Below are 72,089 nucleotides of genomic sequence, written 5' to 3'. Positions count from 1 at the left end.
GCATATAAACTCAGATTACTAAGTGACCATGTAATATAACCTCAGAGGGTTATGCTACAACATATTATGGTTACAAAGGAAAGCTAATGTAGGATCGTTTGGAGACCCGAATGAGTCGATCAGAAGAGTTTTTGCTTGAAATGAAAGGCGGAAACAAACGAACCAAGGTAATTCAGCTAGAATATCACTTTAAATGCCTTTTCTATTGATCTGACAAAGTTTTACAGTAAGACGACACTTCGGCTCCGGAATACCCTCCGTAATTTCGTACCAAATGACACATCAAGACACTTATTTATAGTTTCCTAATTTCGCATGAACCTGCTTAAACGAAATCACATCTCACACGAAATTAGATTTCGTGCGAAATTACATGCTGATTTCGTGTGGAATTACATATGGTAATTTCATGCGAAATTACATGTTTTCTTGATTAACGTGCCCTGATATATCTAAATACATACAAGACTCGATACAAGACGAAGTCGACAGACGTATGCACTAACAGACTCCCCCTCGAATGTTGACGAGTCTTCAGTGTCGAGTCTTCAATCTTCAGTCTTTATCAGTCATCTCGAACTTACCAAAATGTCTAACAATGTAAAGCATCCTCAAACTCTTCATCTCCTTCCATCTGTACTAACAGACTTATCTCTCCATCGGATGTTGATCTTCACAGATTCAGAATCAACTCATGGCTCTCTCCTCAGGTATCATAACCTCGCTGTCCTGCACATATCTCTACCTCACAATAAATTTCACAAATTTAAAATTTGACAAATTTATATACCACTTGCAGGTAGATATCAACAATAAATGATTTTACAATTTTTATCTATGATGAACCAATTGTAGAAATAAAATGATTTTAACATTTAACAGCTGATGACTACTTGTAGGCAAACACAAACAAACTCCCCCTCACAAAAATGTTCATTATGTTTAGCACTTGGAATTTTGAATATCAGCTTTCCAACATCAGTTGTCGAAAATCTTTTAGTAATTTTCAAAATTTATGCTAAAACACACTTAAAATCTTTTAGGATTTTTGAAATGAAATGCAGCAAAGAAATATATACAGACAATATTTTTGAGAATTTGTGTAAGAGGATCATATCAGTTTATGAGATAAATCACTAACACCATTAAGCTTTATTTCATTTTAAGTTCTAAACAATTCACTTAGATTGTCAGTATACTGGTCCATTTAACTTTTCATACAAAGTTCAACTATTTCGAGATACGAGATTAGTGTTTTAAGCACTTGAACTTATTCGCGTGTCCCACCACTTGAATATACTCCCGTATCCAGATCTTAATATTCAGTCTTACAGGTGAGTATACTTAGATGATATCTGTAAAGGGTTAAAATGCGAAACCGTGAGAGCTCAGGTCAGAACTTCCGTTCAGCAAAAGATGACGGCTCGTCTTTTTGGTGTGTTCCCTTTAGAGAATCTTTTCTTCAACAGCACATGATTAGCATTTTGCAATGTTTCATCATTTTTTGTACTGAGGGCGAACTTTATTTCAAAGCATATGCAAAGTATTATACGCGGACTAGGCCATTGCTTCCGCAAAATCAGAAGTCCCTGGATAATACCCCAAATATTACTGAGTATAAAGACCTAGTATCTCAGAAAGAGGGACCTTTCAAACAAGATTTCGGGGGTTACCCATATATCCGAGAGATGTTCCCCACGATATAAGTAAGCTTGATATTTAGGTTTATATCTCGAAAACAATCTACTAAATGTATAAAAACCTACTGGCACATCCGTAGTGAGATTGTTTATCACATTTGACTTTTCAATTCTTTAGCGTGTTGTGATAGTCTCCTGATGTACTATCATTTCCTCTTTTATACAACAAAACTCATTTTTGAATTTTATCATGTTTTTGGCTTTTTCAAATTTTCTAATATTTTTGGATTTTCTGAAGTTTTTACTCCCTCTAAAATGCAAACATATTTAAAGAAATTTGAAAACAAATTGTACAAGTAAAATGACAACCGTTGTAAATCACTTCAATTCGCCATTCACTCGGCATAAACAATCAGAACTCCCCCTTACAACAAACTATTTTCCCATAAGGATTTCAAGACACTTAAGTTTGTTTTTAATCAAAATGGTTTTTCCGGAAAATAAGTTCTGTTGATTTTACCACTTGTAAAGTTGGGGTTTCATTCATCACTTCGTTTCATTCAAACACTTGACAATTTTAACAGATTTAGATGAAACATAACCACTTGTAGAAAATCAAGTACAACTTAATGTCCCTGATTTACCACTTTTAAGATCGAAATATCACAATTACCAACCTGTGAATTTCTCAAGAAAGATGCCGATTCCTACTCCCCAATTACCAACCTGGGAGTTCTGGCAAGTCAGGATTTTACTTGTGAAAAACTGCCATCCAAGCCTGACCAAACTTGGATGTTTCCTCCTCAACTTCACTTGGGTAATAAGTTGCTTTCTTTGTTTCATAAAAGTCTTTTACCCCTTTCACCTTACCCTCAACCATTTTTCCAAAAATCTTTTTCACATTTCCATTAAACGCTTTCTCGACATCAAATTCTTTCTTCTCAGAATAGAATTGATTCGAAATCTCAATCTTCCCAACTTTTGATTTAAAATTCTCAGCCCTTAATGGTGGAAAATTAACATCATCCATTGGAGGCACTGAGTTTTCTTCTTTAACCTCAACCTGTGGCTCCTCTGACTTTGTGGAATCAGATTCATCGCTAGATTTCACATCAAACTTCTTAACAACCCACATTTGGTTGTCATGCTTAGCTCTCTTTTTATAAAAACTTGTCTTTGAACACTCACCAACTTCATATGTTGAATTTTCAAAAAATTTAAATTTGTCAGTTGGTGGTTCATTTTTCTCAACAAATTTTTCTTTGAGTTTTTTAGAGACTTCCTGTTTTGTTTTTGTTGCTTGAGAACAGTTCCATGCAATGTGACCAACTTCATTGCATTTGTAACATGTTCTTGTCTCCTTTCTTTGATAAGCTCCATTCTTTACTTTCTCTTGCTTCTTGGCAAGGAATTCTCTGTTTGATTGCTTCCTGAATGAGCTTTTTGATTCCTCTTCACAGCTTGTCCCTGGAACAAATTTTGTATTTGTTTTAGAAGTTTTTTCATGTTTATAATTTTCTGGTGGAATAAAACCAAGACCTTTCTTTTTGAAATTACCGTTATGATTTGGTTTCTTTTGAAAACCAGAACCAGAACTGTAACCTTTTTTCTTGTTTAACCGTTGTTGAACTCTGGAAGTGTATTTTTTAGGTTTTTCAGCAAGATTTACATCTTTTATTTCACAAATATTGATTTCTGTTAGTTTGAAAACCTTTTTGATCTTTTCAACTTGAACACTTATTATTGGAAATTCTTTATCAGAATATAATTTGTCAGAATCATTCAAAGTATATGCAACTTCGAATGCTTCGTCATTCAAATTTGATTTTGACAATAAAAATTCTTTGCTGAAAACCCGTTTAACCGACGATTTTGGACTGTTGACTGACGAACTCGAACTTCCAGACTCAGACTTTGACTCCGACTCCTCATCTTTATCCAACACCTGATCTACCATTTTCTTTATTAATACAGAATCATGATCAGTGTCAGATGATGTAAATGTGACATCAATATTGTCTGGTAAATCATCAGTTGTTTCGGATTTTAACTTTATATCGACAGCGTTTTTGACTTGCTCCTCATTCGGTTTGCTAGGTGAATAACCTTTCCAAATCGGAGGTGGACACTTGTTGTAACTGAGACTTTGTTTCTTACCAGTATCCTTTTTCTTCGGCTTGTCATCTTGAAACACTTTCAAACCTGCAACAGTTGGATAAATTCGATCAATCAAATAATCAGAACTAGAATAACTTTGAAGTAACCTTCTAATTCTTTCATTTTCAATCCTCTCAGTTTCCAACTCTTGCTTCAATTTAGCACACTCTTCAATATAGTGATTGATTGCCTTCTGCTTAGACATCATCACAGCATTCATCATAGTCAATGCATCTTATCTTTCAGAATTTGTCTTTTGTAAACATGTCACTGTTCTGTTCAACACATCATACGACTCTTTTACGTAATTGAGATCGAACAGTAACTTTTCTTTCATTTTTCAAACTCAACCAACCTCTCATCTTTTTCTTCACACTGCTTGCAAGATTCAGAGCACTTCAAGCATGGTTTGATAACCTTAACAATCTTCTCTACTTCGATTATCTTTTCCACTTCAACAACTTTCTCAACTTCAACCGTATTCTCAGTGACTTTAACTTCTTTTTGATTCTTTTCAGCTCGCTTCTCCCTTAATTTCTCAATTCTATCTGCAAAATAAAATTGAAAACTTTCAGGAGATAAATGAGTTTTTGCAATATTAATATGCATTTCTTCCTCATCATCACTGTCATCAGATGATAATTGCTCAGTTGAAGTTTGATCAAACACTTGTGTTTGTTCTGAATTATCATCTGAAGAATAAGATTCAACATCTTGATTCTTCTCATTATCACCAAACACTTTCATCCATTCTGTAAACAAATCTGGTTCTTTAACAATTTGTGCAATAAGTGCTACTGTTTTTGAATCAGGTGGAATATATTTATCCCAACTGAAACCTGCTGCCACCTTTTCATCATCTTGATCAATGATACCATAATAACCTTTCTTATTTGCATCTTCAATCATTTTGGCATGAGCAGTTTGTGGTTCCTTTTGTTGATGCGGATGATGAGTAATTTGTTGATATATGGCCTTCCGATAATAATCATTTTCACCAAATGGATTCTTTGTTCCACTAGCTTCTCGATTAGTGCATTCCCTCTTGAAATGACCTTTCTCCCTGCATCGAAAACAAGTAACTTTAGATTTATCAAAACCCAAAGTAGAAACATGTGCATCCAGAAAATTATTTCTTCCCGTAATCATTTTGAATTTTTCAGCTCTTCTCAAAACACTTGCTAAACACCATTTGATATCCATTAGCTCTAATTCTTCTATATCAATCTGATCGTAATCCTCTTTAGTCAACATAGGATTTCCGATCCTTCCTGCAACCAATCCCTCATAGGATTCTAGTACTGTAGCAAGTAATGCCATGTGATCTTTAGCAACTTCTTCAGAAAAACTTTAACCATTTGGAAGATTCAATGCAATGTTACATTGTATCACACAACCATTTCCACTTTTTGAACTTTGAGACTGAAACTTGAATTTGAACTCTTTGGATTAACACTTGGATATAAAGAAACTCCACTGCTGCTATTTGGACTTTGATTAACTAAACCAGATGAATTTTCTACACTGAAAGCAGTTTGAATTTTTGGACTTGCTTCAACATCTTGAACACTTCCTTTGTAGTAAATCTTGATGTCCTGTTGACCATTGGGATTGTTCATCCTAGCAATCTTCTGTTGTTCAATATCTTGTCCTTCAATTTTCTCAATGAATTGAGAAATTGTCAATCCATCATATTCTCCGGTATTCTTCAATATCATTAAAAATGTACCCCACTCTTTCTTTGGTAGAGCATCAACCAATATGTCAACCCATTCTTCTCGTTCTTTGTTTATATCTAACAAAGTCATCGAACGAACTAAATGACAATATCTTTCAATCAGTTTCTTTGTACCCTCACCCTATAAGCTTGTAAAAAGATCAAACTCTTTCTTTAATAAAGCTTTCTTATTTCTGATCATCTTCTCACTTCCCTCAAACTTAACACGAAGTGTATCCCAAGTTGAACGTGAAGTGTTATCATATTGAAGTAATATGAAGATGTCTTCCTTCACAGCTTGTTGTAACAGACTAATCATCATCTTTTCTGCTTTATACATATCTCGTTCTTTGTCTGACAACTCAGAAATTGCTTTTGTAACTCCCAAATCAGTACGAGGTCTAACATACTTCTTCTCAATGCATTCCCAAGATCTCAAATGATTTGCTTGGACCCAGTTTTCGAATCTATCTTTCCAACCATAATACTACTCAATACCCATTAGCTTCAGAGGTTTTTGCAAAGTTCCAGTTTCATTCTCCATGTTCATGTTTTGAGCAATGGTAGCTAGAGTAGTCGGAGATGTAGCAAATGCGTTATAAAATTCTTCTTCCATGATTCGGTAATAAGATTTTCAAAACAGACACTTTCAAACGAAATTCCTGTTCAAGCGAAATTATCTACAACAAACCTTCAAACGAGATCAGAACTTTCAAACGAAATTAGTGATTTCGTGTGAACCGGCAAAACGAAACTTAATTTCGTACGAAATTATACACCAGTTCAAACGAAATTAACCTTTTGAAGCGAAATTATAATTTCGTATGGAATCACTCATACGAAATTACAATTCCACGCGAAATTAGGTGTAATTTCAAACGAAATTAACCCCAAAATGTAATTCCGTGCGAAATTAGAATGTAATTCCACGCGAAATTAAGGTGATGTCATCATTTCGATCTGATTTTCAAGCGAAATTATAAATTTTATCAGTTTTAGATCGAATTAAGGTCCAATTCTTTCAAGGATTCGTTAAAACACTGTTTCGCATGTAATGTGTGAGATTCAAACCATTTTAACCGTTAAAACTTGTTCAATTTAGAAAAGAAGGTGTAGAAATAAGAGAATCTAATGAAATCAAGCTGAAATCGGTAGAACTCCTCCTCCTGAGCTCTGATACCACATGTAGGATCGTTTGGAGACCCAAACGAGTCGATCAGAAGAGTTTTTGCTTGAAACGAAAGGCGGAAACAGACGAATCAATGTAATTCAGCTAGAATATCACTTTAAATGCCTTTTCTATTGATCTGACAAAGTTTTACAGCAAGACGACACTTCGGCTCCGGAATACCCTTCGTAATTTCGTACCAAATGACACATCAAGACACCTATTTATAGTTTCCAAATTTCGCATGAACCTGCTTAAACGAAATCACATCTCACACGAAATTAGATTTCGTGCGAAATTACATGTTGATTTCGTGTGGAATTACACATGGTAATTTCATGCGAAATTATGTGTTTCATGCGAAATTATATGTTTTCTTGATTAACGTGCCCTGATATATCTAAATACATACAAGACGAAGTCGACAGACGTATGCACTAACAGTTAATGCATAAAGGAATTAAGCTAATTCGGGTCAGAACTGAAAGTCAAAGCAAAAGTCAAGCTTTTGCGACTTTCGGTTGCGAACCAAGCTTAAACTTAAAATTGTCGGGTCGAACATGTTTATACATGTTCAATTAATGTTTACCAAGTTATTAGAGTGATAAAATATGTTTTATAACCTCTACATTATCAGATTTGATTTTATTTAAAATCTGACTAGTTTGACTTTTTATTTTAATTATTTTGACCTGACAATTAACTAAGTAAACGTGGTAATTAGGAGGTGCCCTTTTGAGGGATTAACACCTACTTAATTACGATCACATAGCCATATTCTCCTCGAACAATAGCTGGACCGTTTAGGTCTAAACCGAAAGTCGAAGCCGATTAGCGGCAACTTTGACTTTCGGCTTTTAATTGCATAAAAACCGAACTAGAGTGGCTAAGGACACTTACAACAGGTCCTAGCTCGAAGATTAGACTAAGGAGAGCTTCCTTTTTTATCAGGAACCTCAGAGAAAGCTGAGCAAGAGAGAAAGAATGATTTTTGTAAAGTGCAAGTTCAAATGGAGAGGTATGGCACCTATTTATTCTAAAAGAAGAAGTTCCAAGATCAAAACAGGTGTATTGAGGCTTCCTCTGATCATCACAGGTGTCCTGGAGGTTTTTAAAAACCATCTACAGGCTCCTTGTATCGAATTCAGGTTGCATGGTGGTTTGATTGGGGAACAAGGTTGAATTACATGCAGGTGTCTTTTTTCGCATCTGGGCACTGGCTCGCAGCCAGCGAGAGAGTCAGGGGAGGGCTTTCACGGCCAGCGACTCTCATGTCGACCTGATTAACCAGCTTCCCAAACTTGGCAATTTTTGTCCCTAGTCCTTCATAACTTCTCATATCTTTCATATTTGGAATTATTGGTCCCCAAAGTTAGGTTTTAATGATCTTGGGAATTATAACAAACCTTGTTAGGATCCCGTTCGATTAAAAGATCATCCGAACGCACTAGGTTCTTTCGTTGACGCTTTTAACCCTTCTTCTTGAAATCTTGCACAATTTATCATATAACGGTACCGAACCCTTTCGTAACTAATATCAAGTATTCTCGGAAGTATAATTGAACATTACGAAGCCCCGGGTTCGTTTAAAGGTCATTCAGAGGTAAGAATTACATGTTGACACTTTAACCCCTTTTATTACTCTAACTTTCATTTGTTTTCACAAACGGCTTCTTACGTCCAACATTTGACTTGTTTGTGAATACGAATATTGTATAAGGTCATTCAGAGGCATAAGTTTAGCATGTTGACACTTTTAGTCCCTCCGCATACATCTTTTCACTGTTTGTCAACTTTAGTCCTTCAAAGTCAACTTTTTACACGTTTAGGGTTCAGGACACATGTCTTCACATCATTGGTCATGATTTTACGAGGTATTACAGAACAACTCCAAAACAAAGGAGAATACTTGTATTTCTCAAATTGAAACGTTACAACTTTTGGCTAATTATAGGAAGATAAAAGTATTAAACTATTCTAGCAAGTTGCAAGGGATAAGGATTCTTATCTCTTGGAAACAAACAAGTGGATACAAGTGTCTACATTAGTTATTTATTTATATGCATTAATATATATGTTATATATATTATATTTAACACTCCCCCTCAAGCTGGAACATATATGTTGATCATGCCCAACTTGTTACAAATAGAGTAAATTCTGATTCCGGGCAAGGCGTTGGTGAAAACATCTGCTAATTGATCTCCAGTTTTGACATGAGGCGTTGTAATAGTTCCATCCTCAAGCTTTTCCTAGGTGAAGTGACAATCAACTTCTTTATGTTTGGTTCTTTCGTGAAATACGGGGTTATTTGAAATATGGATAGCTGCCATGTTATCATACCACAAATTCATGGGTTTCGTTTGCCAAAACCCAACCTCATTAAGAAGATTTCTAACCCAAACTAGCTCACAAGTGGTTTGTAGGGCCGTTAAAATTGCTCAGCGCTCGACACTCATTCGATGCTCGCTTGAAAAATGCTCGGAATTATGTTCGTTCGATTCAGCTGGATTGAAAAAAACGCTCGGTTCAGATCGGTTCGGTTTGTAAAGGAACCAATCACGAATAAAGGTCCGCTCAGTTCGGCTCGGCTCGGTTGGCTCGATTTATTTTTTAATATGTGTGTGTGTGTGTGTGTCCTTTTTAATGAAATGATTAGAGACCCACATTAACAATGTTTGGTCCAAGATCCAAATAAAGTTCATTTAACTAATTAGAATTGAAGTCCAATACAAAAAGTCAATTGTCCAATACTTAAATGTCCAATACTCAAGTCTCAATCTGCCATTCGATTCAGAAGTACAAGACCCTAATCAAAACCCCCCATTGGCCATCGTTATTCGATTTCTCCATCGCCACTCAGCAAGACGCCAATTCACCAGAGTTTTGCTTCTACCGGTTCATTCAATTTCAAACTTCCGATAGAACAAGTGTATGTTTCAATCGGTCGACGATTTATCTTCCCGCTTAGTTAATCTTGATAAAACTAGTTGAGTGTTTTTGTATTCCTTGTTATTTGTTAAATTTTTACTTGTGTTCTATTGGATGAAACATCGAAAATTGCATTTTATTCTAAAAAATAACACCCCCATCGTCATTTTCCATGTTTGTTCTGCGACACTCGATACTCGCTCGACGTTCATTCGAAAAATTCTCAGATCGAAAAATGCTCGCTCGACTTTGGCTCGGTTGGAAAAACGCTCAGTTCGGTTAAGATCGATTTGTAAACGAATCGAGCACGAGCAAAGGACTGATCGGTTCGATTCGGCTCATGAACAGCCCTAGTGGTTTGTGTCGTAGCTCTGTATTCTAATTCTGCACTTGAGCGGGATACAACACTTTGTTTCTTGCTTTTCCATGACACAAGATTCCCACCAACAAAAACACAATACCCAGTAGTCGAACGTCTGTTTGTCGGGTCTCCATTATAATCGGCATCTGTAAAGCCTTCTACTATATAATGACCATGATTCTGATACCAGATACCTCGCGCAGGAGCACCTTTTAGGTACTTAAAGATGTGACAAACAGCTTCCCAATGTGAAGATCTAGGGGATGCTATCAACTGACTGACCACACCAACTAGAAATGCAATATCTGGTCTAGTAATGGTTAGATAGTTTAACTTACCAATGATTCTTCTGTATTTTTTGGATCTTCAAGAAGGTCGCCATCATCTACTTTCAATTTCACATTTGGTATCATTGGCGCATCACAGTTCTTAGCTTCAATCATCCTAGAATCTTTTAGAACACCCAAACAATATTTCCGTTGATTTAGACAAATCCCTTTTCTACGCCGAGATACCTCGATCCACATAAAATTCTTTAATGTTCCTAAATCTTTAGTCTGAAAACAAGCTCCAAGAAAACCTTTTAATTTCTTGATGCCAACTTCATCGCTCCTTGTAATTACAATATCATCCACGTATACAACTAGAAGAATGCATCCCAATTATGAGGAAGTGAAGAACACCGAATGATCATACGTACTTCTTTTCAAACCAAATTCAGTAACCACAGTACTGAAATTCCCAAACCTGCATACTTTACCCTACTCCCCCTGAGTAACAAACCAGGGTGGTTGCTCAATATAAACCTCTTCTTTCAAATCTACATTTAAGAATGCATTTTTAATATCAAGTTGATACAAACCCCAGTTATACGTGGCAGCCAACGAGATAAATATACAAATTGATGCTAACTTAGCAATTGGAGAAGATGTCTCAGAATAATCCATCCCGTAGGTCTGAGCGTACCCTTTTGCAACTAGACGAGCCTTTAACCAAGCAAGAGAGCCGTCTGGATTAACCTTAACAGTGAATACCCATTTAAGTCCAATTGCCTTTTTTCTGACAGGTAAATCTACTAAAGTCCATGTATTATTCTGCTCAAGGGCTTTCATTTCCTCAACCATAGCATCACGCCATCTAGGGTGGACTAAATCTTCACCTATTGTCTTAGGAATAGAAATTGAATCGACCGTGGCGACAAGTGAATGAGACGCTGTAGATAATTTGTTGTATGAAAAAAAGGAAGCAATAGGATAGGTACATGAATGTTTACCTTTTCGAAGAGCAATGGGCAAGGCATTGTCAGAAGAGTCACTGGATGAATATGTCTCTGATGTGGACGGTTCAGGAATAGTATCTGAGCGATGTCGCCGTTGATATACTTGAAGAACATGAGGGTTATTGAGAACCGGAGGTTGTTGAGGATCAGTTGGAGTTTCTTAAGAGGCAATGGTTGTTCAGATACAGGGGCTTGATCAGGTGCTAGTGATTCAGAACTTTTAGATGGCTATGTTTGTTGGGTTATTGTATGAGGATAGATAAGAAACTCGTCATCTTCCCTAATAGGATGTGGATATGATAGATGGAAGAAAGGGACTTCTTCATGGAAGGTAACATCCCGAGAAACAAAATATCACTGAAGAGTCAGAGAAAAACATGTAATCCTTTTGGACACGACAATAGCCAACAAATACTGACGTGTGCGTGTGTGGTTATAATTTTTAGATATATTTTAAGCACTTTTTACTCGCGAATCAAGTTTTAAATTTATAAAACACGATATAATACTATCACTCTACACACATTAGGGCAAGTGCACCCATCGCGGACGTAGTATAGTGATGGCAAGATAACGAGGTCATCCAAGGACACAAGAGCTTTTAGTACCGGCTTATCGTTAACGTCTAATCTAACCAAATCTTGATAAAAAGTTTTGAAAGTTTTAAAAAGATAAACTAGAAAATAAAAATAAAATATAAGGAAAAACAAATAGACAAGAAGGAATCACTTGGTTCCAACTCCTCTTTTATGTATCCTTTAATGATTTCCGCACTTTGGGCATTTTAAGAGATTATGTTTAAGTTATAGTAGTAGGCCCTCTTCCAAGCAGCGTTACCCTCAACCTATTGGTCTGAGTCAGTAGGGATACAGTCCCGCAAGGTCGGATTATTGAAAGATAATTAAGTAAGTTATTAATGCGAAAAGTGGTAGGCCCCCTTCCAGGCAGCGTTACCACGTAACCTATTGGTCTGAGTCAGCAAGGATACAGTCCCGCAAGGTTGTTTTAATGTTTTAATAGTAGTTTATAGATAAGGGATTCAAGCGGTTCTTACTTCTCACGAGGCGATTAAGATCTACCTCTCGTGAAGTCCTGCTAAGCTTGAACCAGGTTCTCGCAAGATCTATACACTGAACGAGACAAGAATTTACCAACCACCCTTCTAACCCCCTTCCAGGCACTTGACGTGCTTTATATAGACCGTAAATACATGAATGAGTGAATCAACAAAACATAAAGAATGATTAAGTAAGATTCACCTTCAATATACAAAACTAGTTATTAAAGTCATTAATACATACCCAAATAAAAAGGAGCCAAAAGTTGGAAATCAAAAATTAATACATAAAATATTTGTCTTCACCAAGTGATGTAAGAGTTTAGCCAAGCATGGCCTTTGTTTGACAAGAACTCTTACAATTGATCTTAGATCCCCAGACTACTACACACTCTAAAAGATGGAAGATGGATGATGGTTGTGGGTGTTGGTGTTGTAGTGGTGGTGGAGTGGTGGCAAGTGTTAGAGAAGTGGTTTGCCAAGGGATGAGTTGGAATGAAACCAAGCACCCCTATTTATAGCTGAAAGCAGATTGTCAACACGGCCCTGTGCCCTCCTAGCACGGCCCCGTAGCCTTCATTCTCTTTCCTCTTCATTAACTGCAGTGTCAGGTCTTATACTAACATGGCCCCGTGTGTCAAAGGCACGGCCCATGGCAATTGTACTTGCTGTATTATCTCAGATTCTACGAGTCTAAGAGTTGACCACGCCCCGTGTTGATTTGGCACTTCCCCGTGTTGATTTGTCTGGTTTGTCTTTTGCTGTTGTCTTTCTTCTACAGGGAATCTTGACTGGGCACAACCCATGCCTGGTGGGCACGACCCCATGCTGAAGCTTTTGTTTTAATTATTTTGTTGGTTTGGATGTGGAGGGGGTCTCCGCGAGTTGTGTCAATCCTTCTTCTTTGCATTTATGCTGGTTTTTGTTGTTAATTTGCTTCTTTTATGCGTTTAAGCTCTTTTGATCCTGTAAATTAAAAAGGAACAAAGAAACATGTTTTTTCCAACATTAGTACCGAAAAGGGTTGATTGTACGCCTTGTTTGATGTAATTTATATGTTGTATTTTACGCACATCAAATACACATTTAACATACTTTGGATCTAACTTAGTAGGATGAGAATATGTATCATGGACAAAACATGTACTTCTGAATATCTTAGGAGGGATTGGATATAAAGGTTTCTGAGGACACAAAACCAAAAATGGAATATCACCATTTAGAACAACTGAGGCATCCGATTAATAAGAAAACAAGTTGTGGATATTGTATCAGCCCAAAATGGTTTTGGAACAGCCATTTGAAACAAGAGTGCTCTTGCTACTTCAAGAAGATGCCTATTTTTACGCTCAGCAACTCCATTCTGGCCTGGGGTATGGATGCATGATGACTCATGAACTATCCCATTTTGCAAACAGTAAGATTGAAACAATTCTAAAAAGTATTCTTTTGCATTGTCACTTCGCAAGGCTTGAATAGAAACATTGAAATGTGTTTTTACTTCAGCATGTAAGGAGCAAAAATGAGAAAACACTTCAGAACGATTTTTCATAAAATAAAGCCAAGTTACACAGGAATAGTCATCAACAAATGAAACAAAATACTTAAAACCAAGCTTAGATGGAACAGGGCACGGACCCCAAACATCTTAATGAACTAGTTCAAAAGGAGACGTAGCCCACTTATTGACTCTCAGACTTAGGTAAACACGTTTGTGTTTAGCAAATTGACATGACTCGCACTTTAAAGTTGACAAATGAGAATATTCTAGACACGGTTTCTTGAGAGTTTGGAGAGAAGGATAACCTAATCGACAATGTGCTTCAAATGGTGATGAACTCGAGCAGGCCAAGGAGAAAGGTGTTTGAGTTTCAAGTATAAATAGACTGCCAAATTCCCATCCTTTACCAATAGTCCTCTTCATTGACAGATCCTGAAAAACAAAAGAGTCGGGAAGGAATAAGACACTACAATTCAGACCACGAGTAATTTTACTAACAGATAGTAAATTAAACGGAATATTGGGTAGATTCAAAACAGAAGATAAGTGGATTGATGGGGTGATGTTGGCACTACCAGGACCAAGCACCTTTGGGGTCGACCCATCAGCAATAGTAACATAAGGTGATGGTGCATGTTTTTGAAAATCAGAAAGGAGCTAAGGATTACCAGTCATGTGTTCGGATGCTCCAGAATCAATAACCCATTTAGGTGTAGTAGATACAAGACTTTTAGCAAATTTACCTGTCTCAGCAAAGGTAGCAACTGGAGTAATATTGGGATGAGAAGTTTCTTCCATTTGGGATAATGTTGATGTCATCAGACGTAGTAGTAATGTGAGCAGATCCTTTGGATTGACGAGCTAAAAGTTTCTTACAATTGTATTTGGTATGCCCGAGTTCATGACAGTAGAAACATTCAACTTGTCCTGGTTTTGTCGTAGTAGTAGAAGTTCGATCTCCATAATTACCACTAGAGCCACCTCGATAGCCACCTCATGATCATCCTCGAAAACCACCTCTAAATCTTCCCCGGCTGATGAGGGCACTAGTACTTGTTAGAATAGCTGAAGGAGGTGGTGACAAAATAGTGGGTTCATAACGAAGAATACGAGCAAACGTCTCTTGTAGAGAAGGAATATTTCGTTCATTCAAGAACTGAGATCGAATGGCATCGAATTCTTGTCGCAGACCAGTCAGAAAACTTAATACAACAATCTGTTCACATTGGGTTTGTATAACCCGCACATCGGTACTGATGGGTAAAAGAGCGCTCAATTCTTCGTACGTTTTCTTGAACTCCATAACATACGCGATTATCGATCGATCAAGTTGCTCCCCCCGATGAAAAGTCTTATACACATTGTATATCCGAGACATGTTACTTAATAAAGAAAATCAACAGTCCATCAATTCCTTAACATACTCATAGTGATTAATTAGTGAGATGACAGAGGTATCAATGGAGTTCCTAATTTGTAGGAATAACCGGGCATCATTTTGAAGCCATTGATCTTTGGATTCGTCAGTAGGAGGATCAAACGTAAGATGCGAAGCCTTTCCAATGCTTCGTAAATAGATATGAACAGTCTTGCTCCATTCAAAGAAATTTGTGTCGTCAAGTTTGTTATCGGTGAGTCGAGTTGCTACAAGAAGGACATCAGTAGAGTTGGTAGCAAAGCGCAGTTCACCTTTGTTGACGACACTTGATGAATCTTTGGGTTCAATCATTTTAATTTCGGAATTTAAACAAACAGAAGTAACGGAAAGTTGTATAATAAACCAAAGATTAGAGCAACAAAAAATTTGGAATGGTAGACCAGAATCAAAAGTCAAAGTCATAAATCTGGAAGTTTGACCAGACTTAAAGTCAACGTCAGAGGTCAAAGTTAGAAATCTGGAAATTTGACCAGAAGTTAAGTCAAAGTCAGAAATTAATGTTGAACCAGAAATTGAATATACCAACCAGAAATCTGATGTTTAGGAATTTAAAGTGTGAAGAGCCTAGAAATATGATGTTAATTAGATTCATAAAGGGTTAAAAGAACTCAAACCAAAAAATATGATGTGAAAATCTGGTCTACAATTCTGATCCGAAATTCTGACGTGATAAATCTGATACGAAATTCTGATCTGAAAATTTGATACGAAAGATCTGGTCCAAAAATCTGATGTAAAAATCTAATGAAAAATCTTATGCAAATCTGAAATGAATCTGATGAGCCAAACCAAATCTGACGCAGAATCAAAGTACCCAGATCAGGAAACAAACTACACAATATTGTTCGGAAGGCAAAGAGGTGGCCGGAAAACGAGAACGGCGATGGAAGATAGCCGGATGCGCCCTCACGCGCTGGCGCGTAGAGCGGCGGCGACGGCGCGTGGGTGGCTGGCGGTGGTGCGTGGGTGACTTTCCGCTTTCTGGTGTGGCATTTTGAGGGGTGGCGAAGTTGATGGTGTGGGAGGTGAGATTAAACGAAGTCTTGAAAATGGGTCTCTCGGAATGATACAAGTGGGTACAACTCTCAATACTAAATGGCTCTCCCAAATCAGTTAATCATGGCTCTGATACCATGTAATAAACTGAGAACAAATAATAAACTAGAATTCTGATGTAAACACTCAAAGAACAACTCTAAAACAAAGGAGAATACTTGTATTTCTCAAATTGAAATGTTACAACTTCTGCCTATTTATAGGAGATAAAAGTATTAAACTATTCTAGCAAGTTGCAAGGGATATGGATTCTTGTCTCCTGGAAACAAACAAGTGGATACAAGTGTCTACATTAGTTATTTATTTATATATATTAATATATATGTTATGGGTGAGGTTCCGCTACAAAGTCCATTTTTTCTACAAAGTGTATAAAGTCATAAAACACCACATTTTCAGCCATAAAACACACTCAAAACCCACAAATAACATAGTGAAGATCACTAAAACACAATATCCAAATGCTAACATTCCTTAAAAACTTCAAACACACCATCGTACAACTATGAATATAAAACACAATATGATAATCAACATAAAACACACTAATGTTAGTCATTCGATAATCAAAGTCGTATCATTCAAAACACAACACAAAACCCACAAATATGGTGTTTTAGTAACCTCCACTATGTTATTTGTAGGTTTTTTTTTAGTGTGTTCTATGGTTGACATTATGGTGTTTTATGACTTTGTACACTTTGTAGGAAAAATGGACTTTGTAGCCAACTCCCACCCTATATGTTATATATACTATATTTAACAGTCAACCATGGATTATCATGGTTCGGTTTTGGGTTGATTATTACATATATTTTGTATGTATATAGTTATAACTTAAGTCCAAGTCATAAATTGTCAAGTATGGTCATGCATGGGTTGGATAAATCTCTTAACCCCTTTCTTCACCAATGCACAAATCATCACATAGATAATTCGGATGGTCATGGAACATAAGTACAAAAAAGTAAATACAAGTATCTAAATCATATAATTCACCTAAGAAAGTACATACAAGTATCTAAATCATATAATTCACCTAAATCCTTTCAAAAAAATATAATTCACCTAAACAACCAAGTGACTTGACTAGACTAGACGAGTGCATTCCAAAAATTGATAGTGTTTGGAGACTTGGTGTAGTCTTGTTCACGTTGTTACTTGGAAGTTGTTTTGTTGACTTAGAAAGTGAGCTAATCACCTGTAATTTCTGTAATAATCATTAATCTAACCTATCCCAACAATGGGATTTGTGGCAACTTGAAAATGTTCAAGAAATAAAGTAAGATGAACAAGGTTTTTGAAAAGATTGTAAAAACAGAATTTAAACCACTTTGGACCTCAAATATGGTGATGTCCTAACTTAGCTTACCATGGTAAACTTGGAGAGACATTCTTAGAGGATATCCAAGCGATAAGAAACAAGAAAACAAGAAGAAAAGATGGAGAAAGTGAGTTTAAAGCTTAGTTTTGCACTTAAAAGTAATCTGCCCAACTTGAAGATTTGGAGTGTTTGAGAGGAGATTTAGAGTGTGGAAAGTGAAAAGAAGGTGCGGGAGGCTAAGATTTATAGTGGTGCATTAGGGCTTAGTCATTGATGGAGATGGTTGAGTCTTAGGAATTGAGAAATGGGTTAAAACATTAAAACCCATAGCTGGGCGAACAAAAAAATGTTTTTCCTGAGAAATAGCCACCTGATAAGATCAGTAGCAATCTAAAGTCGTAGCTGAAAAGAGTTTATTGCCTTTGCGATATTCGAATATGCGCATTATGTAGTCATTTATAGATCCAAATTATAGTCATAACTTAATTACTTCACGCTAGTTACGGAAGTTAAAACGGAAACGTGACGGTTTAGTTCAGAAAATTCTAAAGTAGACGATGTAAGGCAAGTATGCAACAAAGTCTAATCATTTAATCCCAAAGTTACAAATTCCACCCCTTGGATATTATGCAAATTACTAAATCAACCTTATAATTTAGTTTGAATTTTGAAAGACTTAGAGCATTCACATCCATTCCACCATATTTTCACCCTAAATTACACTAAAAAACACTACATTTTCTCTCTCTTTTTCAATTAAATAATATTTTTATACCTTTATCATTACCTTTTCTCTCTCATTCACTCACAACCACTTTCAAAATATATTAAAAAATTATAGGGGGTGAACAGTGTCCCCCCAAATATACAGATGAAGAGTAACATTTTCTCTCTCCTCTACTCACAACCACTTTTTATACTTTTTATATTTTAAAAACACCACACACACAATTTGATTATTTGGATGTGAATGCTCTTACACCTTTATCTCAATTAAATAAACGATGTCAATATCAATTTACTAGCATTTACTTAGGTCTTGCGTAGTGGGGCGCGGCCAAGGGCCATAGCGCCGCTATGGCGCCGCCCACACCGCCCCCCCGGCGCTATGAACAAAAAAAAAGAAAAGGCGTTAAGTTTTTCGCGGCGCCATGAATGAAGGATTTAAGATTTTTGACCGTTATCAAACGGTCAATTATATAAAAAAAATTCAAATTTTTATACTTTTCACACTATAAATACCCTCATTATCTTCCATTTCAATACATTCTCATTCTCATTCTCTATATATTTTTAAAAAACCTAGTGTCACCTTATAAAAAATGGGTTCCCCGTCGGAAGAGTCTTTCACCGAAATTCACCGAAGATATTTTTCGCCCGACGAAGACGCGGCCGAGGAAGAAGCGGTTACGAGTGCATGTACTTTTGTGCTACAAGCATTTGAGAACATTCGGCCTACTCCCCCTCCACGACCCATCTTGCGACGCACCTATATCTTGCGAGATCGTGAAGCCGCGAACGAGCGTTTGATGAAAGACTATTTTGATGCGGCACCGGTTCACGGACCGAATGTTTTTAGACGACGTTTTCGGATGAGCCAAAGGTTATTTTTGCGCATTAATAATGACTTGGAAAATACGTATGATTTCTTTAAGCAAAGAATGGACGCACGAGGATATCTAGGCTTCACCTCAATTCAAAAGGTCACATCCGCCTTACGCGTATTATCATACGGAAACACGTACGACATCAACGACGAGTATTTGAAGATGGCGGAGAAAACAACCCGAGATACCTTGGAACATTTTTGCGATTCGCCCAATTCGATTAAACAATGATCACGACGAAGATTCCGAGGAAGAAGTGGTTGAGGAATTCGAAGACGGGAACTTTGAAGACGTAGGTTTAGATGCTGGAGAAAACGAAGAGGAAGAAGGAGAGAACGAAGATGACACCGAAGAATAAATTTATTTTTTAGGTGTAATTTATTTTTTAGGTGTAATTTTTTTTTTTTAGTGTAACTTTTTTTTTAATTTTAATGTAGTGTTTTTTATTTAATGAAATGTTTTTTTATTTTATAAAACTTATAAATTATTTAAAAAATTGAAAATTAAATTAATTGAGTAATGATTACACAGGGGCTTTATGACTACGGCCTCAAATTGCATAAAGCCCCATAAAGCCCCTTGCTGACGTGGCATGCCACATGGCGCATAACGCCCCTTTAAGGGCTTTATGACTACACATGCCCTTAGAGCATTCTCAATAAGGGGTGTTTTTGATGTTTTTATTGTGCCAATGTGGCATTACCCCACCAATCACACACATTCTCTCTTTTGCCCCATATTATCATCCAAAAACAACGCTCTCTCTCCGCTTTCCTCATTCCCTCTCACAACACCTTTCTCTCTCCTCAAATACATGTTTTTCCTTACATACACCACCACACGTTCTATCCTCCACCTCACACTCTCTCTCATCCACCTCACCTTTCTCTCTCCTTAAAAACATCAAAATACATCCTATTGTGGATGCTCTTATTTATTTATAAAGCACAGATGCAAAATTGTAAATAATATTTGGCTAATAAAACGTTCGGTTAATGTCGCTAATCATTTTGCGAGTTATATGATGTATTAAATTTGTTTTAAAACCAACATAATAAATCGTTATTTAATATTTTAGGGTTTCCAAATCTTTGTATATTACATTTACATTGCTCGACATGTTCGATTTCTTGAACACAATTTCCCATTCCAACAAACAATCTCATATATTCCCATTCCTCCTTCATCTCCAAATTCCAATCCTTACACGTCCTTTTCCGACTCCACATTTCATCTTGATACACCACTTGACAATCCACAATCTCCTACCGAACCAAACAAGTTGTTATGAATTATCTTTGCCAATCGTCTATTTTTTGTAACTCTCTTTAATTATAGGAGATGATTGTTGTAATTCTTGGATATAAATTAATTATCAACCTTTCTCACAAGGTATGGTTTATTTCCTAACACTCTATAAAAGCGGTTGATTTCTTAACACTCTATTGGAGCGATTTTAGTAGATAGGAGGAGGAACATATTTCTTATGCATACCCGTATAAGGGATTGTTAATTAAAGACATTTAAAAAGATGTATCTCTGGAGCTACCCACACGAGTATATATGATGAGGCCACACATTTAAGGGTGTAAATGAGTTGAAGCATTCGTGAACTATCAAGGTCGGCTTACTAGCATAAAACAAATTAAGCTTAAACGAGCTCAAAACGTCACAAGCCAGCTTAAACGAGCTCAAAACATCCCAATCCTAAATTGAAGTTCATTGAATAAACGAGTTTGAGTTCAAACTGAGCTTCGCATACCAAGAATGGCTAGGCTCCAAACCTTAAAAGATCATATTATTTTTCCAAATATAATATTTTATATTATATATAATAAAACATATATATTTACTTCATAAATTCTTTTATTATATATAAAATATGATAAGATTACTAAATAATATATATTTTGTTATATATATATATATAATTATATATATAAACACATCGATATACGCATATACAGGTAAAATAATTAATTATCAAATCTATACTATTTAATAAAAGAAATCTGATTTGGGACACATGTCATTCAATGAGGGCATCAATAATTTATTGATAAATTTTAAATTTTAAAATAAAAAAATTTAAATATTATATTAAAATTTTATTTTGATATTATATAGGATAGATTATATGTTTATGTACCATTCGAAAACATAAAGTATTATCCAACTCTTGGATAAAGGCAATTTTGTTAAAGAATGGGTAGTTATATAAATACGCTGAAAGAGTAGGGTTAATTAAATGATTTAAAAGAAAAATCATTTTCACTTTTAGAAGTTAATGGTTGAAGAAAAAAATAAAATTTGAAAGATTAAACTTTATATATATCTATACTTCTATATACTTACTATATAATAAAAGGAAACCTGATTTGGGACACATGTCATTCAAATGAGGGCATCAATAATTTATTGATAAATTTTAAATTTTAAATTAAAAAAATTTAAATATTATATTAGAATTTTATTTTGATTGTAAATCTAAAGTCAAAAATGTGTTTTAAATCTTATCTATAATTTATGGATTTAATTTTGATTTGAAATTATTAAACAAAACCCCATAAAATTAGTAACCATTTAATCAATTTCTTAAGTTTTACTTTCCCTTCTAGAATCAAATTAGATTTTTGTGATAATTAAAGTTTTGTCAAGAATATAAAAAATCATTATTTAATATTCAATATATTACATCAAACATTTAGAATTAAACTCCACTTCATTCTAAATACTAGGTATGTTTTTTTACTCTTTATATGCTATGCATATTATCTATGTCACATAGAAAACATCATGTTTTTTTAGATAAGTTTACCATGTCAAAATAAGTAATATGCATATTATCTATGTCACATAGAAAACATCATGTATTGCATACCTTATATTAATGTTAATGATAGCGAAAGTGAGAAAACTATATTTGGATGGTAGAAAATATAATATTATGCCAATATTAACCCGTCAGAATAATCTATTATCAAATAAAATCAGACACGTTACTTTTGAACAAGAAAATGTCACAATAAATATTAGTAGTGGTACAAAATTTTAAGTTTCTATGATAAATCCTAAAACAAATAACAGATCATATTATTATGAATAGTTATACAAACGTCAATATTTATTTCGTATTTGATGTGCATATTGCTCTATATTATATATACTTAGATCATATTATGAACATATTTTTTATTTCACATTATAATTATGATTCACCCCGTGTATTACACGAGGAAATAACCTAGTATATAATATTATAAACAAGCCGAGCATGAGCTAGGCTCTTGCCTGAAAAAATCATCAATGGTTAGCTAGAGTTTATAAATAAAGCTCGAAATGAGTTGAGCTCAAACTTTGATGAGCTTGGGCTTGTCTCGACTCGACTCTTTTACACCACTATATATATTGGAAAAGCTTTGAATTGTGCAGAAAGAAGGCTAGTACATACATACTGTGTGTTTGTATTTAACTACGTACTTCTAGAGCATTCAGATCTCATCTCTTATAATTATTCAAATCATAAAAATTAACAAAACTACCCAAAAACACCACTTCATCTCATTCCTTATTCATATATTTAAGGAAAACTAAGATGAGTTCTTATATTTAGCGGAAAAAAATTAAGCTTATAGACAAAGAATGGGATGTTGGAGGTTTTTAAAAAATAAGATATAAATTTATGGAATGGTAATTGTTAGTTAAATTATATGAATAAGGATAAAGAATGAGATGCGAACCGTATTTTGTATCTATATACGCTTGCATGCATGTAACGTTATTTTTGGTAAAGGAAAGATAAACGTCATTGATACACACACAACATTTATATTATTGATGAATATCACATCCAACTTTTATAGAGAAGGCATGTATGTATATCAGTGTTATAAACAATCAAGCATTATTGTTGTCTTTATATTTTTTCAATTAAAAATGACTTATTATTATATTTTATCTTATTGTTATATTTTTGTATGTGTGGATGTGTAAGAGATACTGTGACGGTATGACAACAACATTTTTATTAAAATTTCAACATAAAGGATCATACGTCCAAGAGAGGCATAAAGTCGAAAACAAACCTAAATGAAAATAGACACATACATATAAATATAAATATAAATATAAATAATATATATGAAATAAAAAATACAAAAGATAATGAAAGTTGATGAATAGCATTAAAGTAGAAGCTGTTATGTAGATGGTCCAGTGTTCCCTAAAGGATTTAATTGCATTATCATCATACTCTTCAATCTAACCACACAAAATTTGCAAAATGAGAAATTTATGCATATAATAACAATATATATAATAAAATTAATAATATGAATAATAATAATAATAATACTTTAAATTTAAACACATTGAAAAAGGAAAAAAAATATCAAGAAGAAAAAGACAAGAAGACCCCTCCACTCAACCGTTATTGTTATCATCATCTTCGACTGTTCTTTGCTTGTCATATTTGTAGTCACAATATATTAAAATTATTCACTCTTTGATTGCTTTGATATAGCTAGCTTTGTTGCTTTTTTTAGTTTTAATTAATAGGACTAAAGTCAAAACCTTTGATCAAATTCTCTACAACCAAACCAAATAGTGTGAGAGTTTACATGGTGTCGAATTAAAAAAGTGTGTATCCTCGTTAAAAAAATAAGACAGGACCCGAAAACACAACGTAAAAGCCTGTTGAAAACAACTGAGATTCAAGAACCAAATGATCCTATAGATAAGATAGATTATTATGCAAAGTTTGTAGAATGATGATCTAAGGCAGTAGATCGAAAGAGACGTTTCCTCGTTTTTCAGCTGTTTATATCCTCTGACACAACTTTGAGATAACAAGAGAAGAAGAAGTAATCCCTTTTGTTTTTCTTCTTTTCCTTTTCTTTTCTTTTCCTTTCTTTTATAAATAAATATATTCCTCCTCTACTCCTACTCCTCTACTCTCTCACACCTAAAACACACACACATCTACATCTCTCTCTCTCTCTCTAAAAGTTGTCTTTGTTTCAAGTCTACCACTTAACATTTGATGATCATCAAAGCTTCTGCATCAAATGATTTGGAAAAGAGAGTCAAATCACACTTCTCATACTCTCAATATATCTAGTAGTAATTCACTTCTTTTTAGTTTCTAGAGAGAGAGAGAAATTAACCTCATATTCAAGAACAGGTATATATATATATATATCCCTCTCTCTATATATATCTATCTATCTCTATCTGATTTATATTGATATCAAACTGAACTCAACCTTTACATATATATATATTTTTATTATTTTGATCATGGATTATATGATATGATATTATGATATAACTTATCTTTCTATGTTTCAAAAGTTCAAACACATATGTCCATGTGACTGACTATATATCTATGTATCTATAATTTTCTCTTTCTTAAAGTCTGCAAGTGAAAATCTGGGATATGGGTACTATGTTGTCATGAGATGTCACTGTGGAAAACTTATGTTGTTGGATATTAATCTGTGTCTGCAGTTGTTGAATGAGGATGAATATGATGGAACAACACGTGTGCAATAATAATATCTCAATCACTACCTTCTCTTCAGGTATATCCTCAATCTAATCATATTATCATTAACTATAAAACTATTATTATATGTTTTATATGTCACACACACTTATATGTAACATAATTGTGAATGTTTTTGCAGCTTTTCTTTGATCATATTTTTCAGTTGCGTATGGGTTGAGAAAACAGGTAAAAACATGTTTATTTTTTCTCTCAAAGTTTATGTTTTTATTGTCGGGCCAATCGTTCACACACAAGTGTGTTTCACGCGATAATTAATAAACAAACGTAGCCAGTAATATCCCACTTGTACACCAAACCTTATCTCTGTCCCATAGAAACGTACTCTTACTAAAAGATAACGATAACAACAATCGTATCCCGCTCGTATACCAAACCTTATCTTTGTTCACAGACACCAAAGAACTGGTGGGGTCTGAGAAGGGTAGGATGTAGGCAAACTGTACCTTTTTAAAGTTGCTACAAACCAATTGTAAGATAATAAAGAATATTATTTGTTTGCAGGTTGAAGAAAGTGATACTAAAAAGATATAAAAAGCATCTATGGCAACTTACTACAATGGAAATTCAGAGATTCAAGGTGGAGATGGGTTGCAAACACTAGTTCTAATGAATCCGGGATACATTTACTACCCGGATTCACAACAATCAACACAACCGCCACCCGCGAATTTAATGTTTCTAGACTCAAATCATCCCGGAAACAATCCACACATGGCGGTTGGACAACAACCGCCACCATCCGCTCAAACTCAGCAGTTTGTTGGCATACCATTATCCGCATCGCCACCGTCATCTGTCCATTCCCAACACGACGTCTCTTCACTGCACACCTTCATCCCCCGGGCCCAGTACATGTACAACCCGGGGGAAATGGTGGCAACGCGTGAAGCCACACCATTTCAACAAGGCTTGTCTTTAAGCCTGTCTTCTCAACAATCCCGGTATGGGACACAGGGCACCAGAGTGCCTGTTTCCCCCACCGGTGATGACGTCAGAGCTGGCATCACCGGTGGTCCTGGAGGTGGTGGTGGATCCACATCATCAGCCTCTGGGATTTCCAATAACGGGATGCATAATATGTTGTTGAATTCAAAGTATTTGAAAGCTACCCAAGAAATTCTTGAGGAAGTGGTGAATGTTGGGAAAGTAGCACTCAAGAACTCGGATGAGTCATCCAAGAGTCTCAAGATTAGTGGGACCGGTGGTGATGGTGGATCACCACCAGCACCACCGGTCGGTGCAGAAGCTGCAGACACCGCCAAATCTGGCGGTGCCACAGAACTTACTACGGCCGAAAGACAAGAGATTCAAATGAAGAAAGCAAAGCTTGTTAACATGCTTGATGAGGTAACCAATCATAGCATTTTTCAATACCAAATTAAAGCAACATATTGTCCCTAACTCCCTATCAACAAAGTTGTTTTCAATTGCTATCTTCATGTTACAAACTTTTTTTTTATAAAAAATAAAACTATTTATAACTTAATAATTTGTGTGTTTTGAAGGTGGAGCAAAGATACAGACAATACCATCACCAAATGCTAATAGTAATCTCATGGTTTGAACAAGCAGCCGGAACCGGGGCAGCAAAAACATACACAGCACTAGCTTTACAGACAATCTCGAAGCAATTTCGATGCCTGAAAGACGCGATAATGGGCCAGATTAAAGCCGCAAGCCGCAGCTTAGGGGAAGAAGACAGTTTAACCGGCGGTGGTAAGCCCGATGGCAGCGGTTCGAGGCTGAAATTTGTGGATAATCAACTCAGGCAACAGAGAGCTTTGCAGCAATTGGGTATGATCCAGCATAATGCTTGGAGACCCCAAAGAGGATTGCCTGAGCGGTCTGTTTCGGTTCTTCGCGCTTGGCTTTTCGAGCATTTTCTTCACCCGTAAGAATCAAAACCCGCGAATGATAGTTAAAGGTTTAAGATATTTTATGAGTTTGTGATTGAATTATATGATTTTGATTGCAGATATCCAAAGGATTCAGACAAACATATGCTTGCAAAACAAACTGGGCTTACTAGAAGTCAGGTGATTGTGTATAGATATTTATTTTTCAGTTTCGAATTTAATCGAGTCTGGGGGGTGTCACTGGATGCAGTCTCTCTATCTGAGTCTCTGATGTGACTGGGATTTTACTGTGTACGTTTATTTGTTAGTTAGTTGGTTTTTAAATCTGATTGATTTGGTTTCGTTATGAATCATAGGTGTCGAATTGGTTTATAAACGCTCGTGTTCGGCTATGGAAGCCGATGGTGGAGGAGATGTACCTTGAGGAAATTAAAGAACACGAACAAAACGGAAAAGACGACACTAACACGAGCAAGAACGACGAAAACGAAGATAACTCGTCGTCGAAACAAGGGAAAACTCCGTCGCCAGAAAACTCAAACAGAGGATTCCGAACCGCGAAACAAGAGAATGCGTTCCATCCGCCACCGTCAATGACGGCTTCCACCAGCGTCTCCACATCTCCAACCGGAATTCAATTCCAAAACCCGTCTGGTTTCAGCCTCATCGACGGAATCACACAATTCAGCCCGAAAAAACCACGAAACAACGAGCAGCAGCAACAAAACCAGAACCAACACGACACGGGTTTCACCCTGACTGGCGGGAACCCAACCGATTTCATGTCCGGACTCGGTGGTTACCCGGTCGGTGAAATCGGGAGGTTCACCGCCAACCAATTCCAACAACAGTTTTCTGGTAACGGGGTCTCATTGACTTTAGGTCTACCAGACTGTGAAAACCTATCAATGTCGGGGACCCACCAGAGTTTCCTCTCTAACCAAAACATTCAACTCCGCCGAGGAGCGGAATTAGGGGAAGAACACGATTACACCGCCATGAATCCGCCGTCATCTTCACACACAGCGGCATTATACGAATCGATGAACATCCAAAACCGCAAGAGGTTTGCGGCACAACCTTTGCCAGATTTTGTTGCATGAACAAAGATGAAGAAATGAAGAAATAAAACCATAGAACAGATTTGATTCTATACTTGGATGAAGAACAAGAACCATTACTCCATTAGAGTTCTATATAGATACAGATTAGGTTTCTCATGAATCATTCCATGATTTAATGACTGTATATTAATTTTGTATGTAAGTATGCATGTAAAACTAGTTCTATATCTTTGGATTGGGGGGTATACCATAAACAATATTTATAATCATCTCATCATCTTTCAATACATATTCTTGCAGTTTGATGATTCCCATGGTTCACGGGTGAACGGGTCAAGTCGCTGTGAGCTACTCGAGGTCAGATCGCTAATAAATCACATCAAGCCGAACTTAAACAAGCTCCAGCCCGAGCTAGATCCCGAAAGTAAACCCGTTTAATAACGAGCTAGAGCCCGAGCTTCACTTATCGAACTCAAGTTATTAATGTAACTAAACGAGTATATTATTTATATATTTTTTTACTTAATATATTAAACATACATACATAATATTGGACGTTCTCCACTGACCAGTCGCACTGCAAACATGAGGAATGTAAATCATATGTCCCAATCCCCAGACTTCCACAATAGATTCTCACCGCCTTAACACCGAGCCACTGTGGTGGAGACGCTCAAGATTAGTCGAGCACTCGACTCAGCTCAACTCGTTTACATCGCATTAAAAAAGAAAAAGAAAAAGAAAAAGAAAAAACCAATCCTATTGGAATGCAGCAGGATAGAAGAAAGTTATTGACTTGATGACAAAAGCTGGTTTGACATGGACAAGTTCCATGGTCCTGGTCATTAATGTCAAGACCAATGAGTGGTTCAAAGAAAAGTCCTTTTAGGTTACTTTCTCCATCGGGATCATTGTTGTATGGTACTGTGGTTGGTTTTTAATGCATTCAATGTATTGAAAGTGCCCATTTCTACCTGTCACCTTAATCATTCACACACACGCATAGAAAGATGTTGGTTTTCATAAAGGTTACCAACTTTATTTGTGTTTTTATACTGACAAGGGTAAAATGGTCATTTCACATCAACTTAACAACCGTTGTTAGGGACAAATCATGTTACAGTTCGTAAAAGGATAGAACCAAATCTGTAAATTAGGGACACGATAAAAGTTGTTTAAGAAAAAAATACACTATGTAATTTTATCTTTTTTTTAAATAATTAAGAGGCTAGATTCTATCATTTCTCCTTCTTGTCACATAAAACATACAACTGTGTTATAGACATAAGGTATAAAGTAGTTAGGCAAGTTATATTCATGTTTGATACTTGTGTTAATCGCGTCAACCTGTTAAACCAACCCCAGTGGCGCAACTTAGAGGAGGCCGGACCGGGCCTCGGCCCGTGCGGTTTTTTCGCCCAGTTGTGTTAAATTTCAGGTTTTCGATAATTTTTTTAAATGTGCATTGGTTCGGCCCAGGCTGATTTTATCTCCAAAAAAACATCGGCCCATGCTGAGTTTTAGGTCAAAGATCCGCCACTGACCAACCCGAATCCCGATAGGATCTGTTTTACCAGCCCTACCGGAAATTATCAAAAGGATCAAATTCGTAAACTCTTAATTGTAAAAGATCAAATCTATAAATTCACAAAAGTGAGGACAAAATCCATAAATTAAGCTTGGTCCATGTCATTTTGTAATTATCCCTAACCTTATCTAAAATAATAATAATAATGCAGTACAACAATTATTCAACATTGAGCCCAGCCATAACATCACATTTTGGACTAAAAATGCAAATATCTAGACTATTGAGATTTTAGACACAAGTACAATGATATTTGAATGTCTCATGCATTTAACTATTTATCTCATGTACTTGACTAATACAACAACATAGTAATAATAATAATAATAAACATAAAAATGAAATATAACAGTGACAGAATTAAAAAGTTGTCTATAGCATTTTTATCATACCATTGGAGCTTTGTACATCTGCAAGTCTTCTATTAGCAACTTTCGATCGAAAACACCAAACCTCAAACACTTCCGTAAGATCCGGATATCGAACATGCTTATTCGATAGCCATTCACTCAAAATTTCCGCCTGTTCGCCAGATGGCAACGCGAGAATTATTGAAACAAATGCGGACTCCAAAGATTGCCATATTTCACCGTCGATTTTAACCACCGAACACTCGTCTTCAACGGTTGTTGAAGATTCAACCGCAGGCTTTAAAATCCGCACAAACGGAAGCCAAATTTTCACCATGTGAAGCCGTTTTACAGTCGGTAAAATCACACTGCCGTATCCTATTGCTTCTAAGACCTTAGAAGTTATCTCAATAACCTTTATCTTTGTCTCAATTGTCTCTTCTTGTTGACTTTGACTTATGTGGTCAATAACTTTGACTATGTTCTCTGATGCATCTATCCAAATCTCGACGAAATCATTTAACAATTCCAATTTCGCCAAGATTTGACAAGCCCACGACACGTCTACCAAAAAGCTCTGAAACTTACGCGTTTCACTGCTTTCACAAACCGATTTTACAGTGTTACTAAATCTCGTTAACAAGCCCTTGAAAGATTGTCTCACTTTCGGTTTAATATCTTCATCCGCCGTTAGCAACGGAGCATCGTCATCTTCCGTGAGCATGTATTCGATCTGTTCTTGCGCAGATGTTTTCAAATCAAGCATTGTCGGCGGTAATGCTGACGTGGCAAACATAACAGCAGAGAGAAAAATCTTAACTATCGTAGTTTGGTTTACGGGCTGGAGACGTCCGAGAATCGGTTCCGCTAACGAACCCATACCCGGAATAATTTTCAAGATCTCTTCTTCTTCGGCTTCTTCCCACGGAGATGCTTCGAGATAGTCGACACACATGGCAATAATTTCCGGGCAGCCGAGATTAACCGCGACTTGGAGGATTCCGAGTGTGTTTTTTACACCGGGACATATATCGGTTACGGACACGTTAGTGATGTAAAATAGGCGTAAGACGGTGATGTAGTGGTCGAAATCGTGTTCTTCGCAGTATACCTCGACGCAATTGCGGGAATCGAGGATTTGACATGTGGGCCAGGTTTCGGATAAACGGTCTGCGAAATATTTGCTTTTGGTTATGAGAATGTGGGAGTGACAGTATATCCATTCGTCACGGCCGTCGGGGGTTCTTAGTCTTGCGACAACGTCACTTGTGGATCGGTCACCGATCATCGTGCCCTGGGGCACAACGATTTGTGCGGGTAGAATGAGTTACGACTTACGAGGTCTATTATAAGAAAGAAAAAATAAAGAAAATTTTCCGGAAAAAAGGTACGAATTAAATCGTTACCATTGCTGCCAGAAACCTTGAAACAGACGTCCTCGTTGCTTACAGTCTTCAGTTATTATTATTACATTCAAATGTCCTGCAAATTTCACAAGATGTTACGTTACGCATACGATATACATAAGATATATGTTTGATGATTCAAGAGAAAATGTGTATGGATGGAAAGTTGTCTTAAGAACTAAGATACTAACAATCAGCATATAAACATGAAAATTTTCTAACTTTCAGTCACCTAATGTTCTGGATAAATAAATTCTCAATCAGTTCATCATCACCATGATGAACCCACCAATTTAGCATAATCCTGAATCAAAAACAAGTAACCAGAAACACGAAACACCTCACTGATACTACCTCTAATGAATACAATCTCACATTTAGGTAAAAACTTCTTTCAGACATTTTCACAAACACCTTGTGTGCATCAAACTGCAAAACCATGACAAACACCCTACTTAATCAGATTCACTTCCTTCACAATCCCACTCATAAAGTTCATTTCTATCTCTAATCATCAACATATTTTTTCACACAAAAGGGCTAATCACGACATACACATAACTGAAACATAAGAATTGAACGATACCCAATTCACCGTATCAAATAATACTTGTTATTTAAGATTTGTGCAAAGCGTAAATTGTGATTAATTAGCTTGATTACCTTGAAGATTCGTCTTCCGTTATCCTGGGGATTTGGATTCAGTCAGTATGCAGAGAATGTTAAGGTGGACCATTGTCGGGTACGGGTCTTTATTAACCGAACCGATGCCAAATTAATTGACGTAACTGCATCAAAATTACTGAATCGTACAAAAACATTCGGTTTGATACAGGGATGAGTATTTTGGTTCTGGTATCGATACATAAATACAGTACCCATTTTTTCGGTACCGGTACTTATTTTTTGACATTTTTGGTATTGGTATCGGTTCGGTGCGGTACCGGTAAAATACTGACTTTTACCTTTAAATACCGGTTCCGATACCATACCGAATATTTCAGTACCGGTATCCAGTTTTTACGAATTTCGGTACAGGTTCGATACAGTACCAGTATCACATTCATCCCTAGTTTGATATTGTGTTTTCTAGAAAATTGTTTTTTTCGGTTTAGTTTCGGTTTTGTATTTTTGAAAAGTGAAAAAAAAAAAACGAAAAGAACCGAACAGAATAACCAAAAACTTTTATTTTTTCTAATATTTGTTTTTGAATTTTGGGATTATAATTTGTTTTTGAGCGTTTAGTAATTTGTAAGCAAACTAGTAGGAATGCCCATACTACGTTGCGGGGTTTCAGTCATTATCTATTTTGTTTCAGTATACCATATACCAACCGAAAGAAATATGCTCAAAAGAATATTGACACATGTTTTACATTGACCAAAAACCATGAAAATAAATTTAAATTGGACAGCGGGACGAATTGATTTTAAATTAATTGTAAATGGAAACGTAAATGTTATCTTAAATATAGCTTTAATGAAAAGAAATCTATAACTAAAACACTAAACATAAAGAAAGCTAAAAAATAAAAATAATAAAATCCAGAAAAAATCGAAGAAAGAAACAAAAAAGTTAATAAGATAAAAGCACTATCCACATAACTTGCTAATTGTAATTTGCGTTAAAGCGTAGACCAACCGAAAACATACATAAAAATAAGCATGAAAACGAATTACATTTGACACATATTTCCGAAGAAAATTTACGTCGAATCATAAACCAACTTAAATTTATACTGACGCGTGCATAAAAATAAGCACGTAAGAAAATTGTTACGGCGTGTTGTGGCGTGTCGAAACGTAAAGTGACTCGAATTTATAGCATTTAATGAAAACGTATTATATTGAGTAAATTACAAGTTTTGTCCTTTATGTTTGTCCCAAATTTCAGGCGCTGTCCTTTACCTTTAAAATTGATGAGTTTTGTCCTTAATGTTTTCAAATCTTGCACGTTATGTCCTTTAGGGCAAACCTAGTTAATTTTTTTTGTTAAAACTGATCATGTGCAAGGCACATGAGGGCATTTTAGTCTTTTGGAGCCGAGGGTCTCTCTGGAAGCAGCCTCTCTATCCCTAGGGATAGAGGCAAGGTCTGTCTACATCCCACTCTCCCCAGACCCTATAAGTAGCTTTGCTATTTGTGGGATTTACTGGGTATGATTGTTGTTGTTGTTGTTGTGCCTCATTTATTTAATAGTATTTAAAAAATAAAACAAAATAATTAAAAATATTATTATTACTTTATATATATATATATATATATAAAACCTCCATCACCACCACCAGCACCACCCTCCACCGCCACTACCACCCTCCTCCTCCACCTCCTCTGCTCACTGCTACTTGCATCAAAAACCCCCAAAAATAAAAAACCTAAATACCAAATAAAAAACCCCCAAAAATCATAGCAGCGGTTTCACTCGAATGGATTGCCAACAAGAATTGGTCGGTTGCCGACCAGAGGTCATCATCCAGAATCATCTCATCATCCAGGCAAAGAACGACGCCACCACCTCTGTTTGGTTTGTTTGAAACGAGGTTCGTGAAATCGGAATCTTCAATCATTGAAAGAGAATTCAGGTACGTGTAAACCTTTGGATAGAACAGATTCAGCACCACCGCCACCACCTCTGTTCACCACAACCACCACCTCTGTTCACCTAAACAAACGGTCAACACTTTACACCCTAAACCCGCACCTCTACTATCACCCATCGGACCGTCGTCCTTCACCACCGTCACACCCATCACAACCTCTCTATCACCATCGTCGATCCACCATCACCAAAAACAAAATAACCAGATCTCATTCTACCAAATTCTTACCCAAATAGCTATTAATCTTCAACAGAGACCTTAGATCGATGATGTTCTTGTTGATCCAAACGCCCTTTTTGCTAAGTTCTGTTATCGTCGCATCCCCTAAATCGATGATGTTTTTGTTGATCGAGTCCCAAATCGATTGCATCAGGTGGCCGGAAATTGCAGGAGGGGGTGAAGTTTGGTTGGTTTTGTTCAGGTGGCCGGAAATCGATGATGTTCTTGCAGGAGGTGATGGTGGTTGTGGTGGCTGGGAACGATGAGAGAGATCAGATTAGAGAGAGAAGGCAGAAAGTTAGAGAGAGAGAGAGTGCAGAAGGTAATTATCTTTATTTATTTTTACAAATAGTCCCTATCAATATATATTATTTACATAATAACCCCTGAAATGGTGAAATTACAAAAATGCCCTCATGTGCCTTGCACATGATCAGTTTTAACAAAAAAAAAATTAACTGGGTTTGCCCTAAAGGACATAACATGCAAGATTTGAAAACATTAAGGACAAAACTCATCAATTTTAAAGGTAAAGGACAGCGCCTGAAATTTGGGACCAACATAAAGGACAAAACTTGTAATTTACTCTATTATATTTTAGTCGACGTGTTTCCGAACAAAATTTACGTCAAAATGTAGACCATTTAAATACGCACATAAAAATAAGCATGAAAACATATTATATTTTAACCGGCTCATTTATAGAGAAAAAATACATCAAAACGTAAACTAACAGAAAATGTACATAATAATAAGCATAAGGAATATATTATATTTGACCCAACTTATTAACGGGAAAAAAATTACGTCTAAACATAAATCAATTTAAATTTATATAAACGCGTACATAAAAATAAACTCGTAAAGCTCGATTACAAAATTTTTAGAAAATTAAGAGGTTGAAATTGTTAACACTGAAAGTTAAAGGGGTAAAAATTCAAAGAAAAAAAAATAAAAGACAAAAAAGGAAAAAAGTCAAAAAGAAAAAAAAAAGAGGCTACTGTACAAGCCTTTGAAATTGTTAGGATATAGAATAACAAATGGAGTAGCCCAAAAAACTTATTCCTAATGAACTGAACCAATATCAAACGAGTTTCTGCCATTAACGTTATTTTTACTATTACGTCTACGTTTCCATTAAAATTGGGTCGCCCGCTGCAGAGCGTGAGTGTACCCACTAACTAACTTATAAAAAACATACCTAATTGATCTATACCCAAAGCATATGATTTATAAATTCACGGCCTAAGATTATATCTTGGTTATTGTATAGGACCAGTGGACCATCTTAACTTGGGTCTCACGTTAACCTGAACTAAAATCCGCCCAAATAATAAAAACCTTATTTGGATTGAAATAGGCCCAAAATATAGAAACCTTATTTGGATTGAATAGCTAAGATAACACCTAGAGGTTAAAAAAAACCGTAACCGGAACTGGACTTGGTAAAAAAACCGGGAACTAGCTTTTTTAATACCCGGGTATTCTATACCCGAAACCGCAACCGACCCTACCCATAGGGTGTAGATAGGGTATGCATTTTGATCTCAATACCCGGAACCGGAACCGGAACCGATCATACCCGAAACCGAACAAGAACCGGAATCGGAACCGATCATGCTTGGCTATACCCGATACATTATTCTAATATCTTTCTTTTAAATTTATGTTAGTGCGTTTATTTTAATTTTCTTACATTATACAATGCATTTTTAGTAATAATAAACAAAATATACGAGAAAATATGGTAATAAAAACGCAATAGAGGATTAAAAAAATACGAAAATATAGAACTAAAAAACTCGGAAATAGGGTATAAAAACCAAAAAATAAGGTATTTTAATACCCGGTTTCCTAACAACCCCATGTTGATATTTCCATAATTCCATCCAAGATCCTTTTCTTCTTGTAAAAGTTTTCTAAACAACTTATTATTTTTTGGAAAAGTTAATAAGTCATAATAGAGTAACTTATTGAACTTTTCCCCTCACATAATAATTTCATGTCAAACAACTTTTAACTTTTTGAAAAGTCAATAAGCTAATAAGTCACTAAAATCAAGCTCTATACTTCAATTGTTAGTACATAGTGGATGTTAACAGTGGCGAAGCTTGAAAAAAAAGTTCGGGGGGTCGGAAAGTAACGGACCTAAAAAAAATTTTCTATCGCGTGGTTTCGAGGTGTATGTTTGGGTCGGACGTCGGTGATTCGGGTCGGGTCGGGTCGGGTCAAACATTAATATCAAATAAAAAACGTTCTCAAACATTAAAAAAGAAGTTATCATTTTATTCTTCCACATAGCATAATCTAATAACAAAACAAGTTAACAAATCACCTTAAATTTCAAACTCTAGTTTCTATCTAAATCAAATCACAATAAGATTAAACAAATAAAATTAGACATAGTTACAGAAAGATTCAACAAGTTTAGGGCAAAAATTCGGACCAATTTCACCCCTAATTTCAACATAAATCACATAAATTGCAGCCCTAAATTAAACCTAAAGAGAAAAAACACAAACCTTTAACCTTATGAAGATTGGATAGGGTGGGCTTTTAAGTTGGGCTATATAATGATTTGATTTGGTTTATATAATATACATTCTAGTATTCTACCAAATAATATGATTTGGGCTATAATATTTGGACTAATTAAATTTTTTATTTGGGCTATATAAATAAAAAAATTAAAACTGGGGGGTCGAAAACGTATATACCTACAAAATCCTATACAAAACGTACATGTATAACACTACTGACCGAAAAGTTCGGGGGGACGGGCGCCCCTCCCCGCCCCTTAAATCCTTCGCCCTTGGATGTTAACTAATTTACTCTATGTCCTCTCCTTGATTCTCCAATCAATAGTTGCTCCACTAAAACGTCTCTCTAGAACAAAGGAGATCACAAGTGTACAACATCTCACTAAGAATAGGTTATAGACCCCATTTTTTAGCCTTGTTGGCCCACTTAAAAGCATCGAATTGGATGGGGCGTCATGGGGATTAGCTCCACATTATATAGCCTTATAAGGTAGTAATCACCTTCTTAAAATATCTCACTATTTCAAGGTAGTGATCACCTTATAAATCACTAAATAAGGTAGTGATCACCTAATAAAAATGAATTGTTTACAAAGTTTTCAATTTATAAAGACTTTGGCAAGTTTTATAAAATATTTATAGGGAAATAACTTTCTTATATAAAATTTATCATTTTGTAAGTATCTAATTAGTTTTATAAAACGTGTTCAATTGATATCACTCGATTCACCATATATTTCATATACGTCGTTCGGATCATTGATATTGTTTGTTCATCTAATCATACGACACGTATGACCTGTTGTATGATTTGTTTTCTCGTTTGTCTTAATGACCTTTTAATGTTGATGCGTTGATGGATAACATGTATGTGACATATGGAAAATGATTATTAGAATATATATATATATATATATATATATATATATATATATATATATATATAGGTAAAGGGTACTGTACAAATTCCCTTATCGTACATTAAGTACGCTACAATCTCAGCCGTCCGATCATCTTCCCGCAATGAAAATCGCATGTTGTTTTTTTTTGTAATAATTTCGCATGTGATAAATTTGATGAAATAGCAGGTGTTTTTTTGTAACAATTTCGCATGTGTTAATTCAATTTCGCATGTGATAATTTTGATGAAATAGAAGGTTGTTTTTTTGTACAATTTCGCATGTGGTAATTCAATTTCGCATGTGATAATTTTGATGAAATAGCAGGTTGTATTTTTTGTAACAATTTCGCATGTGGTAATTCAATTTTCGCATGTGATAATTTTGATGAAATAGCATGTTGTTTTTTGTAACAATTTCGCATGTGTAATTTTTGATGAAATCGCATGTTAAAAAACCAACATGCGAAATTGTTACAAAAAAACAACATGCGAATTTAATGCGGACAGATGATCGGACGGCTGAGATTGTAGCGTACGTAATGTACGATAAGCGCATTTGTACGTTAACCTACCCCTATATATATATATATATATATATATATATATATATATATATATATAAGAAAACTTTATAAACATGTTAATTATTTATATCATCATCAAAATAGGATTTATATGTTTGTAATAAATTTTACACAACATAAATAAGTTTTTCAAAAGACTATGTAAGTCTAGATTTTGGCATGCTAAAGGTCTCACGCCTAGGTAGACTTTGCAACACTAGACCATTGAATGAGATAATATTGAAACTATATGATATTTGATATTTCATTACCCCTTTTGATTGTTACATACTCAAACATGTATCAAGTATTATTTACATTTCAATCCTACATGGGTCTAATGCTAATCATTAATAGATTTTGGCATAGATGTTTGCATATGCACAAAATTGAAATGTTTTAACCAGTAAGTCGAGCCGACAATATAACTTCAATCAAAATCTATTGAACAATTTCAAGTATTTTACATTTGCAATCTAAAACACTACATAAAAAATAGGTCAAAATAAACAAAAACAATATGAAGTCAACAAAGTGAACAAATCTTATGGAATAAATACTCATTAATGTTAGGCTTTACATGTTGGTTGGGATGTTTTACATGTTATGGAAATAATGACAAAAGAAAAAAAATGATAACTAGCGAGTATTCATTCTTTATTTTATATTCTACTAGTTTAAGATCCCGCGAATTTTACGAGTGGACTAACACACAAATACATAACTTAAAATTGTTGAAATAATTCTTTGAAAGAAATAAACGTTCAAGTAACGAAATGGTTATTTTGTATAAAGTGGGGAACCCGTATGTTGTGGCTGAGTCGAGAATACATGATGAGAACATGATATTCATAATAGATTGTGGCTCAAATTTCTCTAATTGTCCAAAAAGATGGCTCAGTTACAAATCGATATACTTCACTGTCACAAGTGCGGCCGATTCTTCCCAGCCTCTGCTCAGCCTATAACATGCAAAATGGAGATATAAAATTTCAACTAAGCATTTATTAAGAAAAAAAAAAGTAAAAAAGTTCTAATTACCTGAGATTTAGATTGCGCGTATAAGAAGCGCATAATGCGATCACATCAACTACAATAAGATTAGAGACCGGTGGACAAAAGGCGTTTTGGTTGACCTGGCCCGTAGTATACTGGTTCGAACCTCTTAACTTGTTAAATCTGCTACAGGAGCTTTACTTTGGACAAGCGCTGGTTCACCATTCACACTACATGTTTAGATTTTTAAATTTTCATGAGGCATACAATAGTTCATAACATCACGTTCCTACTAATACTCGAACACTAAATAATTATCACGCCATGGGGTGACATGCATCGTGAGAACATGTTACCACTTATACAGAATAAGATGATCTTACTTTAAGATTTGTTCCTTAATTTTACTCTAGTGTGCTACCCTTTTAAGTAACAGAGTGTTCAATGTATAAATAAATGCATATGTGAACTAAATGCTTATGCTGTGCATACTTAATTCATCATTGTAAGATGCAAATCTCACCAAGTGAAGTATGTCATATTTTGGTGGCTATATGTGAAGATGATGAAATAAATTAGAGAATATATTATGTATATGTTTGTTATATTAATAGTTTATTACTATTTATGTTATTTAAAAAAATAATTGTCATGTCTTTATATTTCACACCCGGTTAATATGTTATAAACATGTGCTGAACCAAACCGATGGGAAACGAATATAAATTAGTTATACCTCTTGGAAACACTGCTTCTTGTTTGAAGTGTCCAATTCGCCATTAACTTCTCGAATAAATTCAACTTCAATTTGATAAAAAAAATTATTCTATACCCTTGAACCTTCAGTGTGCCTATAAGTGACAAATAACACATTAATCTCTCAATGTGTAGCTGTTAAAAGCAAAGTTAAACCACACATCACCTTTTTTTCATGAGTGCCTTTAGTCCAAAGCCTTTTTTCCAACATTGCGAGGAAATGTACATATAGGAAACAATTTTTCCTCTTCAGAGTTAATTTTTCTAAAGAGCTCGAAATGGTAACACATACTTGGTCGCTTACATATGAACCCTTCATTTTATCAGTAGTTGTAGACGACTCCTCGAACTGCTTGTCTTTTGCAGACTTGATAAAACGCTTGCGCATGTCCGAATGCAAGCACCATTTTCAAGGTATCTATTTCGGTCAGGAGCATTATTAGTACATCTTGTCCACCGTTAACATCATGTAGTTCATAAACACTCACTTCAGGTCCGGTCTCGCTGTCAGCCTCTTGACATGTACCAAAAGTTTAAACATAAAATCACATTAACGTATCAATAAAAGTTGAAATTCCTTTCAATTATAGTGATCTGTGCATATTTTGATTCACATAATTACTCGTAAAGCATGAACCAATCTGTATATATCATGGAAAGCCAAACAAACCTAACAAACCTGGTTATTCCAAAATTTCAACGCCATCTTGTAGTAGCAAAGGTTTAAGTAATGCACACATTGGTAGACCATTAGCTACATATCAATAACATATAAACTCTTAACATTATAGCTGAAAATCTAAAAGCAAAGCATAAAGATAAATTCTTTTGTTTGGTTTGAGTGAGCTTTCTACATGATTATGTCATACTCAGGTTTCACCAGCTATCCAGATCAAAAGCCAAGTGCACCTACCTTGAGGCTTATGTTGATGATCGAGAAGTTGGCCAGGGTAGCTACCAAGAAGTTTACTCTATACAAAATTTTCTAGGCTCCCCCTCTTCGAGCTACACCGCCAATAAAACCATACTTGAAGTTGACCTTTTCAAGTAGCTACCAAGAAGTTTACTCCCTACTTGAAAAGGTCACTTGCAATTGCATGAGTCAGTACAGCAAATTAAAACCATAGACCATAGTTTATCATACCTCTTAATAGCAATAAAGTAACTAACGATAGAGAAGCAGAAGATGTTGTAACAACAAACTCGAAAATACTTGTAACACAACCAAAAACACGACTAATAGTAGAAAATTACTAAATTTACCTCCGAATAGTCACCTACCGATTAATCTCTGATTGAGTTGGATATTAATTCGAAATCCAACGGCTCGTCTTTATGAACCCAAAATCATGCCCTTTTATGAACAGAGCATACAAAATTTTCATACTTTTATGAAATTGAGTGGACCAGGTCATCATAATTAACCGATTTCATGAAATTCCCATTTGGATTAATCAAAACATTAATAGTAATATACAAAAAGACATTTAAGCAATTCAAAAGTCCTAATTCACACAAAAACTCATGTATTTGTTGTTTGATACCTGAAGCTTTGTGACTCCATTCGATGAAGAAATTAAAATTTCAAAATTCGATTGCATCTGAAATCAAGAACATTAAAACATATGAAATCGGGTAAAGTTGTGTCCCAAGAATAAAAAAAAATAGAAGTTTTAGAAAGCAAAAAAAGAAACGAAAGTTTAATATCATACCTGAAATACCGATGAAGGTATGCTTCGAGGGGTGAGAGACGGCCGAGTGAAAACCTTTATTCGTTGGTCGTTCAAATAAGTATATCTGAACATGAAGTTGTTTCTATAAGTATAAACCAAAATTTAAAAGCAAAAAGTTAGAACCAGTAGGATTTGAATAAACACATTCTTAGATATTCTACTTCTAATTACACAAAACCCTAAAAATATAGAAGGTTAACAGTAACGAAACAAATAAATTGCAATCTACCTACAAACATTAAAAAACATCAAATAAAACCAACAACTGCTTGAAGGTTTCAAGCCCTAATTTTAACCTGCCTACAAAATCCTCAACAATTTGGACCAAATTAAGTCACATATTAAGAGTTTGTGGGGAAGAAACATCAACTGAAACATATAAACGCAATAAAACCAATGAGGATAAACGTATTTGGAAAAGAAACATCACCGATTGTAGAACATGAATCATAAAAAAACAAAATTAACTTGATAATTAGTCATAATATCCATAATCGTTCAAGCATATTAGGAAACCTAACCTTATTCGAGAACCAAATCAACCATCACGCGAGATGAAGAAGACAGAGGGGGTGGTCGCAAGCACAAAGAACCAGAGTGTGACGGCCATAGATGCAGCGTATGAGTATTAGGGTTTCTGCATACGGAGGCGGATGAGAAAAGAGTATTTGAGAAGCAGCTTATTATTGACAAAACAAATTGCCGCTCAAAATCAATATGTGAGGAATATCACATTGCCAGGTGGCAAGTAATGGTTTAAGCTAATGACAAGTGGCACCAAAATGTTTTGTTTTAATATACATTATAGATTTTTATATTCTCAAATATAGTTTATTTACATATTTTTTTCATCCGAAAAAGTTTCACTTCTCACCCACAACAAACCGAAGGTTCAGCGAATCATTCATGAACCATTCGGTGACAAGTTCGTTTACTTTCGTTTGACTAGCTTAACGAACGAACACGGACAAAAAATATGTGCGGTTAGCTTAGCGAACGAACACGAACAAAGGCCTCGTTCGTTCGACTGCGTCCGTGAACGTTCGCTAATATGTTCGGTTACGTTCCTTCGTGTTCGTTTGCTTATATTAAAAAATAATAAATAATAAACATTTTATCTAAACATATTGAAAACTTGAAACCCTGTATTTTTCTAACATAGCTACAATTTGGACATTCAAGACATTTTTGGGATAATTATGTATAAGTTAGTTAAACCTTGAATAATTATTTCTAAGTTAGTTAAACTTGATTAATCGTTTGGTGATTGTAGTAGACTTCTTATGTTTTGATTTATCATTTGATGGTTGTATTTAAACTATTTATGTCCAATGTTTAAGGTTAATAATGTTTTTATTTTTAATTTTTAAGTTAAATGGTCTTTACGTTCATTTTTATTCCTTTGTGTTCGAGAACAGTGTTCACGAACTGTTCGTGAACAACTGAATTTCTTTAACAAAGGAACACGAATATAAACTTATGTTCGGTATGCATTCGTGAACAGTTCGCGAACATGTTAATTCCCTTAACGAACGAACACAAACATGACATTGCTCGTATTCGTTCAGTTTGATTACAACCCTAATCTATAGGTATTATTAACTGGAAATATACAACGTCACGTAAGGCGATTACTACCTTGAAATCAATAGTTTACAGCCACCACATGACACCGCTCTTCGTAAGTTGGATATCTATGCATTCTACCATATACATATATGATTTTTATTTTTTTAATGGCTAAATGTTACACACCTCGGGTATTGAACATATGACCTTCTCCGATCTAAACACCTAAAAGATTTTCCTTCTACCTCTGGACCAAAGCCTCAACGGCCATATACATACATATATGATAATTTCGGGTTTCATGTCAACCAAATAATCAAAACCTTATATGGATCATATGTTTTGTCAACCAGAACTACACACATGACACCTCCATATTTTTTGCACGTTACCATCTAAATGCATATAACTAAAAAAGGTTTTGATACGGGACAGATTGTTGGGCCATCAAGAAAATCCAAGCGCGTAAGATGGAGGTAGCGAAGATGAGGATGTTGAGGTGGATGTGTGGCCACACGAGGTTAGACCGAATAAGAAGTGAGGTTTTTAGGGATTGGTTAGGTGTAGCTAGTATATCCGACAAGTTAAAAGAGGGGAGATTGAGATGGTTTGGGCATGTGAAGAGGAGGCAGTTGACATAACCAGTTACAGCAGTGGAAACCATAACAATGGAAGGAAAGAGTAGAGGCCGACCCAAGTTGACTTGGGATGAAAGACTTAGGCAAGATTTGGTAGAGTTGCACCTCTCTGATGACATAGTTCAGGATAAGAGTTCGTGAAGACGTAGGATAAAGGTTAAGGACTTGTGGGTGAGGGTATAGACGTGTCAAAGCTTTGCCTTGGGAAGAGGGGTTAGATTTCTTTTACACTTTAGGTAGGAAAACATATGATGATTTTCTTGTATCTATGCCTATATGTTGCTTGATGATGATCTATCTGACTACTGCTACGCTATTTACTTATCCATCTTTCGTCTATCTGTCTGTTGGTTGTTTTGGAGTCGGGGGGTCTCTTAGGAAGCAGTCTCTTGATTCTTAGAATAGAGGAAATGTTTGCCTACATCCCACCTCTCTCAGACCCTACCAATAGTTTTGCTATTTGTATGATTTACTGGATATGATTATTGTAAAAAAGGTTTTGAGATAGTTGATGGATTTACTACATTATACATATAACATTTCCCATATTTCCCATTTGCCAAATCATTGTAGCTATTTTTTTTTCATTTTTTCTTTGTTTTTTACTTTTATGTTTTTTCTTTTTCTACCCTTAATTTTTAGCATTGATACTTATATCCTTTAGCTTTATAAAAACTTTGTAAAATGATATTTTGACCCCCTCGCATTGTACGTGCTTATTTTTATTTATATGGGTCAAATATAAAACGTTTATGTTCTTCGGTTGGTCTACGTTTTGGCAATACGTTTTCGTACTTATTTTTATGTATGTTTTTAGTTGATCTACGTTTTGTCATATATATTTTTTTTTTCACTAAAAGGTTTGAGTTACTTTACGTTTCAAGTTGGTTTACGGTGTTTTGACATAATTTTTTCTTGGTAATGTTTTCGTGAGATATAAATACGTTTTCGTGCTTATTTTATGTATGTTTTTGGCTGGTCTACATTTTAACGTAAGTTTTGCTCAGAAAAGAGGGGTCAGATATTTGACGGTAAAAATTCGAATTATTTTAAGTTTCGATACCGCCGCATCGCGCGACTGATGAAAGTACTAGTTTTCTATAATCTTTATACTTGTTATGTTTTATATGATACATGAATTTATCCAAGTGTGTACCGCGGGAATAATAATAATAATAATACTTCTATATTTCGTTGGTAAAATTTTCAAAATGAACATACGACAAAAAAGGTACTCCAATATGAATGCTTTCTTTTTTGAACGGCCAACGAATACTCCAAATGGGCTACTGGCGAAATTCACCAAATCGGGATACACTCGCCTTCCGAACCGGGGAAAACCCCCACCTAGGGCCGAAGCCCGTGAACACTCGCCCGAAGGCACGATAGTGCGGTGAGGTAAAACACGCTCAGTTCAAGGATCGAACTAGCGATCGCCGCCTACTCGCCTAGTCTCCCATCATCACCAGGTGCCGCAGAAACTAAATGCTAGGGGCAGGAATTGAACTTGAGTCACTTGGAACACAAGGTCTCTCCCTTACCACTCCACCACTAGCTCATTGGCACTCCAATATGAATACTAACTTCCCATAATTCCAAAACGAACATGCATTTTCTATGTGAAAACGTACTCCACGTGTCAAAATTGAGCAAAGACAGATACACCTTACTTGTCTGACACACACGTGTATTCTTTATACGTAAAGAGGTATGGTCCTAAATTCTGCGCAATCATATGATTTAACCTTAGGCCGCGTGTGAGACCATACCCAAAGTAAACCGAAGTGTTGACTTCCTCGCCCTTGCGCTGACTACAAAGGTGTGGCCCCAACCGTGCGCGAGGTCAGGACCAAGATAGAATCAATTCTGACACTTAGTTCTTTTGACAAAAGACCTAGCTCCTTTGACCTTACGTCGGTTACTCAAGGTTCATCCCAAGTCGCGTGGGGGCAAGAAGCGCAGAGTAACGACGGACGGTACAGAAAGTATGAGTGGCAGAGAAATAGACCAGTGGGCGCTCAACAGACTGTATTCTATTATGCTGCTCGATGAGCAATCGTGCAGAAGACGAAAAGTACACAAGGACACATATGTGACACCAATCAGCTTATGTCGACCACTGCTCTATGATCTCCACTTAACTGCTGATGACAGACCAGAGAATAAGGACATCCGTTAGGACACGTGGATTCATTCAGCATGCGCCAACTACCCTCTCTAATGGAATCACTAACGGTCGTGACAGAGCAGGCAGAATGGATATTTCTTGTTGTCGATCTCAGGCCCAAGGCCATCAGCCCATCTCCTTCACAACTCACCTCGACTATAAATAGAAAAATTCACCTCCAGGTTTAAGGATCGCTCTCTCACTTAATACACATATTTTTATCCTCAAAACAAATTCTTATTCTCACGCTGGAGGGTGGTTACAAGGAAAACCTCCCTATTCTACTTGTAACGAGCTTCACGGTGTGTTGATTGTTTTGCAGGATCATTAGTTGCTGTTATCGTGCTCAGGAGAAAATTAACCTCATTTGGACGAGACACTAACCATAAGTTAATCTCAGGATTAACTTGGTGTTTCTTCTATACGAAAACGACCTTGAAAAATATTCTTTGTGCGAAATCGCACTCCAAGTGACAACAAATCGCACAAAAAAAATAATAAAAAGCCTCTTGATTCAAAAATTCTCCGTGTGTCCTACGAGCGTCTATATGTGCGTCCCGGTGCAGTGGTGGACATACAGTGTAAGTAGGGGCAACCTCCGCTACGGCTTGGCGCTCCGGCGGTAGTGTAAAATTAGTGTAAATTTTAGAAAAATTTGACGTTTTTTCGATTTCGTTACCGCTTATTTATAAAACGTTACGGCTTGGCGAATTTTCTAGATCCGCCACTGTCCCGGTGACTTTGATTCCTTAATGCATCCCGCCAGAAACTATTGATTTCCTAGTATATCCATGTAGAATGCTTTTTTCACAAAGTTTGACACGTAACATGTTAGTTTTTTGAAATTTGGGAAGTTAAACTTTACTTTGAAATACTTCTATGATGATACGTTCATTTTGAGATTATCCCTATTTCATTTGGTATATAAAAAAAGAATGTACTTTAATTCCTTTTATTAAGTTACCCTCTGACAATAAAGATAGTTTTAACTTGATTCGTTAATCTTTTGGTAAAAAAGTTTGGTTGGTTTGACAACATGGTCTTTTATTATCTTGAAAATTTTTATTAGGTTGGGTGATATAGGATAGCGTCCCCATCCACCTCAGCTAAATAGTGCCCCCCACACCATTTCTCAAACGTCATTGGTGTGTTAGACTCTCGGGGCTAAATAGCGCCCCCACCTCAGCTAATTAGCATCTTGATGGTTTTCTAAAAACAACTTGTGTTTGCACATACTTTCAACCAGATAACACTATTTAAAATAATAGTTCTCACTTTTTACGATGAAATGTAGTGACTACTTTTGATTATTTGTTTAGCCTGATTATTTCTTTAGTTGTAAATCAGAGTTCAAATGTATCAACACACAAGATTTGTGAGAATAACTCATGACTATTTTAATTTTAATCAAATGAAAACTAAACTAAAAATTACGATATCTATATCTATATTTTCTATTAAAATGTGGTATGCATGAATTTCTAAAAATCACTTGTGTTTGCACACATGTATCACTACTAGTTTCTAAAATAGCTCAAAAAATACAATCCACACGATGTTCACTCCCTTATCGACTTTTTTGTTTCATGTAGGGATGAAACTGGCACTGGTACCGGGCCGAACCGGTACTGTACTACAAATTATCAAAACCAAATATTAGCTCAACTTTCCCGCCGGATACCATACCGATGATTGCCCGTCAATACTGGTTCATTGAAAAATGTAAAAAAAAAACCTATACCAAAATAAAACTGAAAATAAATACAAGTACCGTTAACATTGGTGTTCAGTTATTCAGCCAGATAAAGTCTCATCCATACTACCATGATGTGCCATTGTAGTTTCTGAGGGAAAATGTTCAGAATCAAAGAAGAAAGACTGATATGTCAAAAGAGGAAAACAAGAAGGTCTAGACTATAACATCAGCTAAAGATCGGGGACTCAAAACTCGTTGGCTACGGCATACACGGAAAAGTTTAACTGGCTACGGCTAGCATACACGGGGAACACTCGTTGGCTACGTCTACAGCCGACGTCTTTAAATATTATATTCAAAGTTCAAGAAATGCTATAACATAACATTTCATTTACACAAGATGCAAAATTATTATATTTACCTAAAAGTAGTGACAAGAATTATTCAAAGTATTTAGTCGTTTCCATGTTCCATGAAACCAATTTTTTAAAAACTGGTTTTTAAATCGTATCAGACTAGACGAAAAAATGGTTCAATCAGTTGAACCAGCTTATAACAGGTGATTCAATCGGGTTGACTAATTAACCCTATAAATTCACAAAATACAATTTCAACTCAAAAAATAATCCAAACTACCTCATTCAATGATAAAAAAATATTTCAAAAGTTAATCCATAATCAAAAAAATAACCCAATGATCGATGTGGATTGTGGATGAAGGTTGAACGATGTGGATTGTGGATGAAGTTTGAACGATGTGGATTGTGGATGCTAGATTTTACTAAGAATGTAAACAGTCACCTTTTTAAGCCCATAAAAAATTAAAAGTTCAAATTTTAACCTTGGCTTGGAACTGGTATAACCCAATTTACCGATGGTACAACTTCTTTGCCGTTGCCTCAGTTTACCGGTATGATTCGTGTCAGACAAACTTATGGCATCCGGTTAACCGGTTCAACCGGACGGTTTAAACCAGTTTTAAAACTTTGCATGAAAATTATGATGATATGTCATTCCAGATATTATCATATTAAGGGATAAGTTATTGTACAAATGATTAAGCACGTATTTTAGTCGCAGAATCAAAAAAAAAAAAAAAAATCATGATTTCACACTGATAGAGTAATTATGTAATTTTGTAGAGTAATTATAATTACTCTACAAAATTGTAGAGTAATTATAGATACCTTACAATAATTACTCGACTACTGTAAAATCACGATTTTTTGTTTTACATTTTGTAGTTAAACATCATTCTTAAGTAGTAGAGGAAAATTTTTTCAAAAAAAAAAGTCTCTCCTTCATTTTTTACGTTGAGAGTATTTTGTATTTTAAGACTCATTTGTATTTGATTTTTACCTATCATATTAAATATACTCAATTCTTCGTATTAGTATAGGCATATTAGTTTCATTGATGTTGAAAGTGTGATGATCCTACGTTAAATTAGTATAAGTATTGTTGTGTAGGATCTTTGTTATAAATATTTATAATTTTAGAATTTATAACTTTAAATTTCATAAGTTTTTTTTTTTTTTTTTCGAACAGCATTTCATAAGTGGTATAGCTACAGATACATAGATGAGCCCGACTCCTAAATATTTATGAAAAAATAAAAACATATTAAATTATAATTATATGTTTTGTTAATGAACTGAAACGAACAATGTCCTAATTCAAGTTATGTTAAAGGTTCAAAACAACTTAAAATCCTACAAATAATACTACTTTTTTATATTAGACTTATTGAAGTCGGACTATGCTATTTGTTTTGTCAGCTAATTGGTTTTGCCACCTATATCTATGATTCTTGATCTTTTTAATATTCATAAGAGTTAATTGCCAAAAACATCTCTGAGGTTTGGGCACGTTTGCCATTTTCGTCTAAAATGATACTTTTTTATCAAATTGCCCCCAACGTTTGTAACTTTTTGCCATTTTCATCCAAACCACTAACTTAGTTTATTTTTTCTGTTAAGTTGAGGATATTTGGATGAAACTAGCAAATATAAAACCACAAGGACGATTTTGGCAATTTACTCAAACCCTTTTTAATTTCTTTTATTTAATTATTTTTGTTACATATATAATAAAAAAGAATATACATGGAGTTTTTAGAAAAAAATAGTTTTGTCACATAATTTTTATAAATTTTCATCCAAATCACTAACTCAGTTTATTTTTTTCTGTTAAGGTGAAGGATGTTTTAAATTTTATAAATTAAGACAGAAGATAATTTACAGCTTCTTTATATAAATTAGTTTTATAAAGAGAAAACGTCATTGGTGTGCAACACATAACAATCGATTACAACTTTTAGTATTTATCAGTTGTAGAGATAGAAAAAAATTGTAAAACGTTACATATTTTTTAAATGTGTTGAGCACCTAGGAAATATGTTGGTAGAAATAAAATATTTATTTAATTAAGATTATGAGGGTAACTAACTAATACTTATTCTGAGTGGTTTGAGTAAAGAAACTTTTGGTTCATAGCATTATAATTACAATTTGGTGGGTAATTTTAAGGTTTGGTAACGATACGTTATTTGATAGGGGCACTGGCTTCTGTTTTTCCTTATTAACGAATTTAAAAGAGTAGAAGATGAATTACAAACTTGGTACATATGATAAGATTTTTTTATTTGACCTTTTTCAATAAGGTCACCAGCATTTTAATTTTATAAAATTTAGAGGTTTAAGTAGATTTTAGTTTTATAAAACTGATCTATATAAAAAATTAGAAATTAATTTCTGTCTTAGTTTATGAACATCCTTCGCCTTAATAGAAAAATTAACTTAGTGGTTGGATGAAAATTTATAAAAATTATGTGACAAAGTTATTATTTTTTTCATATAAAAATTGCATGTATATTCTTTTTTATTGTATATGTAACAAAAATAATTAAATAAAAAAAATTTAAAAGAGTTTGAGTAAATTGCCAAAATCATCCATGTGGTTTTATATTTGCCAGTTTCATCCAAATATCCTCAACTTAACTAGAAAAAATAAACTAAGTTAGTGTTTTGGATAAAAATGACAAAAAGTTACAAACGTTGAGGGCAATTTGGTACAAAAGTGTCATTTTAGATGAAAATGGCAAACCTGCCCAAACCTCAAGGACGATTTTTGCAATTAACTCTATTCATAAAGTTTATTCTTATGTTACAACAAAAAAAAAATGAAATACATACAGATTCAAAATTAATACCAAAGGTACTAATTTTATCAAATATTATGTTACATTATGATACCAATCTTTTTTATTTTTTTTAAATAAAAACATATTACCATGTAAATAACATTAAAAAGGACCACATAAGTCTGGCCGTGAAGTCACGTATTAATTTATGAATATTGAAGATAAATGTCTGCTTTAAGCTGATATTATAAAACGTGGAAAATGGTGGAAAATGAAAGTCAAAAAAGAAACGGTTTTGTTTTTCATTGCTTTTTAACTTTATTTGTATAAAAATGGTAAAGATTTTCAAATTACCAGGACCCATATGTGAAAATTAAAGCTACTTGGAAGAAGCTATATAGAAATGACTAAAACATATAAACGAAAATAACAATTTACTCTTAGTATTATAGGGGATAGTTCTAATGAAAACCACTTTTATCATAAAAACTCAAAACTAACTAAAAAAACCTAAAAAACACACACAATTTTATTTATTTTTTTTCAATTTTTTATTAAAATCGCTAGTTTTTTATATAAAAATTTTTTTTTTCAAAAAAAAATTGTAGTGCACATGTGTAATAATTCACATGTGTACTATTACACATGTGCACTACAATTTTTTTTTTTTGAAAAAAAGTTTTTTATATAATTTAAATAGCGAAAATTGGTATGAAAAAAAAATTGGTATATTTTTTAGGTTTTTTTAGTTAGTTTTCGAGTTTTCGCAATAACTTTCTCTTTCTCTCACACTTTGAACTTTCTCTTTAAAGAAACCAGTAACCACCACCACCACCATCAGCCATCGTATCCCACCTCATCCATCGCACCACTCCGAACATCGACCACCAACCACCACATTGCCCGCATCTATAACCACCACACCGTCGGAGACCACCTTCGAAGACGCTATCTCCCCCTCTCTAAACACCACTGCCGGAGACCACCGTCGTCAACGGTCAACGTAAGATTTTCTGAAAACACCATCTTCCATAACACCGTCGTAGCCGTTAATATTATCCGAGTTCGATTGGTCGTTCATTTCTCACACAAATTTCCCGGAAATTCAGTCATGTTCCAAGATCCCCTCCGATTTAGTACATTCCTGCATCTGTTTGTATAATAAAGATACTATTTTTATGTTTTTGATTCGATATATAAAGATATTTGTTTGCTTATTCAATAAGTTGGGGTTTTTTTAACCAGCTAGTGTTATGAAAGCTTCAATCTTTGATTAGGTTGTTTAATAAAGTTTTGTGGGTTGGTGATAAAGGGGTGGATTCTTGCGAGTTTTTTTTAAAGTTAAATAAGTATTCTTCAACTCTGTTGTCAATGGATTCGAGCGCGTTGTCCGCTCGTGATGATTTGGACCTTGAGATGAGTCACCAGGTTAATTCTGCGAAGGCTTCAGGTGTTAATTTGCTGCTTTCTTCTGAGAGAAGCTTACCACCACAATTGTGGAATCAAAATCAATGTAAAAATTAAGATGTTGGAGTTGGGTTCGTGTCTAGTTGTATGAAACGGAAAGCTTAATGTTCCGAAAGTTTGTAGATTTAGAAGAGAATAGAAGGGAATGGGGGTGGTGGTGGTAGGTTGTGGTGGAGGTGGTTACAGAAACTCGCAAGGGGCTAGGAGTAGGATGATGAGTATATATGTATTTTATTTTTATTTATTATGAAATATTTTAAATAAAAACATAAAATGACTAGAATATCCTTTAGTGAATAGATTTAACTAAAAATTTTAACCATGTTAGTGTTAAAGGACGTAGAGTGTAATGGTTTTTACAAATAAAAAATTGTGACTGTAATTATTAAAGTTAAATATCATCCATTACAATCCGATATAAACATAAAGGACGAAAAGTGTAATTTACCCTAACAATATTAGTTATGTCTTTTTAGTTAGATTCTTTTAGTAATATTCATTGTGTCTTTTTCTTTAATAGTTTTTGCTCCTTAACTTTTAAGAAGAAATGCAAAGTTATGTTAAAAATTCCTTTCTTGTGAACATTTCAATATGAAATAGTTTTGTTCCTTTCTTGTGAACATTTCAATCTCATGGAAATCTGTTTTAAATTTGTAGGAACTAGGTTCACTTTTTATAAAATGTAATTACAAAATATATAATAACGAGACTCTCGTTCTTTGAAGGAAATACCATAGTACAATACTGGTTGCAATAACTAAATAAAAAGAATATAAAATATAATTTTATATACCAATCTTGATTCAAGCCGCATCTCTGGTGGGTCATTCACGCGTATTTGATAGCATCCTAGACTCGAGTACTCATCATCTTGAGTCTTGAAAAATACTCCTTGACTGCAACAAAGAGCACACTAAAACATTGACGATTTTGGTTGAGGCACGTGTTCAACACGCTTCCCTTAAAACAGATTTCGCGCCTCTACTAAAGACGACGCGTCTGTCTCCCAGGGTACAACAGCCGAAGCAGTATGTACTGCCGGAGATGGCCACGCGCCCGAGGTTACACCAGATAAAATTATAGTGTTAGAACTTGTGGAAAAGAATGATACGAAGATAATGAAATCGAATAGAGAAAACATATCTCTCTAAGTACCCAACACATGGGTCTTCAAGTATCTCCAAGAACTCTTCTAATTTTTTCCTTCTAAAATCCCACTTTCAATTCTCTACTTGTAATTAGCTTCATCAAGTTAGGTACATAACCTACTTTGCATACAAGAGATATGGGGTAGAGAAGAGTCTCAATTTATTAGAGAAATAAACTCTAATAAAAACTAATAAATTGACATAAAAACTCTACTAAAAGTCTCACTTTATTAGAGATTTTATTAGAGACATAAACTCTAATAAAAACTAATAAATTGACATAAAAACTCTACTTAAGAGTTTATCACCATATGAAGAGTCTAGTAAATAATTATAATTTTACTAAATTATAATTTCACTAAATTAATATCCATTCACACAATCTAAATTTCTAACAATCCCCCACATGAATGGAGATCGTTCTAAACACACAAAGTTTCCAATGGAACATCGACAGTTGAGTTTTGCATACGATAGGTAGGTGTTACCCTTTGAACCTTCGCTCATGAAATGCGCTTAGCCCACTAGCTCTGAGTAGATCTCGATGTCTTTGAACTCGTCTGCCATTTGTGTGGACGACAATACACTTCACACAAGACTCTCCCTAGCCAGGTCATCTTCTCATAGTCGTGTCCAATAATGGTCGTGGAACACTTTCCTGCTTCTGCGAGAGCTCTAGGAATTGTGCCCTCAATTCCATTTGAAGCGACCCCACTTCTCTCTAACATAGGTGATTCTCTTTAGATCATTAAAAGCATTTTTGGTTATCGTGATTTATCCAAATCATTTACCACATATTATGCTTAGCCTCACTCTTTGTCACTGAATATCATAGGAATAGACTAGGATGTATTTAAACACCCTTTTATATTTTGGGGGTATGTATAGCCATATATACTAGCTTATGCATGTCATTTATGCCCCCACAGTGACCACCTTTAGGCATATGAGTTAGTTGTCCTATTGAACTTAGATCTTGGGATCTCCAGTCAACTAAGTTAGGTGTCCTTCACATACCCTTTTCCATGGGCTTTAGTCTCATTCCACAACTTGATCTCTAATAAACCCTCAGGTTGTTGGATCCATAACATTAACAAATAGCTTTGCGTATTTGAGATCAGTTGTCATGATGTGTTCTTAACACGTAAGTTAATTTTGCCTATTGTCAACTTCTAAGACTATAACCTCAGTGGCCATCTAAGCCTGGTTATAATATATGTCTTTGTAAGATACGCTTATCATTTAAGGCAAACACATCTCCATTATGCACTACGACCTTTGTGTCCTCCACATAGTCGTCTGTTTGCAATGTTAGATTGGATTACAAAATCCTTATTGCTAAACTTTTATGATACAAATGCAAGACACCCCCACATTTAAATGTTATAGGATATCATCCAGATGGGGTAATGAAAACCATTTCTACATACCCTTATAGGGTTGTTTCTAAATGGATCCTCCCCCACATTTCTTGCCATTTGATCAACATTTCCGTAACTTCACTTATGACGACATTTATACACATATGATTGAACAAGATCAACCTCATTGTATCAGTGAATTCAACTCATACTGCATTAGCTTACATAAGCTTCTGAGCTAACCAAAGCAACACATGCAATTGTCATAAGTTTGTCACCAACTTAGAATAATTCTAATTCAACATCTAGAATAAGCTTAGACAATGAGTTCTCCTCATTAGCTTTTCAAACAAACTCTTATAAAGTTACATGTCTTTTCCTTATAATGAATGAAAATTCTCCCACAACTTTGTCTATACACAAATGTGACACCTGTGCCTCCGTGACCATCAAACAAATACCAAATCAATGAAATATTGTGTTTCATACTTGGGATTTCTATAAATATGTGTATCGTTTGCACATATTAATTCTTGTTCGACTTCGGGCTTTAAATCGCTTTCTGGAAGGTTATACGCGATTGGATGCGTAAATATAACCAGTTTAATGCAACAAACACTCCGGAATAGTGACATAGGCTTAACATACCTTAAATAACCTTTACATAACTTAGAAATAAGTTTTGGATGGTTTGGTATGCCGAAATCAAGTTTATTCGCTTACAGGGACTAAATTTGACAAACTGCGAAAGTATGTCGATTCGTACTGTAACGAACATTCCGAAACTTGATCATAAGTTAAACACACCCTAAATAACCTTTACCTAGCTTAGAAATAGGCTTTGATGGGCTCGGTGTGCTAAAATAAACTTTATGCTCATTCAGGGACTAAAAGCGTCAAAAAATGCATAAATTTGTATTTTCGCGCATATCTTACGTTCTGAATACATCCGGACATCCAAAAATTTATTTAATCATTAAAATATTATGTTTTAGTGATTTGCATGATAAAATTCCATTCGTCGCTTAATTTGGATCGTTTTTGCATTCGTTACGACTTCCGTCGTAATTAACCGAACAACGCAATCGTACGGCCAAACGAACCGACCTCCGGCATATTTTTGAGTATGTTTCATGTCCCCTGTGCTTAGGCATCATTGTAGAGCCTTGAAAATGGCTTAACGGGCTTTAAACGCATCAAAAATGGCCTTAAAAGCACGCGGGGACTGAAACTGCAATTTATGAAACTTGTTTGCTGATCAGAAGGCTCAGGCGGCCCGCGTAAGCCCCCATAAAACCTTACACGGCCCGTGTAAGCATGTCAGACCTGCAAAAACCATTTTTTCTAGCTGTTACCAGCTGTTCCAACGGTTTTGGTAACTTGCAAATGGTATTTTAAGCTTTCTAGGGGCTATTTTAAGTGCCCATGGTATTCCAAAACAAGGGGCACACATGGAGGGCTAGGATTGAAGCTCGTTTATCGAGGAACGATCCTAACGGTTGTGATTTTCCTATAAATACCCAACACCTCCATTGTTGCAACTCACACAAATCTGATCTAATGTGCCCTAAGTTGAAGCCATTGCTTCATACCTGAGCTATTTGGATCAAAATTTGCTTGCGGGGACCCTTTGTAAGTATTCTTTCTTTCTTTTACGCGTTTTTATCGTGAAAGTCAAACTTTGTTTGACTTTCTGCATTGACCAGTGTTTGGTCAACGCGAAGTTCCTTTGAACTTCATAACGTGAGCGTAATCACGATGGTTATAGTCCCTAGTGATTATACCTACTGATTACCACGTTATCTAGGTGTAGTGACGAGTCGTAGTTTCGGCCAAAATGCGTATTCTTGCGTATTTTGTAACGAAACTACTTTTAGGTATCAAAACCGTTTGTTTTGATACCAAACCTGTTTTCTAAACTCGTTAAACATGTTTTAACATGTTTAGCTCGTCACTTTTAGATTTAGTGCTTATATAGGGTAGTAAGGTAAGCGATCTAAACAATCGCTTACACTTTCGAACCCGACCCATTTAGCCGATCATTAGGATCCGACCAAACACATTAGGTGACCATAGTTGTATAGGGAATTACCTTCCGAGGTTATACCTTATGGTCACGACGTTTAGTTAGTTGTATGATAGGTAGTTTATATGCCTTAGGTAAATTACCAAAATGCCCTTTTCACACATAAATTCATTTTAAACATATGTAACATAAATTTTGACATCTAAACTGATTAGGCAACATTATTAGACTTGTTAAGGCATATAATACTTGTCATAGGACTAGTTAGGCGGTCCGAGCGCGTTTTACGCGAACGACGCGTTAAAGTAGCATAAGCTACCTAAACGGGTCGTAATGGGTCGTAAGCACTTAGGTTAGGTTTCGTTTTAGTATGTAGGCCTTGTTAAACCATATCATGTGAGTCCCCACACTCATTTGGTTTACGAGACCTCATTCTACCCGATCTTCCGATTTAGGTCCGGTTTATTTACATAGTTACCTATATTAGGTGCCGTTTGATTCTGTGATCCCTCTAGCTTTGCTTGGTTGTTGTTCAAGACTTCTAAGCACCCTCAAGTGAGTACATAGCCCCCTCTTTTCCTGTTTTCAAACTGTTTTAGGGTGGAACACATGTGCCTACTTGTTACTTTCATGTTTTCATGTTTTTATATCATATACTTGCTATGTTCATTAGTACAGTATTAGTACATGATTTCATTATGTTTTTTTTATGCTATGTATGTTCATTTAGTGCATACTTAGTACATTGTTTTACATTACATTTTGCTACATATGCTCATCCCGCATATGGACACATTGAATTACATTTTGAACCGTTTGTAACTATTTGACTATGTGAACCGTTGTAACCATTTGATTATGTGAACCGTTTGTAACCGTTGAATTATGTGAACCGTTTTTAACTGTTGAACCGTGTGAACCGTTTGTATCTGTCGATTGACATGAACCGTTTGAAATCTGTTTGAACCGTTGGGTTAGGGAAGTGATTAGGTAACGGGGCGGGTATAATGTGCTAAAAGCATGGTGGATACGCCGCTGGTACTTCCTATATATAAGTGCTTTTAACACATTATATATCGTTGCGTTATCTAGATCACTTGGGCAAGGTTATCAAAACAAAGTTATACTACAAGGTTTTTCTAACGATATATATATATACTATTCGAGTTTTTATTTCAAAAACGATTTACAATCTGGGTTTAACTAAACAAATGTTTTGGAGTTAAGAATCATGGCTATAAGATTTTATAAATTATAACCAACTTGATTTGAGTTGGTTAATCTTGTCGCAATACTATACTTTTCAAAAACAAAGGTTTTTAATTAAGTATTGCAACATGCAAACTAGCCATGAATCCGACACTCAAACAAAACCTATGTACTCGCCGGCATTTTTATGCTGACGTACCTATTTTCACATGTGTTTCAGGTACAATAGTTGATGATGCTTGATGATGATATTTGTGTACTTTCACATAGGATTGGAGGAGGCCTTAGTGACTTAATAACAATGGAAGTTTATTTGTTCATGTTTTGTTTCAAATTCCAATGTAATGTAATACATTTAATTCAATAAAACAAAACTGTTTGATCTATGGTTGTGAAACAATGATTCTGTTACAACACTCCCCGACGTTTCCACCACGTTTTGTTGTTTTACGTGGTCGGGGTATGACAACAAATTCTTTTTGTGTTCATACAAATTTGAATGTTTAGAGTTAATCAGTCTCCGTCAGGACCCATAATTAACCAAGTACTAGTCTGGCATTGTCACACCCCAACCGATGGCGGAATCATCGGGGCATGGCACTGAGCGAAACAGATTGTCCAGAAGTTTCCACAACAACTATTAATACTATTCAGTTAACTGATACGTCCCATACCGTATCCCAAATAATACAATCAATTATTACAGATAACAACTAGTCAAGTAATTCTGTTCCGACAACTCAGATTTAATAAATAACAGAAATATTGTTCAAATGCTCCTAAAGACCCGGTCGGACAAGATCTACAGACAACTATGCTCTAGACGCTTGTTCCTGACAGACAACTATTTGTTGGGGGCCTCTAGAGCTTTATTCTAGCCTCACTTTCCTAGCAAGCAAACATCTTAAACACCTGTCACATACGTTAAAATAAAGTCAATACATATAATGTAAAGGTGAGCATACAAGTTTGATAATAGCATATTGAGTTCGAATAGTTTACGCATAACCAGCACGTACACAGAGGAAAACGAAGCATGTTAATTATCGACATGGATCTATCGATACCAATGACTGCAGGTTGACTGTCCGAGACAGTTCGCAATACATGATTACCACCGTAATCCATGCAAGTAATTGTCCTTAATAACCCCCGTGTGAACGGGTGCTGAGTCCAATCTATAGTACTACGCCGTTAAAGCAGGTAGACAACATTCCACGTGTAAACATAACAACAAGCATTCATTTAGTCACGTAATACATGCGAATCGGTTAGCGTTCAAATAATTGAGTAGTGTGTTCGATTGTGATTTTGATAAGTAACGTATGTAACACCCAAAAGTGCTAAAGCAAAAAGGGTTCGAGTATACTCATAACGATTGATTGATGGATTGAAGGGAGCGCTTGAGAGTAGGGTTAGCCTAATGGTTCGATAGCATAACGATAAGTAACACGCAAAACGGAAACAAGTGATGATGGGTCGAACAGCCTGGTCGATCGAACGGTAGGTTCGATCGGACGGGTTGTTCGTTCGGCTGGACAGTCCGTTCGGACAGCCTATCCGATCGGCTGGTAGGCTCGATCGGTTGGACTGTTCAAGTGGATTGTTTCTTCCTTTGAGTAGGATGTGTTTGTGTATGATGGTTTGACCTTTTGAAGTTTTCGTTGTTGTATTTGAGAACACTGAAGTGTTCTTACCTTTCAGGTCGATCGATCGAACGGTCTGTTCGATCGGCCGGCTTAACCGATCGGTTAGACACTTCGATAGTGAGTCCTCAGCTGGATGTCACCTGGTCGATCGAACAGCATGCTCGATCGGGTGGCACTCCGTACTACTACGAGTTGTAAATCGATTAAGGGTTGAAGCATAGTATCTCATGATCCGAAGAGTAACGTTCACCAAACGGTTCGTTCGATCGGACATCACCTCGTTCAATACTATACTTCATGAAATTGTCAAAGTGTGGGGCCACTTGCTAGCCGATCGGCTGGCCTGGTCGATCGGCGGACATGTCCGATCAGTTGGGCTGTCCGTTCGGACAGCCTAACCGTTCGGTCAGCATCCTGACCTGGTCGGCCTGTTCGTCTAACACTTGGTTGTTCTGATTATTTGACGTTATATTGAGGTAGTTTGACAACGAGCTGAACCATGGAACTTTCGTTCTTACTTGTTTCCCCTGCTCGGACAGGAATCACCCAAGTCTGGCCGGTAAACTGTTCTGAACGGTAGTTTGATGTTTAACCCGAAGTCGGTGAACCTCGTAGATAGAATCCGAATCTTGAACCACTTATCCACTAGAATGATTGGTGAGTTGACTCAAGCTCCGTTCTTATCGGTTTGAAGGCTTTGAGTGTAAAAGAGTTGAAAGAAAGTTGGAAATCCTTCTTTCAATCCTTCACACCATGTAATTGTTCAGATCTGTGATGGATCTTAGCTTGTTTATGTGGAAATCGGTTAGATCCGAGCTATTCATGGTGGATTGAGGCCAAAGCATGATGTTCTTGAAGAACCTCATGATGACATCATCCTAGAATGCTTAGATCTTGATGATTTGACGGTTAGAAATCAAGATTTGAAAGATAGAAGGGTGTAGGAGTGTGTATTGATCAAGAAAGTACAAGATTTAGGATGAAAACTTACCGGAATCGGAAGAAATCTGAGAAAAGATGAGGAGCACGAGCTGGTCGGTCAGAGAGTTTCCAAAAGTGGAAAGAATGACAATGAGAGCCCTATTTATAGGCTCCAAAAGAGGAAAGGGTTGGCCGATCGGCCAGGCATCCCGATCGGACAGCCTGCTCGATCGGGTAGTCCGTCCGATCGGCTGAGCTGTTCGATCGGCTGACAGCCTGATCGATCAACAACCTGGTTCGAGTGTTCGGTGCGACGATTTCTGATATTTCGATTTCGATTGAAGACGATACGAATACGATAGAATTTCCTATTCAAATTACTTTTAGTCCCAACCACTATATCTACATACAAGCATCTATATCTCACGTAACCTCTTTTCCACTACTATCATGATTCGATTTCGATTGCGTTTGATTGAGTTTCGAGTTTCGATTGATTCGATTGAATACCACACAAAACATAAAGTAAGCATGCACAGGTAACACATAAGACACACACACAAGTAATATAACACCAAATTCGCATAGTTCGGGTCTCGAGTTCGATTGATGATTTGATTAGCTTGATTATTGATTGGTTAACTTTATCGCATTGTTACTTCCTACTATTCACATTCGTAAGTCGTTTCGAGTCGATTAAACATTCGATTAGTTCGATCCTTGATTAACAACACTTACTCCACATAATACAAATAAAACATAAAATAGACTATTTACAGTCAAAGAAATCAAAGTTGACTTGGACTTTGACTTTGACATTCGAAAACACGGGGTGTTACAAGCATGCTTTAGACTGCAATACTTTAGCATGTGAACAGAAGATACATCATTCTGATTCTTCACAGCCCTAAGGATATCATAGTATCACTTTCCAACATTCATCCCTTGTTAAGACAAAATAATGAGACTTATTCAAAATCCTAAAACATCAATATTTAGGAAGGTCTCTCAAATTATTGTATATAACACAGCTAAATTTCATCATTCATTTAAGGAACATAACTTGTTTACCTTTGATCTCCAACACTCTACCATTGACTCATAAGTACTTAAACATAAGTCTTAATCCAAGTCACTTGGTGAACACATTCATCACCAACAAGATGAATGTTTTTCGTCTACAATCACTATTATGTGTGAAATAGAGTCAACTAGATCGACACTCAACAACATGGCATTCATAATTTGCCATAAGTGATTTGCACACATCTATTGTTATTCATTAGGAGATATGTGTATTTAGGATGCTCTCCTAAATGAAGGTAAAATCTTCATATAGATCTAACAATAATCAAGTGGTAGACGCATCTACTTATAAATCTTGCAAGATTTATTAAAGGTATACAATAACATATAGTACTTTTACTTTCATATGTTAGAATTCACACTTGTGAATTTTCCAAAGACTTCTAATGAAGTATGTCGACTTGAATGTCGTTAGCGTATTTCATCTCAATACACTCACTACGTTCTTTCATTACTCACTCATGATATGGTTATACATTTGATGTTTCGTTTTTGACTTTTAGTCAATGTAACAACTCTCAAGTTGTTTATGTTTAAGTATTTTCATGTACTGTCCATTTAAAACCATATTCTTTTAAACAATGTATAACCGACGTTATAATTATTTTCCACAAAAATAATTTATACGTCACAACCTTTATTGATTTATTTCTTTGTAAAAAACTGTATGTGTTATCCGAAGATATTAAACACAAAACAATAAAATACATTGGAAACTAAATCATAAGTGTCAATCACTTTTGAAATTTAAACGGAAACATAGACAATATGTAGACATCAAATAGCAAAATGTTTTTATCTTCAACATTTTATAACCTGACCGAAATCTTCTCAACAATATCGTCCCATGGCATGTCTTGAGGTACTCCCTCAATAATACTCCATGCACTTGTACAAGTTCCCATTTCATGTTTAAACTTTAAACTTGGACAATTATGCTCAAAACAACACCAAGTTGTTACAAATACTACGTTTAAGTAGTAAACTTGAACAATTAAATTTGTTCACCAAATAACATTTTCTAACACGCATGTTATAAAAAATGTTATAACAAGCACACTATAGAATCGAACGTTTACATAAAACGTTTTCCAAAGATATAGTTTATAAAATAAACCATTTCTCATCATCTTTAATGCACACATAAGCAATTAAATGTTTACATAAAACATTTCTGTTCATTATGAATAATCTCTAACATCGTATTCGTGATACACATTTTCTAACACACGTGTTAGAAAATTTAAGTCATTTTATATATATAAAACATGACCAAATTAGAGCATTAAATGTCATCAATAAAACTCATCAAATGTCATCATTAAAACTCTACTCAAGAGTTTCACCATATGAAGAGTTAAGAGTCTCAATAGTTATAGACTTAAACTCTAATAAAAGTCATCAAATGTCATCATTAAAACTTTACTCAAGAGTTTCACATATGAAGAGTTAAGAGTCTCAATAATTATATATTTAAACTCTAATAAAACTCATCAAATATCACCATTAAAACTCTACTCAAGAGTTTCACATATTAAGAGTTAAGAGTCTCAATAATTATATATTTAAACTCTAATAAAACTCATCAAATGTCACCATTAAAACTCTACTCAAGAGTTTCACATATGAAGAGTTAAGAGCAGTGGCGGACCCAGGAAATTTTTTCAAGGGGTGCGAATTTTTCTTAAAAATTTTAGGCCCCTAGCTATATAATATTCTTTTTGGTTTGTAGCGGCTCGGGTCGGGTTATGCTAAAAAAGATAATCAAACCAGTTGCGGATCCAAAAAGTTTTTTATGTGGTGTGGAAAATATTAGGGGTCGGTTATCTGTCGCTAAATATGAAGGTTTTTCGGTCCACTTCGGGTCGGGCCACATAATAAACAAGATGAATCAAATTAAATTTCAAATATATAATAAAAACACATTAATCATTATTCAAATGCATAATAGAAAATACAATATTCTTACCAACTTATATTTTTCGAAATGTAGCCATTATAATATCTCTATTTAAATATTGTTACAAAAATCGTTAGTTTTCATGCATGGTAAAACTATGTATATTTAATTCTAAAGAAGATATGAATAATAGTGTAAATTTATAAATTATAAACAACTTAGTAAAAAAAACAAAAGTAAAAAAAAACAAAAGTAAAAAAAAGTAAAATACAAGATCAAAAATATTATCCAAGTAAAAGTTAATGATAAACTAAAATATAAAAGGTAAATTAATAATAGTTATTTTCTCATTCTTTTAGATTATTTGAATTGAATATAATTCATTTCTCAATGCACTCGCATTCCACTTTTCTATGTGAATTAAATACAACAATCAACAACCTTTTTTCCCACTTTAAATTCTTTTTCTTCTTCAATCTTTCGAGCTGTCTGTAACTTTTCCATCCACCTGAATTTTTTTGTTGTTCTGTTCTTTCTTCTTTGCTCATTGCTCATCCATCCACCTGAATTTTTTTCTTGTTCTGTTTTTTCTTCTTTGCTCATTGCTCATGGGGTGCGGTATTAATATTTCATGGGGTGCGATATCAAAATTTAATAAGGGACACATCTTGCATATATGCTAACCGAAAAAAATCCATGGGGTGCGCCCGCCCACCCAGGGGATAACCTAGGTCCGCCCTTGGTTAAGAGTCTCAATAATTATATATTGAGTTAACTGCCATTTTCGTCTCTGTGGTTTGGTCACTTTGGCCATTTCAGTCCATTTTTCAAAAATGCGCCATTTTCGTCCCCCACGTTCTGGAAGGTGCCATTTCAGTCCAAAAATCATAACCCAGTTAAGTCAGTTAGTAAATAAGGACTGATTGTGTAAATTTGTAACATAAAGGACCATTTAAGTAAATATTAAACACCATCACCACTAGCCCTGCCACCACCACCACTCCGCTGCCACCACCACCACCACCGCCACCACAACCCTGCCACCACCACCACTCCGCTGCCACCACCACCACCGCCACCGCCACCACAGCCCTGCCACCACCACCACAGCCCTACCACCACCGCCACCACAACCCTGCCACCACCACCACTCCGCTGCCACCACCACTCTCACAGATCGTAAACAACTCCCCACGCTTTGTAATTGTTCAATAAGCATGCTCGACACCACGTGAAATCGGAGTTTTTATAAAAAAAATTCAAAGTGGAATTAATCCACAGAAGTTTGTCGATTAAGTGTCAAATTGTTGTGTTATTTAGAGTCCCTGAACCCATACGAAACTCTCACACCCTTCAAAATCCTTTACCCCTTCGAAAATACCCTCTGTTCATCGTCTGCAAGTCTCGCCGGAATACCCGTCGCCGGAGACTGTCGCCACGCCGTTGCACGCGATACCGGATCGGTTTTAATCGCCCAATCGGTATGTTTATACTTGTACAATGTTTCTGCAAGTTTAATTTGAATATTATCCGGTATTGATCGAGAATTAGGCCGTTTGACTTCTGTTGACCGTTTTGGGGAAGACGATGAACAGTAGCATGGTCACCAGCGCCGCCGCCGGAACCACCACCATCAACGTCATCATCGTCATCATCTGGGGAAGGCAGCCCCACCGTCGCCGGTTCTCTCTCCCGCCTCGTTATCTCTCTCTCTCCCTCTCTCCGACTTTCTCCCGCTCTCGTCTGATATGATGATAAACCGGCTGTGGTGGCGGTGGTGGCAAGGCTGTGGTGGTGGTGGCAGGGCTGTGGTGGCGGTGGTGGTGGCAGCGGAGTGGTGGTGGTGGCAGGGCTAGTGGTGGTGGTGTTTAATATTTACTTAAATGGTCCTTTATGTTACAAATTTACACAATCAGTCCTTATTTACTAACTGACTTAACTGGGTTATGATTTTTGGACTGAAATGGCACCTTTCCAGAACGTGGGGGACGAAAATGGCGCATTTTTGAAAAATGGACTGAAATGGCCAAAGTGACCAAACCACAGGGACGAAAATGGCAGTTAACTCTTATATATTTAAACTCTAATAATACTCATCAAATATCATCATTAAAACTCTACTCAAGAGTTTCATCATATGAAAAGTTTAATTAGTAATTAAAATTTCACTCAAATTGATTTAGAAATCACAAATTAAAGTTGGTGATGAATCCCACACAACTACACTATCACTTTATGGTGATTTAATTCTTGAAGCCAATCAAACATCAACTTCAATATATGACATTTTATTTCTAAATCATACAAAGCATTAAAATCAATGCTACAACAAATTACTTATATAAAATGTTTACATAAAACATTTCAAAGCATTTGTATTTTAACCATTTTTAACAATCATGTTAAAATGAAAGAAATTCTAACGCGCACGTTAGAAATATTAACATTTTCACAAAATGTTAATTCGACTTGCTAAAAACACATATATGGTTCAAATAAATAAGTCATTTCTAATACACACGTTAGAAACTAAACAACTAAAAAATTGTTTCCAAACTAACGCGTTTCATGAACGTTTCTAACACACATGTTAGAAGACAAATGATTACAAAAATCATTATAAGACTTATTTGTTCATATCAATCCATGGGTGGATGAAGAGTCTACTTTAAATAGAGACTTAACTAGAGACATAAAACTCTAATCAAGTAACATGAAGCTCTTATTTAAAGACATAAAAAACTCTACATAAGAGAATTTAACGTTTACAAAAACGTATGGTTTACACCAATAATTCCGGTCTAACACACATGCTAGAAAATTTAACGTTTACAAAAAACGTATGGTTTACACTAATAAACCCGATCTAACACAAAAGTTAAAAAATTAACGATTCCCAAAATCGTTTCAAAAACCAAACGGTTGAACCAAAACTATTTGTTTTGTACCACGGTATAGGATTTAAGATTGTATCTCAATCTCAAGAAATCCAAACACAACAAGTTGTACCACATACATATTTCCCAAAAAAAATATTTACAAGATCATAATCTTTAAAATATTTTTTTGATTATAAATCATTTTGTGAACCCAAAATCCTTATAAATAAGGTTTTAAGATTGTAGCAACAATCTCATGGAAATCTGTTTTAAGTTTGTAGGAACTAGGTTCACTTTTTATAAAATATAATTACAAAATATATAATAACGAGACTCCCGTTCTTTGAAGGAAATACAATAGTACAATACTGGTTGCAATAACTAAATAAAAAGAATATAAAATATAATTTATATACCAATCTTGATTCAAGCCGCATCTCTGGTGGGTCATTCACGCGTATTTGATAGCATCCTAGACTCGAGTACTCATCATCTTGAGTCTTGAAAAATACTCCTTGACTGCAACAAAGAGCACACTAAAACATTGACGATTTTGGTTGAGGCACGTGTTCAACACACTTCCCTTAAAACAGATTTCGCGCCTCTACTAAAGACGACGCGTCTGTCTCCCAGGGTACAACAGCCGAAGCAGTATGTATTGCCGGAGATGGCCACGTGCCCGAGGTTACACCAGATAAAATTATAGTGTTAGAACTTGTGGAAAAGAATGATATGAAGATAATGAAAACGAATAGAGAAAACATATCTCTCTAAGTACCCAAAACATGGGTCTTGAAGTATCTCCAAGAACTCTTCTAATTTTTTCCTTCTAAAATTCCACTTTCAATTCTCTACTTGTAATTAGCTTCACCAAGTTAGGTACATAACCTACTTTGCATACAAGAGATATGGGGTAGAGAAGAGTCTCAATTTATTAGAGAAATAACCTCTAATAAAAACTAATAAATTGACATAAAAACTCTACTTAAGAGTTTATCACCCATATGAAGAGTCTAGTAAATAATTATAATTTTACTAAATTATAATTTCACTAAATTAATATCCATTCACACCATCTAAATTTCCAACATAGATAGTAAAAATATAACATCAAAATAAACTATAAGCATTTGATCGAGCACCTTATAAGCATGCCTAGAACAAATCAAAACACATGAAGGATTCAAATCACGAAGAACACAAAGAGATTCAATTCAAGAAAAACAACATGGAATCAGAAAATCAAGCGTAAAGACATCAAAATTGTCATACCTTGATCTTTGATTCATCCGATCATCCTAAGGCCATTACGTTCTTGAACGCCCTTGAGCTGATTCTGTAACAACTGGTTCAACGATGAATCAACAGACTGGAAGCAATTTTGAAAAAAACTGAAAGGAAAAAGGATTACTGTAACCATCGTCACGTAATCCTTTCATCCCTGCCCAATGTTCATTAAAATATATATATATATATATATATATATATATATATATATATATATATATATATATATATATATATACGTATGTAAGATCAAATGATATTATTGAGGTAGCAAAGCGTAACATTATTAGTTAATACATAGATCAAATAAGATCAAATCAAATGAATTCGTAGCCGCACACCTTCGGCCGCCTCAACATCTACCAAAAAATATGACCCTTAAAATCAGCAAAACCGACCTAAATCAAGATTGGGCGACCTATGTGACCCAAGGATTCGACAATTTCAGGTCATTTCCTTGTTTCTCAACTGCCTCAATAGCGAAGGATTTGACGATAACTAAAATTATCCAGGGATGAGCTCGGTACCAACAGGTACCGAAAATACCAGTACCGAAAATCCCCAAAAGTGGGTACCGGTACCGAATATACCCAGTATGGTACGGTTCGGTAAATTCGGTACCGGTACGAGTTGGGTACCGGTACCTAGTACCATTTGCTCATCCCTAGAGTTATCCCCTCAATAATTAACAAAGAAAAAAAAGATGTATACTATCTCCTTATTATTCAAGTATAATCACGATGGGTCATTTACATGAGAAACTAACATAATGTTCCAATATTTTTTCCAATTTTATTGTAATACTTATCTAGAATTACTGTAGTTTAATATCATATAACTTATTACGGCATCCGATTCTCACTCTCTCAGTTTATTAACATAAAACTGTGAATTTGAGTGTTTGTGCAATCTAAACATGAACGTAAACCTAACGCAGAAAAGAATATCACCTCGGGCTCGCTACCATCGGAATTAAATATCCTCGTTGTATAATCTGTCCCATTGATGCCAGGCATTGCAAAGATCACTCCATCTGCTCCAATGCCAAAATTCCTATCACACAACTTAACAGCTTGTTCTGGTTCACTTTGGACTCTAATGAATCAAGATTAATAACCTAATCAAAACCCAACCAATAAAAGTAATATAAAGCAATAATTACAAATATTCTATGCACATTGAGTCAGAATCAAAGCACCATCAATAAACAATAAAAAAACAGAATTTTTTGAAATTACCATGATAAAGTCGTTAACTACACCCTGCTACATCGGAGTTCAATCAACATAGTATTTTTCTACTCGAAAATAGTCAGAAATGACACATCAAGAGCTGATCTAACAAAACAAAAACTGAAACATATAGTAGAAAGTAGTATAGAAGACTTACCGGATCTTTGTCGGAGACTCGTCAGACTTCACAAGAATACACTTTGTCACACCCTGGCTTTTGCGGAAGCGTGGGTTTAATTGGTGCGACTTCTTAATACCATAGCAACAATCATAACAATGCTATATGAAAATAAAACACATGATGATCATCCATTCATTAAATTTAAAGATACCACAACGTCATTGTTTGAAAAAGTCGACACATAAAACAAGTTACGACCATGACAAGATTAAAGCGTGTTCACATGACACAGCAAAAGACTTAAATAAAAACGTGATTTAAAGACATGTAACCCGTCCAGGTAAGGGTTACACCTCCTAAACCTGGATGACATCGTTATTCACTACGTAGCTTGACACAATTGCACACTTCGCCAGATCCATTAATTTCCTAAAATACATGTAGTTTGAAAAATCAACAAAAGTTGAGCGAGTTCATGTAAAAGTGAGTATGTATAAACCTTTAAAAGTATGAATAAAAGTCCCTGGTATGTAGCAATAAGGAAAAAGAGATCACCAATAGGTTGCAAAGCCACTGGTATGTGTGAAAAGGTGCAGGAAGACTCAAACCTAGCAAATTTGTTACCGGGCTTCGGCTGTAAGATACAGTCACCTCTATGGGCCACCCCGGCCTCATGGATGTGGGCTCGCTACACCCAAATAGATCTATCACTCATGTCCCTCGGTCCTAACAACGAGAATTGATGGCCTTAAGTGTTGTACCCACCCTTCACATGATCTAGTAGTAAAAACCCTCCCGAAGCTAACCATATCATGTAAATAAATGTCTGTAATAATTGTAACATGTATTCCACCCCCGAAGTATAAAACTGAAAATAGTAAAGAGAAAAGGGGGGAGGGGACATGAACTCACAGAAGTGCGTCTCCTGAATAGAATCGTCAATCCAAAATCGGTCTGCTACGCGACGACCTACAAGTACTAATGTCTATTAGACGAACGGGTCGTGCCTTGGTTTAGGGTTTAATGTTTTGAGTTGCGTTACTTTGATATTATTCCAAGTTTGTGACTACTTGTTAAAATAATAATAATCATTTTAACTTAAATTTTGTTTTTGGGAACAATAGTTAGGTAACTATTTTGTATCCACACTCCTCAAGTATTTTATATGTGTATTCCCTTCTCAAGGATGGGGGTATTTATACATGTACATATGTAATTCCGAAAAATATATTTTAAGTCCCACTTAGAAAAATATATTTAAATTATTTGTCTAAAAACATCTTAATTCAAAATATATATATTTTTTCCCAAAAATATTATATTTTACTTCATAAATTTACCAAAATAATATTTTACCAAAATGTACGCGTAAAAGTATTTTTCTGAAATATCACATAAGTTACGTTTTAGCGTGTCGTATTGCTATAACAAATGTGTAACTTTAATATTCACTTCGTGAGAGTTTTGGTATTATTTTGGAGTCATAATTTCATGGTATATATAAGTTATATTATTTTATCCTAAAAATAATATAACTAGTTCACAAAATAAACAAACAATCACACAAGCGTTTTAGTATAAAATATATATTTATCAAATTTTATTTACGAAAATCAACCTCCGGCACTTGGTATTTTGTAATAAAAATCATGGCGAAGTTTATTTTGAAAATAAGATTAAAAATATGTTTGTAAACACTTACTAGAAAAATATTTTCTAAGTGTTGGAATTTTAGAAAAATTTCGCCAGAGTTTCCTTTGTAAATGGAGGTGTCCATGCTTACTAGCATATCATTTTCTTTTCAAAAATTCATTCAAACAATTCTCAATCAACAACATACAACCTCTATTTACCAAACTTGTCAAAAACAAGCATAAACTATAAACTTATGAACTTGAAAATTTATAAAAGTATGTAGTAACTTACTAGCATACTTAGTAAGTCTTGTTACCTTTAAAAATGTGATTAGTTCTTTAAAAACTTCATTTTCAAAGAGTTTGAATGTTCACAACTTCCAATCATATTTTCTAAAAATATTTATTTGTGAAATTTTCTTATTACACAAGTGTTTCTACACTTGTTTATCCACAAAAAATGAGGTTAGTTTATGTAAGATCCAATTTTTAACGAAACTCATATTTTTCACTTGGTTCTTTTGAAAAACCACTCATGGATCTTTAGATCTACATGATTATAACCTACTTTGATCTTTATTTTTCAAGAAAACATTCATTCATTCAAGTTCATAGTTCATGTGTGGATGATTCCATCATCCTACAACATTTCTATTTTCTCATCTTGCTAGATCATGTTTTTATTCATGATCTAGCAAGACCATAAGATGATCCATATCAATTGCACGAGTAAACAATAACCAACAAGCATCACAACACAAGAATATCATGATTTCTTAGTCATTTTAACACTACTTCATCACCAAGTTAGTTTATGTTCAAGACTTTTTTTTATGGTTTTTAGTGTTTCTTGAGATTTCATCATACTTTAACTATTATCCATCAAAAACATGAAGTGGATAAAGATTCAAGAGACTTACCACTAGCTCAAGGCTAGGGGAGTTCAAGTGATGAAATGTGGTGGATAAAAGAAGATGAGAGAGGTCCTTGAGCTTCCGAACACACCGAGCTTAGTTGTATGATCTCTAACACCCTTGGATCACTAGAGATTGAATGAATGAGCTTGAATGATGATGATGGTAGTTGTGTGTAGGTTCGGCCGAACAAGCAAGGAGAGGAAGAAGATGGATGGTGTTGTTGATGTGTGAAGTTAAGAATGATGGTTATCTAGTGGTTTAAATAGAAATCTTCCAACAAACCATGGTCCATTAGTTAAAGTGTTCCCTTAGTACAATGCAAACATAATAAACTAATCAAAATAATCAAGGGTGGGTCTCCACCCTTGTAACCGGTTTTGAGGGGGGGGGGGTGCTTGGTTGGGTGGTAATGGTTAGTTACTAATCTAGTTAGGAAATAAATGAAATAATTAGTGGTTTATGTATGTTAAGTAATATATAGTGTGTTAGGGTGTTCGGGGACCCTAACTAGTTTAGAAAAATAAAAACAATGTGTTTAATAATATTTTTGTGTTCCGGGTAATGTCCGGTTGTTCGGTTGGGTGTCGTTCCGTTAAAGTGCTTAATTAGTCCGTAGGGTGTCTTTTATAATACTTTTAGTGACACTTTTAATTCCCAACAC

The 72,089-nt window shown here is 35.2% G+C and overlaps 2 protein-coding genes across 2 annotated transcripts; one reads left to right on the top strand and one right to left on the bottom strand.

Annotated features, from left to right (window-relative positions):
• Positions 1-24,089: 24,089 nt before the first annotated feature.
• LOC110925283 (BEL1-like homeodomain protein 1) lies at positions 24,090-28,015 on the top strand. Its single transcript, XM_022169245.2, has 7 exons — positions 24,090-24,418; positions 24,748-24,821; positions 24,927-24,973; positions 25,310-26,155; positions 26,314-26,699; positions 26,784-26,844; positions 27,021-28,015. Exons 4-7 carry the CDS (start codon positions 25,349-25,351, stop codon positions 27,765-27,767), a joined length of 2,001 nt encoding a protein of 666 aa, XP_022024937.1. The 5' UTR covers positions 24,090-24,418; positions 24,748-24,821; positions 24,927-24,973; positions 25,310-25,348; the 3' UTR covers positions 27,768-28,015.
• Positions 28,016-29,522: 1,507 nt separating this feature from the next.
• LOC110925294 (BTB/POZ domain-containing protein At3g05675) lies at positions 29,523-31,918 on the bottom strand. The gene is made up of 3 exons (XM_022169254.2): positions 31,736-31,918; positions 31,073-31,148; positions 29,523-30,960 (listed from the first exon to the last, which is right to left on the bottom strand). The coding sequence occupies exons 2-3, from the start codon at positions 31,073-31,075 to the stop codon at positions 29,689-29,691; spliced, it is 1,275 nt and encodes a 424-aa protein (XP_022024946.1). The 5' UTR covers positions 31,076-31,148; positions 31,736-31,918; the 3' UTR covers positions 29,523-29,688.
• Between the last annotated feature and the right edge of the window lie 40,171 nt (positions 31,919-72,089).

Source organism: Helianthus annuus, chromosome 2, assembly GCF_002127325.2.
Source record: "Helianthus annuus cultivar XRQ/B chromosome 2, HanXRQr2.0-SUNRISE, whole genome shotgun sequence".
NCBI lineage: Eukaryota > Viridiplantae > Streptophyta > Magnoliopsida > Asterales > Asteraceae > Helianthus > Helianthus annuus.
Note: the sequence above shows the minus strand (reverse complement) of the source record. Positions and strands in the feature narration are given on the sequence as shown.

What these genes read in the sequence shown, in the direction of transcription:
- LOC110925283 (XM_022169245.2), top strand. Translation starts at nt 25,349, where the DNA reads ATGGCAACTTACTACAATGGAAATTCAGAGATTCAAGGTGGAGATGGG. An exon ending in TTCGAGCATTTTCTTCACCC is followed by an intron (nt 26,700 to 26,783) that starts GTAAGAATCAAA and finishes TTTTGATTGCAG; the next exon opens with ATATCCAAAGGATTCAGACA. An exon ending in CTGGGCTTACTAGAAGTCAG is followed by an intron (nt 26,845 to 27,020) that starts GTGATTGTGTAT and finishes TATGAATCATAG; the next exon opens with GTGTCGAATTGGTTTATAAA.